We start from the raw sequence: 60,948 nt of genomic DNA on the forward strand, positions 1-60,948 counted from the left end.
TTGGTTTCAAAGGAGCATTAAGTGCATTCGGGTTATTTAAAAAAAAAATACATATAAACACTTTTTGCAAAGTCTAGTCCTCCCCTGGTTAGACCCTCTACCCTTGGGAAATTTAATATTTGAGTAGAGGCCTTTTTAATCCACATGACTGCATTTAGTTTTTTTTTTTTAAACATGCACACTTGTATGTAATACACTTTATGAAACGTCGTCATTTTTTTTATCAGTACCCCCCCCCCCCGACTTAGGGGACAACGTCCTGAAATTCACAACTTATGCCCCCTCGTTTCAAAGATGGTTCATACCAAATGTAAAATAATGTAAATGGAAAAATAGTTATAAAGAAGTTGAAAATGTTCAGTTGTTAACACAGGACGAACAACGTACAACGATGGGCATAGACTGATAGGAATATATGTGTGACTCGGGTGATCAACATGCAATGATAAACTTAAATGTAATTATCATGACTTCAAAATCTACCACTGTCTTGATTATGTATTTTACACACTATATAAATATGATTATCCATATCCATAAAAGATATTCGTGTCCTCATAATGAAGAATGAAGATAATCAGTTGGTCAGTTTGAAGAGTAAAATCTACCAAATCATCCATGGGGCATTGCTTTTCCTACTTTTGAAAAGATATGGCAAACTTCTACTGTTTGACTACGTGGAAATTGAGGAAAAGATAGATGTAATTATGTGTCTTCGATGTGAGTTGTAAATGACTATACATTTGTGATTTGATTTGGGAAATAATTCATACATACCGATTGTTGGGCTATTTTTGGCACTCTAATTTTGACAGTACTATACGAATGTCTCCGTTTACCTGATCAAGATATAGGGTTCATGGCAGGTGTGACCAGTCGACAGGGGGTGCTTACTCCTCCTAGGCTCTTGAACCCATCCCTGGTACGTCCAGGGGTCCGTAATTGCCTAACTTTCTATTTTGTGTTGCTTATAGGAGTTATGAGATTGTTCACTGTTCGTTATCTTCACCTTTCATACTATATTCCAATAACGTTTCTCATATATGAAAAATGAGGGCGGCCTAGACAATGAAATACAACACCAGAATTGACATCATGTCCACGTTTCTTTGACGGCTCTCTCCTTATAATCATTATGCACTTAAATTTGTGTGGGGGGGTCGGAAAGAAGTGAATAATTTTTACTGTATCAAAATATTAGTAAAATAATGATTAGCATATGTACTATGGTATTTATATGAATGTGACTTTACATTTCCAATGATAAAGTTGTGCAATACTAATATGTTTGTGAGCAGTTACAAATGCGAAACATATCGAAATGGCTGCTAAATCAAAACTAGGCGAAAATAGAGTTTTTCTTTCAATTTACTCTCTGTAATAGTGGGTCTGGTCGGTTCTGCAAACACTGGTATGCATATCTACCAGAGAAATGATCAATGGAAATGGCAGCAATACTGAATTCAACCTTAAACCCCTTAAGACATTAGGATAGATTCGTTCCCTATATGCTATTTTCAAAGTCAGCTCATAGGTGGTGGTTATCTGGAAGCACGAAAACGAATTTGAAATTCAACTTGTGACAAACAAATAGTTCCACTTATATTTAGAACTTTAATAAACCATAGAGTCCTTCCTTGATATCCCTGATTCAGGTCTAAATGTTTGCAGTTTTGGAAGAAGCATCTCTCCTCATATTTGAACGCAGCTATATTGTTCCATGTCCAGGAGTCAAGATTATTTTTAAGCATGTATCTTTACTATATAAGCCATTAAGTAAAGAGCTATCGATCCTTTGACCCAAGGTAGATTGTAAAAGCCCCTCTCTCTCTACGTAATTGTTATATGCTCTGTTATGGCCAATTTAACATTGTACCAAATATTTTTCCGTATTTTTCAGTTCCATATATTTTCGGATTTGTTTGAATGTTTCAATATCCGGTTTAGCTTGGATTTTACATTTTTCGTGGGTGCACGAGCTTCAGTACAATTTACCAGCCATTTAGATTACTAGTCACCTGTGCTGAAAGCCCTACATTTTTCTATGAGAGAAACTTCTAAGATAGTAAGTTAAATCTGACATTTTATATGCAAATTATTCTACAAGAGAATTTATGTACATATTGTTGTTAACTGAATGTTTACAGGGTGTTTACTTGCGAAAATGCATTTTTGGTAACATGTTCAGAGTGCACGTTTGTTATAAAATTCATAGCTTTATCGTAACGTTTTCAAAGTCTATGATGATATGGTTCATATTAACTTTCACAGTATTGAAGGACATAGAATTATGCTGTGAAACGTTTGGTGTGAATTTTTTGTGCAGTCTGCAATTTCCATGTATTGATAGGAACGTTTTCCTCTAGCTATTTATGTGTAATATTTTGTAGTTTCTAGGAACATAAATTTTTCACTTTCTAGTATGACGAAATTGTTTTTCGTACATTATGTACTGGTTTTCTAGAGTAAAAGTGTATAGTATTTACTGTAAACAGTGTTACTTACTGAGGTTGACAGAGTATTTGTTTACTAGGATAACATTTATCAAATGTTAGGTAATTTGTCTTTGCTATGAAATACTTTATTTATTTTTGTTTTTGTATATTTGCAGTAAATCACACCACCACCACACGCAAACATACACATGTATGCTGTATGTGTGGATCATGCTTGCTAGATTTAAATAAAGTGTGTGTATTTACAATGGAGTTGACTTTGAACTGGGGGTATCAGTATATGCTCCGTTAGATGTTCAATAGTAGAAAGTAGCAAAAGTTATAGGAAATAATGCATTTCCAGTCTTGGGTACCAAGAACTAAGAAATGATGGTTTTTTTAAAATTTCAGTAGAAATATTCTTGCTCGTAATGACTATGAAAGTAGTTTGCCAATTGCATACCCCGGACTTATATTGACCCAGTGGTAATTGAAAGGTTGAGAATGCTATTGTTAACATGAAATAGACGAAGAAAGACAGAAACATATTACAGTAGAGTAATACATGGATATGCTTCCTATTTCACTTGCAAGAAACAGAAGATACATAATGCCTGATGGAAATGGATTTTGACGTAATGTAACTCGTATTTTTTGTAGTCTTACGAGATTAAATACGGAAAATGTATACAATTAATGTACGTCCATGAATCATAGGTTAAACATTGACAGAATGTACGTTTAAAACAGTAAAAAGCAAAACCAAGCATTTCACAACGTTGCAAATGAGTTTACATTTTCATATTTATATTCACCTTTCTCTCTGTACAGTTGACTCTGAAAACATAAAAGAGAATCACTTATGTTTGTTTGCTCGCTTCTTTATAGTTTCAATCCCAATTTTTGTTTATAAATACTTTGCCCCGTTCTTGGTCTAGTTATTGTGTACGTGCTAAAATGAAAATGCCATCAACTTTCCTCATCATATAAACCATCTTCACAAGTCAAGGGTTATTGATTCGTTACCTTGCACTAACCCTTGACTTCAGTCACCAATCAAAACATGGGTTTGCGACAGAGGATGACGTAATACGCGAAAAGAAAATCATCCAATGAGATTCCTTGTTTAAGATGCAAGTTTCGTAAGAGAAAAAACAGAAAGTAAACAATGGTCTTCGTCAGGTACTTTTCTTAACATTTGATTATGGCATGTTGACTTTATATGTAGCGTAATTAATAATTCACATTTTCGTCCCCTAAATGTTGTAGCTATTTATTAATATATTTCGATTTTACATAACTTGTTCAATTTGTTGGGAAAAAAATCGACAAACGTACTTGGGCAATCCATTGCTTTCATGCGGATCGTATTCGAAACTCCGTCGAATTGTTTCGTTAAAAAGATGAATTTGTGAAAATCGATCGACGATCCCAAATTCTACACTGGCACCATGTTGCGGATGCCGCGCCATACGTGTTTGGTTTCGTTTCGACCGATTATAAAATCTGTTGTCTGAATGGTTCCACGCTACATACTACAAACCAATCATATGCTCCGTCTCGAGCCTATGTTTTGAATGGTGACTGATGTCAAGGTTTAGTGCGAGGTAACGAATAAATAATCCTTAACTTGTGAAGATGCATATACATGTATAAATATCTTATCTGCAAATCCATCGTTATGAATTATAATCAAATCAGGTTATTGAGTTCCAATATTGTATGAATAGTGAAGTTTACACAAATCAAAATGGAAAGAGGATATTATTGTCCCCTAACACGAAGATTGGCAAACCAGTAACCAAAAACAAACACAAGTATGTCCAGTGAAACCACCCTGTCAATTAAAACTAAAGTCGTGATTGATATGATGTTACGTTTGATTCACTTTTGCCTCACCTCAACAGACAATTGGGTCCACATCATATTCGTACAAAACTTTACTCTATTCCATTGAGGGTTTTACATATGTTATTTGAAGAAGCTATGGCTAGTCTATACTTGGATTTTTCAACACCTGAATATAGACTGAACTCTATGATTATTGATGTTGCCTACCACAGGCTCTATAAACCAGCACGGACCATGGATGATATTCCTTCCAAATCATGCCACCAGTTCCTTAAGCTCAAATTTACAAACAAAGGAATATATGCCGTCAACATAAGCAACATTCTTCGTCATAAAAGGGTTCAGTCGTGTATTCCAACTTATTTCAAGTTCAAGTCTACACCCTGTATTTCCTACAGTTATACTTCTACTATTGCATCCAAACTTTTTAATTATAAACAAACTTTGCAGTGCATAGATATAGACCATCTTATATGTAATTCACCAGCATGTTCTTGTTCTTCATCTTCTTTCAACTACAGTCCAGCTGGACATGTCATTACTGGTGATGTTGATATAGTTGAAAATGAGGACCTCAAATCACTTATTCTTAAAGGTCCTAAATACAAAGAACCTCGGTCTTTTAATTGGCGACAGAACTTCATCTCTATTATGAGTTCTGTCGAAGATTATGCCAGATGATGGACTAAATATGAAAAAGAAGAACTTGATACATTGTCAGAATGGGTTAAAAGCATAAGAGGGATATTAAAATCCCGCATTAGACACATGAAAACAAAAGTACGTACCATCTATCCTTCTGTGTTTAGTAAACCAAAAGTGATAAAAGAATTAGATAGGTTACATGAGGAATATGTTTTGGTTCCAGCTGACAAAGCTAGTAACAACATTGTCTTTGTAAGGCTCATTATTACAACTGTATTTTAAACGAACTTGGCATTAATTCCACTTTTGGTAATCATACTTATACTCCAACTGCCCTTTCAAAAGATGAAATTCTTCAAAACCATGCTTCAGTTTTAGACACATTTAATATTCCAGTCAATGGGTCGAATGAATATGAGTTACCGTACCTATACTGGACTCCTAAACTACATAAAAACCCTTACAAACAAAGATACATTGCTGGATCCAGTAAGTGCTCTACCAAGCCCCTATCTTTGCTCCTCACGAAAATGTTAACAGCTGTGAAGGAGAAATTTCAAACTTACTGTGCGACTACATATGCCAGAAGTGGTGTTAATCAAATGTGGATTCTAAAAAAATCTAAAGAACTTTTAGTAAACTTGAATTCACAGAATTTTTCCCAAATCCATAGCTTTAAACCCTATGACTTTTCAACACTATACACGACCATTCCTCACGATAAATTAAAGACTAGACTTTTTGACATCATAGACAGTTGCTTCTTCAATAAAAACGGAAAACGGAAATATTCATATCTAGTGATCAGTCATTCAAAAACCTACTTTGTTAAACACCACTTTGATTCCACGCACAAGTACTCTGAAGTTGAAATAAAAAATATGCTAGAGTTCCTCATTGACAATATCTTCGTGGTCTTTGGTGATCAGGTCTTCCAACAGTCTGTTGGAATTCCCATGGGCACGAATTGTGCTCCTTTGTTAACTGACCTGTTTTTATATTCATATGAAGCAGAATTTATTCAAAAACTTCTACGTGAGAAGAAAAAATATCTCGATGTGACCTTCAATTCGACTTTTAGTTATATCGATGACGTTTTTTCTATTAACAATGATACCTTTCATTCATATGTCGATTTGATATAGCCTTGTGAGCTCGAAATAAAGGACACCACAGAGTCGTCCACTTCTGCTTCATACTTAGATATTTTATTGAAAGTAGACATTAACGGCAAACTGACAACTCAACTGTATGACAAACGGGATGATTTCAGCTTCTCCATCGTCAACTTCCCACATTTATGTAGCAATATTCCATTATTACCTGCATATGGTGTTTATATATCTCAACTGATTCGATATGCAAGAGTTGATAGTAGGGTGTTTTCAACAGTCTCGATTGAAGTCAGCATTTCGCAAATTCTATGGTCGTTATAACGATCTAGTTCGTCAATACAACCTCGCATTGGGTCAAATGCTGTCTGACGTGTTTCATACCGATTGTTAAGCCGTTCTTGGCACACTGATTTGACTGCAGATAACTCCGTTTACCTGATCTGGATATGGGGCCCACGGCGGGTGTGACCGGTCAACAGGGGATGCTTGCTCCTCCTAGGCACCTGATCCCACCTCTCGTGTGTCCAGGGGTCCGTGTTTGCCCAACTATTTATTTTGTATTGCTTGTAGGAGTTATGAGATTGATCACGGTTCGTTATCTTCACCTTGCATATGCAACTTGTCACATTCTCAATCGGAAAGTAGTTCAATTGTTCTGTAATGTCATCAATTTCTTTCAACTGCAAAGTACTTCCGTCAATTAATTTCAATTACAATTACACGTACAATGTTTTCAGCAAATATAACTGGTTTATTTCAAGTTCGTTCAGGAAAATAATGAAACACTTTCAATCCTATAAACCTAGAGTTCATATTGAAATAAAGCATACCTAAAAGACGCAGATAATGAACACTGATCCATAATCATGTAAAAAGAACAAAATTGAGAATGGGGCAAACACGGACACATATAAACATAAGAGGTGGAATCAGAATTCGTAGGTGTAAGCACCCCTTGTTGCCCGATCACTAACTGTCATGAACCATATATCTTGATGAACAGAACGCAATCCGCAGTTACAGTACACGACACGAGTTTTATACACCCCACCGTGGAAAGACCACGGTGGAAAATCCACGGAGATACACCGTGTCCTCCGTGTTCCACGGTGTGTATTATTTGCGAATACACACAGCTGCTAAAAGCTTTGTTCTAGCCACGGGCTTTGCGGGAGATGTGAAAATGTGCCGCAGGCCAAATAATCAAGATAAGGGTGGAATTTTAAGAAAAGAAAAAAAAAGTCATTATTTTCCCTCCTGATACTTATATTGTTTTTCAGCATTTTGAGCCAATTCTAACGATACCAAACACTATATATTATGTTTTTAAGAAAACCTGGTTTTGAATTTTTTTCTTTAATAGTTTTCTTTCTTCATTAAAATATTCTTAAATTCTATGTTTAAATAATGCGTACTTGCAGGCAATTCCTGTTTTGAATGCGAATTAGTATATTCAATAAATGAAAAAGATACATGTACAACATGTGATAGGGATATTTAATAATTACCGATGTACTCTCTCTCTCTCTCGATCTCTCTCTCTCTCCCTCTGACAAATGCGCTGTTTAACATAATTACTTCCATCATATTGTGTTAATATGCATCTTGACAAATATAACTTGATCCAATATAGAAATTAGAGCATTGTCGATGATTAACAAATTGGAATTAATTTATTACGTAATTAATAGAAGCAAAAATACAAAACATCGAATGAATTTTTTTTAAAATCCTGAGTTAATTACATTTGACCGAGACTTATGTTCGATGTACTTTGATAAGAGGTTTTCATTAAAAAAAATGTTCATCGGGAGTGTCTGGATAATTCAATGATTTTTGTATAATAAGTATATACCATGCAAATTCCTAGGGTCTTTGTCACAGCATGAAAAATGTGAAATATATTGGGTCGGCGCGATATCAGATCTAGTCTAAGATCACGGGTATCTTGCGCCGACCCAATATATTTCACACTTTCCGCAAGCACTGCTGTTGATTTCAAATACACGGATTAGCTGACCCCCATTGTTCTACTGAGGCGAAAACTCGTTCGAATTTGCATGGAATGTACAAGTTATACACAGGTCATTGTTATAGTCATCCATCATAGTACCGCAAACTCGACAAACATTTTTTTTAATATTTTGAATAAGTTATTGAATGACGAAGTATGACCAAACTGCAGATTAAACTTTATAGTGCCCCGTGTTAACATTACTTATATTTTTCAATGTATCAGTAGGGGTATGTTGCCGGTTAAGTTGTGTAAATTTCTTGACAAGCAATAAGATAACAACAAAAATGATGCTTAAATTGTCCGATTACGAAAACCTTAAATTGGGAGCGTGTGTGTGTGTGGGGGGGGGGGGGGGGGTAGTCTGAAACTGTCTCAATTCCCCCTTCCGACTTCAATTTCTTAAATCGTGCAGTGGGTAGGTCGCTACAAGCTACAAGGCTAAATCCTTAACTTTCAAGTTTTCAAATTACACCCTCTCCGATTCTACGTGCTTGTAATCAATATATCAATATTTAAGGATGTAAATCTGTAACTACATGTAGTTCATGAAAAAGACTAATAGCAATATAAACAGAAATGACTTAACGATTATTTGCTTTTATTCATATACGCTATCGATTATTAAAATCTTTAATTTAATCTGTAGATGTATTAGATAATGAAAGCAACAGAGAGAGAGAGAGAGAGAGAGAGAGAGAGAGAGAGAGCGGGCATTGGCAATCATTGATTATAATATTTATGATTGTATGCAGATACGGGAAGTTTAATACGTTAAATATAAATCTTGAAAGTACAATTTCTTTCTGATTAATTATCCATCCCCTTTCATTCTGATATTGTTTTTTATTTCCCATTTTGTTTTCTTTACATGTTAAATTTTTCGGCTGGTCCGGGTTAGGACTAATGAATGAGTACCCCCCCCCCCCCCTTCCAAAACGATGTTACGTGCTTAGCTGTCTATTTCCCTCTCAGTCAAAAATAAAATAAATACATGCTATATATACTGCAACATCATTGGATTTACTGGATAATTCTTCGATTTCACCTTCATAATACATGTTAATGCAAGCGGACTATCTAGGCTCCCCCCCCCCCATCTTCGCTAGTCGAGATTATTCGTCCATGAAGGCACAGTTGACTCAAAACCCATTGCTAGCGGAGATTAGATGAATTTTACCCCCGTATTATGTTATAACTGACCAAAACCTAGTACGTTTGTTTTACAACTTTCATTCAGAAGACGCGCAAGTTATTGAGTTACTCAATAAACGAGAAAAGGTCTGCATTTTTATTTTAGTGGCTGTCAACTCTATACTTTGTGATATTTCAAGACTTCATGGATTGTACTCAACTCAATGTGTTGGATCTCATCACCATTATGCAATGGTATACAGAAATATAAAGACAAAAAGCTGTTATATATACATTTAGTAAATAATACATGCGTGTAATAAAGTATTTTTCAAGTTAGAAAAAAAACCTTAAAAAACCGTGTTATTATTAATGTGAAGTATGGGCATTCTAGGTAGGGGAGCACATCTTATTTTATTATTTTCTTAATGAAAGTACGGAGTTTTCTAAAAGTTTGTTTAAAAGTAAAGATATTCTTAATTTTTATTTGTTTAGGTGATAAAAATTTGATTCTTTGCTCACATTGCTTCACAGTTGAGTACATAATGAAATTCATCTCCAATGTAAACATGTACATGTATATAGCTGACCTTAATCACATATTCCTAATTACAATGAAAACTTTACGTAAAAATAAACCATTGCTTATGGTTCACATTTCTTTGAACTGCTATTTATCAAATTGAAATTACTGGCATGTGATTGTCGTTGTTCACTACTCTTCTTTTATTTGGTGAAATTGTGCTGCACGTGCCGTGAAACAATGTACCGACGAGTGGTAGGAAAAACACAGGTGTTTATATACAGGATGTCGAGAATTTGGTCGTTTCATAAAAAGGTGTGAACGTCTGCAGGGAAGTCTACAATCGGATATGTACCGAAAACACCAACGTATCATTAAACAACAATTACAAGAATTGAATAATTGATAGCTAATTTCTAAATAAGTAATGGGGTGGGGGCTTGCATGCTGGCTAAGCGAAAAGGTTTTTGGGGTGAATCATTTCGGAAATTATTTCTTTGTTTTATCACACGGAGGTACACGGTGGCATCGACGGAGGTACAGGTGACATCCACGGAAATGCGCGGTGGCATCCACGGAGATCCTCCTTGGACTTCAATGTCGGAAAAATAGAACTTCAAAGGTGCCGACATTTTTAAAGGTCCACCGCGTTTGGGGCAAATTTGTTCCACCGCGTTGCGTGGAACACGCATAAAACTCGTGTCATGTACTGTAGAATCAACGATGTAAGTTTTTGATTTTCTGTTAATACAACATATGAGAGGTGAAGATAACGAACAGTTCCATTACTCCTATAAGGAATACAAAAATAAAGAGCTGGAAAAACAAGAACCCCTGGACTTGCCATATATGGAATCAAGTGCTTAAAAGGAGTAAATATTCCCTGTCGACCGGTCACGCCTGCCTTGAGCCCTATATCTCGATCAGGTCAACGGAGTAATGCACAGTCAAAATCAGTGTACAAAGAACGACCTGACATTGGTAGAAAACAGGCAAGATAGCACTTGACCCAATGACAGATTGAATTGGCAAACTAGATCGACCGTAAAATTTGCGAAATGCTGACAAAGTGTTGAAAATGTGTTTGTCAGGAGCCTGTTTTGATTTGAAACCTGTTTATTCGCACAACAAGCTATTACGTATCGGATCAGTTCAGAGATATAATAAACACCATATCCAGGTGATAATGGAATATTGCTGCATAAATATGGGACGTTGACGATGGAGAAGCTGAAATCATCCCGTTTGAGAAGGTGAAGTTATCCAGTTTTATTTGATTTTTTGGTGATATTTCCTTTTGCATTATCATCTCAATATATGACAATTCACACAACTGATGTTGTTTGTGGTATTTTTATGGAAGGGGCACACGAATTCCAGTTAATAGAAAGTCAACTTATATTACAAAACATTAATCATTTATATTCTCAAAATATGCTGTGAACGGCATTAACTCCTTTTCCCCTCCACTAATCACAATATATGAATATTTCCGAGTTTCATTTTTATTAATTAATGATGACAAAAAGTCAAGTCTTTAATTGATCGTTTCGTAAAATATTGAAAAGTTTTACGTTTTTGGAAAGGTTCTGTGATCTAAAATTTGCTAAAAGTTATTTTATTGATAATCAGTTCTGTTGAGACAAATGACGTTTAAACCCCCTCTTTCCCACCAGTTATTTTCATGAGGATTAAGGATGAGAACATTTACTGGATCCTGCAATGCATTTTCCTTTTGAAGCAATATGTCATTTTGGTGTTGGATTGTTTTTGTCAAATTGCGATTTACTATTTTTATGACAGAAAACATTAAGGTTCATAAACTTATGTAAGTAATGTATGCGTTGAAAAACCTATTCACAGGCTTTGGAAGAAGCAAAATTACATAATTATCTTCCCGAATACCAATTGATTTCTTATAATGCTATATATTCATTCAAACCAAAATCGTTATTCTAATAAAATTCTAAACTTGATTTTAATTTTATTATTGATGACGGTAATTTTTTTTTATATAAAACTATCATGATAGCGCTGTTTATGACATAAATTAGATGCAATATTGATTTTAGGGTATAAGTGTGATAATTCAAATTTATTCATCACATCGATTTGGTATCAAACATTGTTTTAAACTGGAAATGTGATTTTAAAGAACTGTGTATTTGGAATATCAAACATTGTTTTAAACTGGAAATGTGATTTTAAAGAACTGTGTATTTGGAAAAGGAACAAGTTTGAGTATTACGTTGAAGATAAGAAAGGGAGGCGCATCTCATCAATCCCATAAAGAAAGAAAATTAAACAAAGAACATGACCCACGAACCATGAAAAATGGCCTAGCCTGGGATATTGATAATTTCCGTATATAATAATCTTCTGGATATAGGCTTTCTAGAAATATTTTTCTTTTTTTCATATATTCTATACTTTTTTGTTAATATGACGTTGAATATTGTGGTATTTAATGTTAAAAAATTAACATTTCGGGATACACGTCACAACAATAAACCTGCAATGATCATGTACAATGTACATGAACCTATAAATCTCTGAATATATCAAGTTATATGCACTCATATAGCTAGAATGGCTAATTCAATGATCATAATAAGCATTTTTGACCAAATATGGGAAATAGAAATAAGAAATATTTTGGAAATGATGTTCAAAGCCGTGATTGTTCAACTTTACTTTTAAATTATTTTTACTTGAATTTTGAAATACTGAAATAAGAAGAATAAATATAGTATGTAGTCTATTTACATGGTGAAAGAAGTGAATCATTGGAACAATTCTGTTTCATATCATATTCCATGGTTTTTGGATTTTGTTTTGTTTTTTGGTTGTTTTTTTTTTTTTTTTGTATTAAAACGACCGAGTATCGATATCAATGGTAACGAAATAAGTTGACACCGCGTCTCGTCAAAACATGTTCAATTCGAATTTACTCGGAATTACACGGTCAACGAGCATTTGCTGTGAAACCTGATTAAAGGAAAATTACTGTAGACACCTAATAGTAAGTATCAAATGATCTTTTTTGTTACATGTACATGTAGATTTCATAGTGTGAATAATAACAACACAACACCGATATAGGGGATCAGAGTCAGTATATTATTGACTCTGAAAATACGATTTGAGAAATGATACTGTATACATTTTACTGTATTTATCTTGATCAATAATTGCATATTCCTATACGTATTAATCATGTAAAAATACTGAGGTCTTTTAACCAACAATTTTAAATGCTTGTGCCAGGGCCGTAAATTACATGGAGGCGGAGGAGGCAGCTGCCTCCTCCAACTTTTGAGCCAAAAAAAAATAAAATTTAAAGTTCATATAGAATTTATGTTGTTTCCAATAACTAAGAACATGATAACTCCCTTAAAAAGCATTATAGATCTTTCTTTTAGAATGAGTTAGTCAAGTAACATCTTAGAAGGCCCTAGAATCAAGGATTTTGCACAAAACGTGTTCAGTGTGCACAAAATGTGCTCAGCGTCTGGGGGCCTGGGGCCCCAGACCCCCGCCTAATTTCCTGCCTCCTCCAAATTGAAGGTTAATTTACGGCCCTGCAGTGTGCAATACATTATTGACTGACAGAACGTAATTCATGAGCTGTGATCTAAAAATCTTCCAGACATTAATATAGATTTGAATAGAATTACATCTAGATACATATTTGAAATGGAATATATCCTAAGGCACTGTAGTTTTAAATTGTTTGGATTATATTGCATTTACATGTAATGTATACATGCTTGTAAATGACACAGAATGAGAAATAATCTAAATTGGCCTATTTGCATAATGTTCCCAAAATAGAAGTATCATGTAGATCTATACAGGAAATAACATTTACAAATCATGTTTGTTGTTTGTTATTTGCCAGTTAAGTATCATAATGATAATACTAGTAGTTCATAATAAGTAATTATTATGCTAAAATCAAATACCCTTTTTATTGTCAACAAATACATCACTGGTAGAAAGGTTATAAAGCTTTTATCTAGCACAAGTTTCCATATTCTACAGGTTTACATATGTCAGCAAGTCCTCAAAAGCAGCTTTAGGGGTTCCCAGGAGATTCTGATGCTCACTGTTAGACTTTCACTGTTGTCAAAATCCAACCTTATTTTCTCTTTTCTCAAAATTTCAGCTCTCAAAAACTTGTTTGATTAATTATGTCACTCCTGTTTTGTTGAACATGGTGTTGTCAGCAATAGGTTCAAGTTCTTCTATGTCTTGTTGTAGGTGATTTGTACAGAAGCGAATGATGGCCTCTTTTGAAATTAAGATTTCATGCCTTACTCCTACTGGGACTACAACTAACTTTGGACCTGGTCACTCGCAGATACAGCATGAAGTGTGCCCTCTTGATGTACATGGGGATGGGAGTGATACAGAAGGGGGACTAATTGGAAGAACTGCTACTGCTGGTGGTGGTGCTGGACTGTCTTGAATCTGTTGCCTAACCGACTTGATATTCTTCTGTTTAATATGGGAGCAACACACACACTCTGGCATATATTGCACAGAAAATCATGATCAGATGGTGCCCTCCCTATCAGAGTGGTGATCACTGTCCTATATTTCTTTGAAATCCTGGATCTGTGTTTTGGTTTTACTCTCCATGGACAGTTGAAACAGAGAAAGAATTAGGGACCACTCCTTGGCATATCTGAAATATTTATGTCATATATATGTAATTAAAATATACAATTTGGGTTGGATGAAAATCTTATCTTCATGTTAAAACCCATTAGCCTAGGTTATTTTTCCTAAAATCTAATTATAAATCAATTAACTTGTTAATTAATGCTTGGTGAATCAATTAATAAATTGTATTCAAAAACTTGAAATTATTTTTTTTCCACTAATAAACTGAAAATGTGTATCTTCAAATGTTTTGTTGATTAATGTCAGTGTGAAATATAGAGGGGGTATGGGGTTTACAACAATGTATATTACATGGTTAATTTATTTCTATTATGTAGTCCATGTAAATTTCTGTGGAAACGAGGAAGTTATTTATATTCGGTCTTTCCTATCCCGGGGTAGGAAAGACCGAATATAAATAACACCCTCGTTTCCACGGAAATTAAGTCCATGAGAGCCTGAAATCTCCCAACCTGGGTCTGTTTAATGGACCCTTCCAAAGTCCTTTTTTAAGGAAAAAGTAAACCATTTTCCTAATCCAAAAAGAAAACTGGTGCAAAAACCATGCACATCTCCATACATGAAATAATATAAATAATAGAAAAATTATCAGTAGTATTGTAATACATTTTTGGGGGGTGGGGGTTTGCCGTTTCACCTTTATAGATTGGGTTTTTTTCCTAACATTTAAAACATATCTTTTCAATATCAATTTTGTCTTTAGCACAAAATAAAAATTCTAAAATCAATGAAAGCGTTTGATTTTCGTGTGTATATATAAAACAAAACGAAAGAAAAAAAAACTAGGATCCTCCACTAGTAAACTATGTTTTCCATTTAGAGTTATTGCCCTTCAATTGAAAAAAAGTAAATATAATTAAATGAATACTTTACATTTCAACACAAGTTATGTCAAATATTATTTAACAAGATATATTTTGATATGTATTTAAATTGACCTACTTCATTAAAAACAAACTTTCTTTGTATTTTTGTAGGTTTCTTTCCACGTATATACAAGGGACTTATGAATTGACGAACTTAAATAGTTGAAGTTGAAAACAAAACAATAATTGTGTCCTCTCCGTTCGATGAATGAATATTGTACGTTCAAATTCTCAAGTACAAATGTAAAATAGATAGAGCTCACAGCCGTGTTTGAAATTGCCGTAATATTCGGACATTGTTAATGTAACACGTTGCTACAAACAGCTAAACTCTGTAATAATTCAGACAATATACATATGGGTTGAGCAGGAAGTGGGGGTGATAGTTTATAGCCTTGCCTGGTGGTTTGGTGGAAATTCAGTCCCCATTCCGAATATATATTCCTAAGCTTTGATATGAAAGGAAATGCTAGTAAAACTCACCTGCCAAAGCATTTGTTGGTTTTATATCTTTATATCTGCAAGAGGAAAAACAATTCCAGCAAGTATGAAACATTGAAGGTCGACAATGAATATGATTGATACACAGTACAGAGATCAGACGTACACTTGTAATTTGTGCAATATTAAAGATTCTGTCATCTTGAAACGATGTTGACGATGAAACATTAATTTCAACACTGAAGATACATCATGTTTTATACGTTGAACTCACGACTGATATAAATTTGACCACGCTCAAACAACATGGAGTATCAAAATCCTTTCAACTTTGATATTATGCTGAAAAATTAATATATATTAACGTTAAAATGTCTAGAAATTTTAAAGCTCAAAGATATATTTTGACAATTTTCTTTACATCTATTGTTTTCGGTAAGATAACTATATGATTTGGTTATGCTACAAAACTTAAAAAAAGATAACAATATCGATTGATTTCGTGGGTATTATAAACAGGTTAAAATAACAAACATTAAATCAATTTTAGAACTTCTACAAGAATTACAAAGTTAAAAGTTGGGCAAATAGGAACCCCTCGACGTACACTAGGTGGGTTTAGGTGCCTAAGAGGAGTGAATATCCCCTTTCGTTCTGTCACATCGGGTGTGAGCCATACATCCCGACCAGGTAAACGGAGTAATCCGTATTCAAATTCAGTGTGTAAAGAACGGTCTAACAATTGGTAGGAAACATCCCAAAGAAAATGTTACTCAGTGACAGGTTATATTGGTAAACTATGCCGTTTTCACAACCATAGAATTTTCAAAATGCTGAGATAAAATGAAAATCTTTTAATCACTTTAACATCAACTTGTCTCTCAATAGCCTACATGTACCTTAATTTAAAAAAAAAATGATTATGCACAGAACATGCCTGGCATATCGAATCAGTTGAGAGACATAAACACTTTTTGCGGGTACTAATAGAATATTGCTACATGGATATGGGAAAGTTGATGGTAGAGAAGCCGAGGCCATCGTGTTTGTCACACATTTGAGTTGTTAGTTTGCTATTAACACCAAGGTTCAATAAAATATCAAAATGTGTAGGAAATATTGAAGACTTAGTTCGAGTTCACTGGAATATATGGAATAGACATATAAATGGAAATGATTATAGTAATAAATGAAACGTCCACTATATATCTAAATGTCGAGTTGACATCAGCAGCAAGATATTTTTTCTTCTCATAAACGCTTTTGAATTAATTCGGACTCGTAGAGTTAAAAAAAACAGGTCACCTAATCAGGTAGGAAATTCCAAGAGTTTGTGGGAATCCATGATTACCAAACACTATGAAGCTATTGTCATTGAGGTTTTCCAGCATTTTTATACCCCCTTCAAAGAATAGGGCTAAATGGCTTTGCGCCTGTCGGTCAGTCGGTCAGTATGTCGGTCGGTTGGCCACATGTTGTCCGCTCCATATCGTAAGAACCATTCACTTGATAGTAATAAGATTTCATATGTGGTTTTTCAGGTTAAAAGGTTTAAGGTCAAGGATAAATCTACTCTGGACATAAAAATATTATGTCCGCTCAATATCTTAAGAAACCTTTCCTTGACAGACATTAAACTTAGTACAGTTATATATTGTGGGGGATAGAGGACACCTATCGATTTTGATGTCATATGGTCAAATATTAAAGGTCAAAGTGGACATAGGCATATACTTTCCGCTCAATACTTAGAGAACCCTTTGTTTGACAGACATCAAATTTGGTACACTGGTACAATTCAAAAGATGACACCTATTGATTCTGAGGTAACGTGGTCAAAAGTCAAGAGTCAAACTGGATATAGGAATATACTACCCGCTCAATGTCTTGAGAACCCTTTGGTTGACAGGCATTAAACTCGGTACACTTGTACATCTTCCGGAGATGACCCCTACTGATTTTGTGTTCACATGGTCAAAGTCCAGTGTGAAACTGGACATAGGAAGATAATATTCGCTCAATATTTTGAGAACCCTCTGCTTGACAGATATCAAACTTGGTACACTGGTACATCTTGAGGAGTAGATGACCCCTATTGATTTTCAGGTCATATGGCCAATGGTCAAGGTTTAAAGTGGGCATTGTAATATATTTCTAAGGAGTAGATGACCCCTATCAATGCTAGGTCAATCCAGTCTGGACATAGGAAGATATTGTCTGCTCGATATTTTGAATTGGTTTGGCACTACTATAAATTAAATGATGCATGTGTATAACCCTTTTCAATTTTGCACCATGGGTGTATATATGTTTTACAGGCATTTCTTGTTTTATTATTTAATTCAGAGTACGATTCTGTAGAATAAGAGATGTTTAACAAAATATCTTTGAATGACTGACTACTATATATGAATAGTCCTGGGTTTTTTTCATCTTGTTGACGAAATAATTGTCTATGATTTTAAAAATATAGTATCTAATTTATTGTAAAGAATGATCGTAACACAGTATGTTTGGATTTTCTCCTTTACAACAGTTAATGGTTTCGTGAGGAGCAAATATAGGGGGTTGGTAGAACATCTACTGGATGAAACGATAAGTCTGTATTTCTAAGTGTTATATATTTCCATTTATTTATTAAAAAAAATGTCATTAAGATAAACGTTGATGCAAAATCAGGGGTTGGACGTTACAAATATTTCATATACACTAAAGTGAACAAAATTCACCACTACATGTTACCTAGAATGGTCTACTCCCTAAATTTTTGGCTTAGATTCCTTCAAAATCCTTCGTCAATGGTACAATTTTTATCGACCCCTCTAAAGCAATACCGAACAATCTACAACACGTGCAATCGGTTAAAGTTTTACTTGATACTCGGTTTAATCCCTTTTAGCACCGAATTACTGACAGAAGTTGATTCTGATGAAGACAGGCGAAGATAACGAGAAGTCATCAACGAAAGGTGAAGATAACTAACAGTGATCAATCACATAACTCCTATAAGCAATACACATTAGATAGCTTGGCAAACACGGACCCCTGGATATACCAGAGGTCGGATCAAATGCCTAGGAAAAGTAAGCATCCTCTGTCGACCGGTTACACCCGCCGTGAGAATCTCAAGTCATGTAAAGAAGACCCAAAAGATACACCAGAGATGGGAACATGTGTTAAGGAGGAGTAACGTTCCCTTTTGGCCGGTTACTAGTCATCGTAAATCACTACCCTGATCAGGTAAATAGAGTACCCCCCATTTAAAATCAGTATGTAATGACTATTTCAGCAATGGATATTAAACACGTTATAGAGCATTCGACCAAAACAGGTTATCTTTGCAAAAAATAAAAGACAATCATAACTGCCAGATATTTTGCGAAACGCTGATATCATATGATGACATTCAAAACCATGAAGCATCAATTTATTTTTCAGCATCCAACAAAGGTTCAAAGATTTATCATATGCAGAACATCCTCTCACGTATCGAATCTGTTGAAAAACAGAAACAACTTAAGAAATGAATATGATAAGAAATGTAAATATCAAAATAGTGAGTCAGAACGCACCAATGGTAAACACGTGTTTGATAACATGTATATTACACAAGATTGTTCCAACTCTATACTTTCAAACACCTGTTATATCATTGATACCGTAGACGTTTCCTTGATTGAGTAATATGGAACCTGTTATGTCAACCAATAACCCTCCTAAATGTTAACTTGTATAATCGTAACGTCTGTATCTGTTTCGAAACAAAAAGCAGTTGACTGTGTTTCAAACGAAAACTTAATGGAAAAGATCAATTGATAATGAAAAAAGTAGGTTAGTCAAGGAGAAAGTTGGAAATCGACATGTAGTAGTTTAGCATGTTAATATTTAGTGCAGGAACGTGTAAGTATAAGTGGAGTTTTCTTATCGTAAAGCTTTTGTACACGGCATAACGTCACGTTTGATGTCTTGAAAGCTAAACAACGATGAAAACATTTGTAGTTGGTGCAAATTCTTCCATCGAAAGCGCAATTGAAATTATTACAGATTAGATAGTGGATGTTAATATATGCATTATATTTTTAACAGTGATGTACTGTTAATGAAAGTCAAAATTGAAACCAAATATCTGTTGATACAGTTTTCCCTTATCATATTCCAGATTATTTGACCTTTTTCCCAAAAGCGGATCCCATGGTCTATTGGAAAATATTCGTGAAACAAACAATAATTGCACTTTTTGTTTCCTTTGTATGTTGTTTTGCGTCCTTTTCGAAAATGTCCCCTACTGCAAGTAAGCCGTCATCTGTAAGTGAAATACCAGAACGTTTCACATAAACAGTAGGGATCATTATTGTACCAACTCCTACCGTTACACGGAACCTCTACTTTAAGATTACATGTTCAGTCTTGATATTTGCCCTCAAAATCATTATTATCATCTTGATCCCAAGACTAGTCTCTGTGTAAAAGGGCACTGGTTACATTTGCTGTTTTGTTCCCAAAATAGATAGGTAGCATAAAACAAGATAACAAACTGTGACTGATCTCAAACTCTATAACGATGCGAAATTAAAAGCAAGGCTAACACAGATACATTGGCACACCAAAGGGGAAATCAGGTGCCTCACCTGAGCAGCTGTTCCATCCACCATGAGCCCTACATCATAATCGCATGACAAATTAGTGTGTGAAATAATTTGACACCTGTTAATATCTGTTTTGAGAATGGAGTCCTTTTGACCTAGGACTTTCTAATTCTCAAATCAATAGGTTAATTGTACCGATATATGTTCAGACAGACAACCTGATTCTACTATACCCTAATTACTTCGTCGCATGGTTTCATAAATGCTTATAATTATTTTGTTTTAAAGTATGCAAATATAAAGCGTTGTAGGTACATACATGTATATTTATATATGAAGATGATTTTATTTCGACATTTTCGTTATTAGAGATTTAAGTGGTATAGACACTTACATGTAGATTAAAGAACAACGATCTATGATTTCGACGGATCCAATTCTTATTCTTTACAGTAGTGATATATGCATGAACAAAACTTGTAGTACTATTTTCTTTGTTTGCAAGGCTTAATATTACAATGGTATTTTAAACAAACTTGGCATTATTTCCATTTTTGGTAATCATACTTATACTACAACTGCCCTTTCAAAAGATGAAATTCTTCATAACCATGCTTCACTTTTAGACACATTTAATATTCCAGGCAATTGGTCTGATGGATAGGAGTAACCGTACCTATATTGGATTCTTAAATTTCATAAAAAACCCTTACAGAAATACACGGCTGGATCCAGTAAGTGCTGTACTAAGCCCCTATCTTTGCTCCTCACGAAAATAGCTGTGACGGAGAAACTTCAAACTTACTGTGCGACTGCATATGCCCGAAGTAGTGTAAATCAAAACATACTAAAGAACTTTTAGTGAATAACAAAACATGTTGATTTTTCTCAAATCAAAAGCATGAAAACGTATGACTTTTCAAGATTTTACACAACTATTCCTCACGATGCATTAAAGATTATACTTTTGACATCATATACAATTGTTTCCAGAATAGAAATGGAACACGGAAGCATTCATATTAAGTGATCAGTCATCAAAAAATTACTTTGTCAAACAAAACACTGATTCCATGCACAGGTACTGTACTCTAAAATTGAAATTAAAATATGCTAGAGTTCCTTATTGACGATATTTTCGTGGTCTTTGTTGCTCCCGTTTTCCAAAAGTCCGTTGGAATTCCCATGGGCACAAGTTGTGCTCCTTTGTTAGTGCCTTTGCTAGTTGACCTGTTTGATAATCTCTTGCCGTGGCCTTCAATTCGACATTTAAATATAACGACGACGTTTCATCTATTAGAAAATATATTTATTTCATATTTTCGTGAACTTGAAATAAAAGACACCACATAGTCGCTCACTTCTGCTTCATACTTAGATATTTTATCGAAAATAGATATTAACGACAATCTAACAACTCACCTATATGACAAACTTGTTGCCCTCAGCTTCTTCATCCTCAGCTCCCCATATTTATGCAACAACATTCCATTATCATCTGCATATGGTGTGTATATCTCTCAATTGATTCGATACGCAAGAGCTTGGAATGCTTATAATCAGTTTTTAGATTGAGGCAGGCTACTGCGAAACATGTTGATGGTGCTGGGTTTTTAACACACTCTGGTTTACAGCCAGTATTTCGCAAATTATATGGTTGCTATAACGATTTAGTTTGTCAGTACAACCTATCATTGGTCAAATGCTATCTGACATCTTTCATACCGAAAGTTAGGCCGTTCTTGGCACACTGATTTTAACTACGGATAACCTCGTTTGCCTGATCAAGATATGTGACCGATGGATACGGGTTGCTTACTCCTAGAGTGTTTGCCCAACTCTATTTTACATCGCTTATAGGAGTTATGAGATTGATCACTATTTGTTATTTTCATCTTTCATACATAACATTGATCACTGTAACAAACTGTTGTAGGTATGGAGAACATTAGGAGACATTCCTGCCCTGTACATAGTTTCGACATTTCGTGCTTTGTGAGATTGTCTTGATGGTATGACCTTCATTTTATTTTAAATCTTCAAATTACTGATATTTTTTTCCAGTGATCAATTTATATGAATTGACTGAAAATTGAACTTAAACCGAATTTAAGGCGTGTAGCGGCGTAGTAGTATGCTTCCATCAAAATTTTCATTTCATATTTCAATCACAAAGTAGCATTATTATTTTAAAGAGATATTTTGTCATTAATATCCTGTTAAGTAGCAGTCCACGTAAGAATCATGCAGAATGAAAAATAAGTGGCACAGCTATAAATTTAAAATCTCTTGAAAAAATGGCTAACTTTGAAGAAAATCATGTTTTGTACTTGATCCAACAAAAAGTTTTACCTTGGATACTTCTTAAGATTTTTAGTCGGCAGAAATGATATTCGGTTTCAAAAATATTTTCCTGTTGTATTCTTTATAAAGAGCACTAATGAAAATGATCATGAAAATTAATTATCGGGTACTCTGCCATTAAAGATTAATAGATACATAAAGTCAATTGTATAGACAGTGAACGAAATAACAAACATCATTTGGAAACATGTTTACAAATTAGTTACAGATTTTTAAAATGTAAGTACGATCTAGCAGATTGACAATTTTATTATCTCCCTTTGCTGACTCTTTCGCGTTGAAGATACGATTGTTTTGGAAAACATGACAACATGTCATACGAGTTGGCGGTTTGAAGACAGACGATGCCGTTTTGTAGCTTTTCTTTATAGACAAATACTCCATGTGAAGAGGTTTCAAATTCGGTTTATGTGATTGACTGTAATAAATCAGTAGTTAGACATTTGTGCTCCTTAAACAAATCATATTGCGGGAAATTCAAGACGGGAGGCCTGTTTCTACTTTCAAATCACACGTTGGAATTTTTCGGTTGCTTCATATTATCGGAGTTCTTTGGAGTGGACGAGGAATACTACACGTATTTTCCCCAGATCACTCGGTCAGTTGTACTGGATGTAAGAACCGGATATGGGCACATATCATTAACATTCGGGATTAGCGACATGTTTGTGGAGAAATGCGTAACTGGCTATAGTCAATATGGGTGGCGGTGCAGGTAAGTTTATATAAATAAATCATAAATATATTAATTACTTAAGCTAATTTATTAAAGACTTAAGCTAATTTCATACATTATTTTAGTTATTATTTTGCTTTGGACCATGAATAATCTATCGACTAATGAATAATTTTTATCACATCAAATATGAAAGACCTCAAGTATCTGTTTCAGTTAATTTTGTGTAAGATGAACAACTTCAAACATAATTTGTAATCAATTAAATATTTCCTATCAGCAAAAATGTATCGGATGTAAGGTAAAGATAACGAACAGTGATGTAATGATTTAACCAAAAATCTGTATAGCTTACATGATCACAATTTTTCCGTAATCATAATGTCTGTTATACTTATTGTCTACATATTTTGGTAACTTGTAAACTTGATAGTAAGTCAGTTGAATTATTGACACCTCTACAGGTATCAAGATCATTGCCATCTCCACAAGTTGATAGTTGGCAGTTCAGCTACATTAAATGAAATATATTTACTTAAATTCCAGCTATACAAGGAATCTATTCACTGAAACTCCAAGAAGATTCCATGACTTGCTTGGCATACAACAAACAACAGATTATGGACATGATTCCTGGAATTAGAACGTGAATGGGTCAGACTTGAGTACATGAAAAGTCATGTGGCAATTTTAAAGGTATACATCATGATATATGTTTTGTATGTATAAAAATGGTTGTCATTGTAAATATACACATGCATATATTTACATGTAATATATGTATTGTTCAGGTTGTTATGTTGTCCTGTATATGTGAGTTCGAATATTGGTTAAGTTTGCACCTGTCAGCCACATCCCTTGCTTGTTTGACAACAAACTTGGTATACTGATAAACTACAGAGCAAATTATCCTTTTTACCTCACCTGACGTGAGCATTTAATTTATCTTTTGTCTGTCTGTCCGTCTGTTGGTCTGCTTGTAGACTTTTCAAAATTTCATCTTTTCTAGAACCACTGAGCCAATTCAGGGGATTCAAGCGTGTTCAAATCAAATGAAGGGTCATGCTCTTTTCAAGGGGGAGATAATCAAGAAATATGGAATCATTCAAATTCACTGGGATCAATTTGTGGATTATCCAGATTCTACAGTTCCACTGAGATCTAATATCGTGAATACGGTTTCTGTAGTGAACTTATTCGGAATTATAAAATCCGCCCTTTCTCTATGCGAAGAACTTATCCGGAATTATAAGATCTGTCCTTTCTGATGGTGTATTATTGCGGGGAACTTGCTTCCGGTACCAGAAAATCGTGCATCATATTGTTGTGAGACATTTAGAACTGTGAGTGAATGGACTGCTATGAATGGACTCCTATTAGACCCGTCAATGTGTAAGTTTGTGTCCAGTAGTAGTGTATTATTATTATATCATTAATTACATTTGTGTAGAACCTTGTGTATTTATTTAAAAGGTTGAAATCAATAAATGATTATGATTACTACTTGACGGTGTTCTGACTGCAACAGTTTCTGTAGATTGAAACATTTCATAAATTGTGTATTTCATTGTGATTTGAAAGATGAGGGATAAACGTAGCCCACAATTTATGTAAACTGAATCCCCATTAAAGCTAATGTCCACAGTAATAAAAAAACAAAGATAGGGGAGGTTCTTTTTTTAAATCTTCTCAAAAACACAGGGCCAGAAAAGTTAAAATTGACATGAAAGATTAATTAATATAGTGTACATTTGATCACCATAGGGGATCAAGGTATGCTTGAAATTTTTAATACATCTTTTTAAAAACAGGGCTACTACTGGTAGTAGGGTTAAACTCTTAGATATTGCACATTTAAGGTTGTTCAAATTGTGGCTCTGGAAAGTAGGGTATGACACAATAATTGATTGAAGTTGTATTTGGGTATATGTATGGAGCATCTTTAAAACTATTCATCTCAATAACAGATGGCCATGATTAGGCTAGCCCTATCAATATGCATACATGGACAGGTTTTCATTAGACTATTCAGAAAACTGATTGAAAAAAATGTTTAAGACAGTGTAAGTGTCACAGAGCCACACTAAATCATATCAGAATGCAAACATTCCCAAGTTCTATTGAAGTTTTTTTCCCTCCAAATAATGAACCCTTTGTTTATGGTTACTTAGTGAATCAAACTTTACATTTATAGGACATGTATGCTTGAAAAAAGATCTTTAAAAACAATATTTTCTCAATAACAGCAAGGTCATGTTAGTCAAATCGGTATTGAGGGCATCCCCATGTTGTGTGAATTAAAGTAGGTTATATCGCGACATTTTGGGCTAGGTTTGGGCCGCAAAATAGGGTTAAAAATTTTCATGGGAATAAAGATTGGAAACAAATCTTTTGAAAATCACTACAGCAGGTCCAAGATGACTCAAGTGAGCAATGCGACCCATGAGCCTCTTGTTGGTATTTGATGCCAAAGATCAAAGACAAAGGTAGAAACATTGCTCAATGTCTTTAGACCCCTTTGTTTGACATCAAATGATGAGTTGTAATTAATTTTGAAATATGTTCTATATTTTCTTCTTCTTCAAAATAGATGTTGTACTTCAGGAATAGGAGAGGCGTATTTGTTGGAAGATGGATAAAAAAAATTGGAGCATGCACTAGACTTCCTTAAATCCTACTTTTTTTTATCAGGTACACAATCATTATCAACCATGTCAAATTATGTATTCATCAAATGGATATGATTAACATTCATTGAAATGACTCAGTGACACAATGCACGCTGAAAAATACATCCCATGATTACCCAATGTAAAATAAATTTTTGATAGCAACTGACATACATTTATGGAAAATATCTGTTTGAATGAATAGGCATGATTGACATTGTGCAAAAAAAAATTAAAAGCAATGTCTCTTATCCATCATCCAGAAATTTGATCACATGGTATACTAAAGTAAATGACGAAACTATTTTCAGGTAGCATCACTGAGTACAAAAGAAATGCGTCTTCACAAGTAATCGATACTGCCTGTCATTCAACCATCGTATCAGATAATAACAAGATTTCCCAGTTCGAGGACTAGTAAAAGGAAAATTTACTTGTAGCAAAATTGTACCTAAAGACAGACTAATGCATTAATGTAGAATAATTTCAAAGATGTAGAATACACACACTCACACAGAGAGAGAGAGAGAGAGAGAGAGAGAGAGAGATAGAGAGAGAGTATCATGGTGATATATTCAAACTCAATGTCTTCAATGAGTCCGGCATGTCAGTAGGGAATCATGATTCATATGGTGATATATTTCAATTATCCTCTCATTGCAGTGCAATTACATTGTACAAATAATAATTTTAAGTGTTGCTAGGGAAAGTGGTCGCTATGGTGATATGTGTAAACATATTGCCGTCCATGGGTCCAAGATGTCAGTAAAGAAATACATGTTGATATATTTGTATTACATTCTCATTTGAAGGCAACTGGATTGACACTTTGAAATTTTATGCTTGTTGCTAGGGAAAATTCATTGCTATGATGATATAGTTAAACCTGATAACTTCATTGGATTCAACATATCAGTAGAAAATCATATATTGGTATATTTGCATTAGGTTCTCATTCCAGTGCAATCCAATCATACAACTTGAAATTTTTTGTGCGTTGCTAAGGATAATCAGTTGCTATGGTGATATGGTTTAAGTCAGATGTCTCCAATAGGTATGAAATGTCAGTAAACTAAAGTGAACCCTGATGATTTGTATTTATTTTTAGTTAATAGAATCATTTTAATGCATATATTGCACATATGCTTGTTTTATGGTGTTGGAAATTGGTCTGAAAGAGTTGCCTAGCAACCGTTACTATGTGCTTATCCGACTCTTTTGATTTTTATTTTGAATACACTTAGTATTGATTGTTTAGAAAATATGTATCAAAATTTGGCACTTTTCGGATAATTAAATTAATATGTATTTAAAATACCTTAAAATTGTCGAATTTACAGAAAATTAATAAATATTAAAACAATACCTATTCCAAAGTCCTCTACAGATACCATATAACGGTATTTAATTTTATTGTACATTTTTATATTGAGGTAACCTTTACCTCCCCCAAATAAATTATCATTATGTTTGAAAAATTGTTTTTTTCATTTTTATACTAATTTTAAGAAGTGTCTTTCTGCACTTTACAAAACCCTATACACTGGTTGCTATGGATACACAAATGTTTCATTTTCCATAGCAACCATTGATGCACAATGTATTTACTCTGCATGTCTTCATATATCATTATTATGAAGAGTTATGGAAAGTTACATGAAAATCCAAGATTATCAGTGTGCCACCTTCTGCATGAGTTACATGGACTGCTACTTAATTGGTTTTCATAACATTATAGAAAATTATTTAATATCATAATGTATTTTTGTTTTTAGTGTGGTTTAACATTTGTTTTTCAACCAATCAGAATCGATATTCCATTATCAATGTAATAAATATTAATCAATGCAGGTATGCTGAAGTTTGAAACAATAACGTAGACACGATATCTAATAGCTCTCTGTAATGTTGACATTAATGAAATAAATCTTATTCACATTCCCCACTTCCATAGCTCCTAGGCTGAGATATGTTAAATTTTCACTTCTTTTTAATTCAATGGGAGCATATCTTCAATTTGGACAAGATATGACAATCGCACTTAAACTTAAAATACCCTAAGATGCATGTATAGTATAATACTTACATGTTATTTTTCTCTAATTCTACAAAAACAAAAGTTCACAGTAATCAAATATCGACATTTTAGATCTATGATGTAAATTTAGATTTTTATCTCATCAAGTTATAGATATATAATATCGATAAAATGTAAAGTTAACCTGATTCGATGTTGGGATAAAAGTATTTAACGTTACTCTATGCATAGGTAACGCAAAATCATAATATACATTACTTATTATGATGCAGGTATAACGCTTCCTAAGATAGATGACAAGTACAAGGATAACGATGAGAAGAGCAGCACATCCAATAACAGCCCCGATAACACTTCCGACATCTACCTCTGTTTGATGACTGTCTGTTCCTGGCAAACCTAGAAAATTAGAATATGACATTCTAAAATAGTATCAACTGTGATATTATACTTTCAGTATTATAAATGTGACCTGTTATGTATGTAATTAAAAGATGAATTTCATTTTTGAAAACACGAGGGTATGAACTGCGACGCTTTACGCCAGTATACTCTTTGAAGTTCGGTGGCACTTCATGACAAGTATACTGTCGTAATAAGTTGCAATCCATAGTCTCGTGTATATCAGAAATGAAGGCTTTTTATATATTTATATTCTGTTTTCTGTCGGAATTCATAGACGTTAAATTAGACGTATTTTGTTTATCTTTATATCATACACGCATTGTTTACAAATATAACATATTCATGAGGAAATTGTCATAATTACAATTTATAAAGATATCAAAGGCAAAAACATTGGGATTGTAAATATACCGAAATATGCCTGTGATCACAGATTTGCATAAGCGGAAACCAACGACAAAGGACTAGAGCCAGAAAGTACTAAAATTGGCCCTTTCACCAAAATAAATGAGACTTTCACAGTTGATTCTCTAGGATTTATAGGTTATAGAACAATTTATTTTATAACTATATCTTTTCTAGTTTTCGTTTTACAGTCGTTTAAACTTTGTGTTGTTTTTCAACAGAAAAGCTATATAACGTCATGATGTTGACGTTATGAGAATCACAGTGCAATACACAAAAAATGGACACATAGGTTAATATATATTTTTTGGGCTTATTCTGATTGTAAATCACAACTGTTAAAATACTAGGAACTTGTATATTTTCTATCACGATGTTTAAATTTGTGATATATTGCCCCCCCCCCCCCCTTCCCACTACATAACACTACAATTTTTCCCCCGCTGTATTGGACATAATTGAAAAATCGTGATCAAAAATTAAAATTCCTTGCAGTGAAAGGACCACAGCAAATAGTATTGTTTCACCGTCTATCTCAAAGACGAGTTTATATTTTCAAGTTGCATATATCTATTTGTATCAACTTCCATTAAAATTGATATAATTGAGGATAAAAAAAGAGAGACAACTGTATAATTTTGGTTAAACTTGAGTAATTATAGTAACTAATTACAAAAATGGATTTTTAAAATTATTTAAAAAAAATAATAAAACACAGTGAACCTTTAAAATTGTCGGCACCTCTGAAGTCTTAATTTTCTGAGCGAGGTAGACATTTAAGTCCACGGAGATCTGACATCTGTGTCTCCTTTGTGCCACCGTGCACCTTCGTGTGATAAAAAAAAATACTAAGCGAAATATTAGTGGGTGAAAATTAAAACGTATAAAACGGCGACTTGTATATATTCATATCATTTAATGATATATATTATTGTAAATTTAAAATAGTAATTTAATTTTTAAAAATGTACCTTCACTGTCTATCTTTAAAGAATTGTCATACTGATTTGATAACTTACTTAAAGACCCCCAAAAAACACCGTACGGTTGCTCCACGGATCACTGAATGTGGGCGGAGCTTATCCATGGTCAATGTTATTTACCTGGAGTTTACCTGGCCAAGAGATCGGTTGTTGTGTATATTTTTATGATATACACAGGAAATTTCTCAGGTTATTACTATTATCAAAAAAAATAAAATTAAAATTTCTACCTACATGCATACCGCATTTCTATTTCCCGTAAACCTTCAAACTTGGTCATATTTATGTATTGCAAATGACAGGTTTAGCCCATTTCTAAACCTTTGCTTTTTAAAACTTCTAATTAAATTGTTATATATCGTATATAAATAATTTTCGAAATATAATATTTCCCGGCGTTTCCGGGCACTTTCTGGTGTCCTGGGAGTTCGCGGTGTCGTGGGTGTAGTAGGTAAAAATAATTATGTTTCGAGAGAATGAATCAATCCAAGTAGATCTGTGTACATAAACAACCAAATGAAGAATGATCAAGATACCCCTCAATATGGGCTGTCTGTAGGGTTTCTGTAGCTGTAGTGTTTGCGTAATGGTGGTATCCCAAACAGAAGCTGACACGAAGCCCCCCCCCCCCTCTCTCTCTCTCTTTAGGGTTTCTGTGGATGTAGTGTTTGTGTAACGATGACATCCCAAACAGAAGCTGACACGAAGTCTACACCCCTCCTCTCTCTCTCTCTCTCTCTCTCTCTCTCTCTCTCTCTCTCTAGGGTTTCTGTGGACGTAGTGTTTGTGTAACGATGGTATCCCAAACAGAAGCTGACACATAGCTAGTCTACCCCCCCCCTTTCTCTCTCTCCCTTACTCTCAATCATTGACTAAATGAGTAATTATTGTCATATGTATGCAACACTATTGCCATGCCATATTATTTCATCTATATTACTGCTACAGTTTTACACATTTCTCTCTCTCTCTCTCTCTTTATAAATATAAAACCGTGATAAATTATAAATATAGCTCAATAACTTTCTCTCTCTCTCTCTCTCTCTCTCTCTCTCTCTCTCTCTCTCGTGATAAATTATAAATAGAAATATCTCTATAACTTATTTATGCTTTTTTACTATTGTTTGATTTCTGATTGTGTAATTTATAATCCATGTGATATCTCAAACAGAAGCATTTTTTTACATGTTGGAGTTTGCTATTCGAAACAATTCATCTTAATTACCCTTAACTTATGACGTCCGTTCTGTATTAACTTTCCATGTTTATATGTTTGAAGCAGATATAGAGTGGACAGTGTCGCTAAATGGATTTTAATTATCTCTAAGTAGAAACCTCAACATGTTTGTAAATCGGGATTATTTCTTGTATATAGATATATCAAGATATTGATATATATCTGTATGCAGACTTTCCCGCAGACGTTCACACCTTTATGAAACACCTGTACGTGTTAGTCGGTACATTGTTTCACGGCACGAGCAGCACGAGTTCACCAAATAAGAAACTTTCAGGATCATTTGACTTTGAAAATGAACAAACGAATATCACATGGTATAAATTAGCATTGATTTCAATTTGTTAAATAGCATGAATTATAGCAGCTCAAAAAAATGTGGACCATAAAATGACAAGTAAAAGCATTGTTTTATTTGTGCGATTATTTCAAAAGATTGACATTTATATTAATGCACCACATGTCTTTTAATGTATAATTTTTATTGTAATTAAGAATATTAGATGATTTAGATCCGCTGTCTACATGTTTACAGGTAGTGTAGAAATATCAAAAAGTATACAGTTGACAACGCGATTGAAATAAGACTGCGGACGATTTTTTGTTTATTCAGTGACTCACGAACTTACCCGTCTTCTGAATGAAAGTTATAAAACATACTTTTTTTTTGTCAGTTATAACACCCGAAAACGGGGGTAAAAATCATCTTCGGTTGCCATGGGTTTTGGGTCCATTCTGCTCTTCGTGGACTGAATACATTTTGCTATCGAAGATGGAATTTTTTTTTTAAAATACCTAGATTGTCAGCTTGCATAAACATGTATTACGGTGGTAAAAAAAAGTCTAGTAAATCCAATGAAGTTGTAGTAATATAGATTATATATTTATTTCATTTTTGACTGAGAGGGCGTTAGATAGCTAGGCACGTAACATCGGTTTAAAAAAGGGAGGGGGGGCAATCCTAACTCGCGCCAGCTGAATAATTTAACATGTAAAAAAGGGAAATGAAATATATCAGAATGAAGTGGAATGGTTAATTAATAAGAATAATATTATACATTTAAGATTTGATTAAACTTAAACCGTACCTGTATACAATTACTGGTGCTCTCTCTCTCTCTCTCTCTCTCTCTCTCTCTCTCTCTCTCTCTCTCTCTCTTATAGATTCAGTAATATTGTATAGCGTGTATGAATAGAAGCAACTAAAATGCAAATCGTCAAATAATGTTGTCTATATATTTTTGTGTGTGAACTAATTGCATTTGAAACCGATATTTTAAAACATCCTTACAGTGGACTTGGATGGGTCCATGTGGCGATCTATCCACTGCACACTTAAAGAAATTGAATTTGGGAGGGGGATTGGGACAGTTTGAGTGGATGAAGACCACCACCCACCACCGCCACCACACACATGTACACAATTTAAGGTTTTGAAGATTGGGCAATTTAAGCACAATTTCCTGTTGCTATTGTAGGCTGGATTATTAAATTGAGATATATTTATTGGCACAACACATGTCCAGTTTATTAATTGGCAAAACATATATAATATAGCATTCAGTCCGTCTGTCATAATTTAATTTTATTTTATTTTACTTGTATCACGCAATTTGATTTGTTGAGCACGCTGAAAAAAATATTTGTTTATATTGTATAAATGTAACTTGGCATGGGGACACACTCCTCCTTGACAACCAAGACGACACTACTTTTCCTTTTCTAATTTTACATTGGACAATGGAACACTGATACGTTGATAGGCCCTCGAACTAGGCCATGAAATTGAAAATCAACGGAATTAAACATGCACAATAAATACTGTACTGTCTTACCCCCCCCCCCCCCAAAAAAAAAAAACGCAGTCTTTGTTTACAAGTAAAGTTACATAAAAATAGAAAATAAAAAACTCTTGACATGTACAACGATATCATATGTGAAAAAAAACCCGCTATATCGAGTATTTTCATATGGGGGTTACTTGATCCGCCTATCGAAGCATAAAATGCGTCATGAATGTCTTACAACAGATGACGTCATGTCTCATCGATAACATGTGGATCGCTATCTATGAATTGCTTACATAATTTAGTGTTTCGGATTTAACTGGCGGCAATGCTGCATGCTATGATAAGTCATATTGTTGTTTAAATCTGTTATTTTGAATTCCTTTTTGCCTGACCAGGCCATGCATGCTAATATTCAGCCCGAAACTTGGATGTACTGTAAATCAAAGAAGGACTTGCCCCCAATGTACATAAAGTTAGGTTAAATAAAACAGTTATTTCGAATGTTGACAGTCTAAAGCTGCGTAGTAACAATTTTGTAAAATAAATAAAGCAAAAATTATTCGATATGATATCAGTACCATACAAGAATACTTGCGTGAAGCCTGAATATTTTCCGATACTCCAAAGTAAAAGAAGACGCCGCGCCATGTTCATTTCAGTCACTAGGCCTAACAGTTTCAATAACTGTCGTTTCATTAAATGATAACGTTTATGATAATAATGTAAAACTACCAAAATTGTACACAGATTTTCAGCAACGATGCAATGAAGATGTATTGTGAACGACCTTAAAAGATGAAAACAACTAGGTATTGAAAATGAACATCTATAGTAAAAGGGCAAAACAAGCTGCAACCGAAAACTATTATTAGGTGATGGAATACCCCTTGCTTTAAAAATAAACACCGAACTAAAATGACCTATGTACATATACATGACACGAAATAAAAAAAACGTAGTTTCCTTCTCCATAAGATACTTAAACCAGCCATATTTTCTGTAAAATTCAAGTTTACCACCACCAGCGCATTATAACCGTAATATTTTTCAGCAATCCGGAATATCATTTTTTGAAAAATAAAAATAGTGCTCCTAGCTCGCCCTAAAATATTTTTGCATTTATGGTCAATTGAAAAGGTGTATATTATAAAAATACTTTAAATATTTTGGGCGAGATGAAACCAGTATGGCAAAACCTTTACAAAGTAACCAGGTTTTGGTGAAAAATGACAAAAATACGGTACCATATCCGGTTCTAGCATGTATACAGCTTTAGTTGTGCTCCTATTTTTAAAATCTAACATGTTTTTTTTTAAACTCCGGATTCTGATACATATTTATAACACCAATACTCGCATTCAACATTTACTTTCATTTTTATATATTTTAAGGGCCATATTTTGGGGTTTGTGAATCAGGTTCTTTAGCTATGATTAAGTACATACTAAAAATAGCATGGTTGCTAAACTCAGGAAGCAAACCCCTGCTTGCAAATTTTACATCCTAAAAATATTTTATAAGTAATTTAGTTATTATTGATCTCTGTGTGACAAAGTATATGATGTATCATATGGGTTTCCTTTTTCTTACCAGGCTATTTTTCCTGGTGATTTTTATCTGTACAGTTATATGTTAGTATTTTATAGCAACAGGTAATTTTTCTTTGCATCAATTATTCATATTGGGCTATACTAGTAAGCTATTATACAGCAACCATTACATGTTGTTCTCCAATTATTAGTTTTGCACTGTTCTTTGATTTGCTCTGTAACCAATCAGTTGTGCTTATTCAGGTCATGTGGCTATTATCGATTTGTTGACACGAAAGAAAAACCATGCGTGATCTGCTGTCTGCATTGTATTGAGTTCTTTTTAATTTTCTGGATTTGCATGCAAACTGAACTGCTACTGCTGTGATCTACAAGTATCTAGCAGACGAATTCTAGTTTTCGTGATTGTGGTTTTCGGAATGCCGCAGTGCATTATTCTCCTTTGTGTCAGTGTCGGCCAGTGGAATTGATGTCCACCTGTGTGCAATCCTCCTATAGCGAGATTGGAGACTAGTTCCTACACCGAAGCCTTGAATTTCCTACATGTTGCACGGAAAGGACATCCTTTTTTTTTTTTACATGATTCCAATGCTTTTACACTTCAGTTAGTAAACAACATTGCATTTCCTGTTAGGATACAGCATAGCATCACAGAGGTTTCTGGAGCAACCTAGCTTTTCCGAGAGCTGAAGGTGTTCGTTTATGGAGGGTTGACCTAGTCCTGTTGGAAAATCCAGACTTAGTCCAGATGCTATTGTTTCTTCATATCCCAAACATGTGCGAATTTTGGCGGAGCATCAGATCAGCCATGCAGACATCAGTGTCATAGTGCATGTCTCAGGCCAGTATAACTTTATGTTATTGCTTTAATAGTCTTTGGTTTTGCAGTCTGTGCTGTAGGTCAGGGCAGGGTGCATTAATTATTTTATTTGAGTCGTATGATCATATGATCATACCTAGACATAAAACCTGCACAGAAAATTCTGGGTTTTTGTATAACGTCCATGCCTTGGATTGTTTTGATATTCAAGCGCTATGGGGCCACACACAATTTCTATATTTAATTTTCATGCAGAGTCCTCCTGATATACTCATGTCTTTTGCATGATTATGTTTGCTCAAGGCAATTTGATTTTAGTCCATTCACATTTAACAGTTGTACATATTTTAGGGGTTTTTAATGCTCAATATATCTGGATTGCTGTTCTTCTTGCTTTCATGTGTGTGGGATACATTTCACATCAAGTTGTGGGACCAAGAATACTTGATTTCCATATGATCCAAACCCATGACCTGTTGATTATTGCTTATTGCAGGACGATGGGCAGATATGAATCATAAACATTTTCATGCATACCGTCACTGCGTACAAACACATGTTTTGTTTCATTAATTTGATATGTCTATTCCCAAATAAAACACCACATATATTATTGATGTTGGTCTCAACATATATTTTGTTGATATAGTGTATCATGGTTTTTGCTATAGGCTCATTTTCATGTGATTGTAATTTCTTATCTCTTCATTGGAATCGTTAACAAATACGTATGCATTACTACAATTCTATGTATAGATTATGTTTCCTGGTTATTACCAATCATGTCACCCATAAGAATATGTGTTACCACAATGCTGTCCATATAAGGGTTTCAGCTGTGAAGAAGAAACTTCAAACGTACTGTGCGACTACAAAGTGGTGTAAATCAAATGTGGATTCTAATAATTTCTAAAGACCACGTTGTTTTGATGTCAATGATACTAATTATTACACATGTTTCGAGGCATGTGCAGCTAATGTCATGTCCGAAAGCCAAATGAATTTTATCTCCAATGCCAGGCGCTTTTTGAAACAAGTCACTAGTGTATTAATCAGCAAGTCACAACCTACATGTATATTAAGTATCTTAAGAATTACGCCGATCAAGAATCGAAACCGGGACGGTCTGTTTGCAAAGCTGGCACCTAACCACCAAGCTATCGCAACTGGTTTACAGATAGCCATACTGCAGCGTTAACGTCAATGTTGGGAGCCTGTAGATACATTTATAAAGTAATAGATATGTAGTTATCAAATTTAATAATATGTTACAATATGTGTTGTTGAAATGAAATGTTTTAATGATCTAATGGTGGTAAAGCTTTCATACTTTCGTTTAATGCTTGGAGATTGTTTGGCTCCCATAGCGGATTCCTTTTGGTGAAGGAAAGACAAGTATGAAGAACTAAGATAACGAAGAGTGATCAATCTACAAAATCCTCAGAAGGAATACAAATTAAGGACTTGGTGAACACCAGCACGTGAATATATCAGAGGTATGATCAGTTGCCTAGAAGTAGTAACTACCCATTCTCGACAGGTCACACCCACTGTGAACCCTATGTCTATGAAAGGTGAAGATAACGAAAAGTGATCAAATAAGCAATAGAAAATAGAGAGTTGGGCAAACAGGGACCCCTGGACACATCATAGATAGGATCAGGTGTTTAGGAGGAGTAAGCATCCCATGTCGACTGGTCACACGCGCCGTGGGCCCTATATTTTGGTCAGGTAAACGGAGTCGTCAAAATCACTTTGCCAAGAACGGTCAAACAATCGATATGAAACACGTCAGACATCATTATATCATTTCATTGTTTCGAGTAATACGAGAATGTTTGTTTCTACCAGTATCAACCAATATTTACTATCTCCAATTGGTCTTAAGGGTATAAATCTGCAATGTACAATGGGAAACTGGACACAAGTTCTTACAAAAGGCCCATAGGCCAAATCGTTCTTTCAGTTATCTTGCCATTGCTGTTGTAATATTGAAACGCTTTTATTCCCTTCAAATCTTTGATTTCATACGGGAACCCATTAGCCACGACATAACCATGATACAAGGTTGCAAAGTAAAAAAGACATGGTCTGAATGACAGGGCCTTTGCATCAGGAATATATATACAAAATATGAAAAGGTTAGGATTAGGTTTAGGGTTAGTTGTCTTTTCTGTTGTCGTTTCTCTAACCCTAACCATAACGCTTGAACAGTTTTAGAGTTTGGCTCTTTTTTTTCTTAAAAGGAGATCAAGATCTAGGTCAAGGATACAGATCAAAAACTTTGGTACCAACAAAAAGTTCTTGTCAGAAGGTATATAGGCATCAAATATGAAAAATCTCGGCATTTTAAAAGTTATAAGCAGGGTTAAAAATTGAATTAAAGGGATTACAGAAGCTGAGCTGCCATGTTCAGTGTGAATGCTTGTTCATTAGCATTTCCTGTGCATCTCGTGCTTCATGGCCAAAGTGTTATTTATCAATAATTAATAATTATAGCATGATTGTAAACACTCCAGAAGGGGTATGTATTACCAACACGTTTATTAGATTATTGGCCAGATAATAACTTTTCAAACTTTGCAAAATGTTCTATTGTATATAGTGTAGAAGAAAATACTTCCGAGGCAATCCTATTGATTTGGAGGTCAGAAAGTATCTTTCCTCAATTACACTGGAATGAAAAAGCAATATTATCGTTGATTTTGAAGGAAAGGGGAAAGGGTAAAGTATTTCTGAATTTTTCATGGAAAATTGTGTTATTCATGGAAATGATTAATTTGCTCGAAAAGAAGTTTGGATTCAACTGATGAAGTATAATAATATCTTAGCTCTATTTGTAGGAAAAAAAATAGTGTAGATATGAGTGGCAAATTTGAACACTGATAACCATCAACATATCAACATGTTGCATTAACATGTTTAATTTTATGGTTGTTTTAGCACTCTATCTTCCCAATACAACAATACAATATCATTAGGTAAAACGCTTTCTGACGTGTTCTGAACCAATTTGTAGGCCGTCGTTATACACTTTTTTGACTACGAATTACTCCGTTTGTCTGGCCAAGACATTGGGCTCACAGCGGTGATCCCTGTTCGTTATATTCACCTTTTCGTATGATTTGTAGTTATGATGATATAACTAAAGGGTAATGCCCTGTCGTTCGTAATTTGCTGCTGATACATTAACATAATATCAAGTATCTCTTGTTAGGTTTAAATACGTTTGGTTAAAGTTATCTGTGATTTTTATCATTGGTTTCAGGTTAAGGGATTTATTATTATATGTGCGGATCAGTACAACAACAAAAACTACTTTCTATGCACGTATATACATGTAATACTGATAATTACCTTGTGTTATGCGCATTTCGACATATAATGTCTCCTCAGTGATGCTCAACCAAAATGTTTGAAATCCGAAATAACCATAAACCTGCTAGAGCTATTTTAGGGATAACAGAGTGCCAAAAAGTGGAGCCAAATTCGTCTAAGGATAAGAGCTATTCATGCTATATATGTTATATGCACGTGTGTATACCGGTAGTAGCTTTTATAATAAGTACCTTGTGTTATGCACTCTTCCTCTTCTTCAGAATATGTTTCTCCGTTGTCATTAAATGCAATGATTTGAAAGGAATATTGCATTCCACCTTGTAAACCTTCAATTGTTCCATTTGGATTTGAAAAGACTGATGAATTAATTTGATGACCTCGAGCAGATTCATAGGACACAATGAATTGTTGTGGTGCCCCACCATTAAAACTTGGTGACCATCTTACCACTGCAGTTCCTGGAGCAAGCTTACAATTCACTGATATACTATGTGGAGGATCTGGCTTTCCTGCAATGGTAAACATTCAAGAATTTTCAGTTCTTTTCTGCACTTCAATCCGTTTTCGCAGCAGAGAAAGGGGTCGAGCGTAAATAAAAGTTCTAACTTTAAATGCTGCTTCACAAATTTCAACTCCATCTTCAAGAATTTCATGACTGTCATTAGTCACATGGTTTTCTTATGTACTAACTTTAATCATAGTGACAACAATACTGTTCACGTCTCATAATATATTGCATATTCTTAATTGGATTTCATGAAACCCAAAATAGTATAAACAGAAAAGCCGAAGAAGAGATCTATGGGTCTTAACGGGCACTTGAGTATCATGCATAAAACCGATATATTCAGTTATTGATCACTGCACATCATCTAGTCATAAGTAAATGTAGTGCAAAATATGAGTTCTAAAGACACAAGAGGCCCACAGGCCTTATCGGTCACCCGAAAACTAGTGGGAAAAATATCACTACTCCCACGGGCTATGGAATCTAGAGAATATTTCCTGGTCTGAATATCTATGCTAAATTCAAATGTTCAGCAACAGTATAAAACAAGATGTGTTTTTAAAACTTCACGGCACTCAAAAGTGCATACACTGATGAAAGGCTTTCAATAATAACATTAAACATCAAAAGATATGACTAATTTGGATCCATCCTAATGTCATAGCCCTGGGTCGTGGAATTCACCATTTTTGTACATCATTTTCTGCTATTCCTAAGTATGCATTTAGATTTTATACAGTATCAGTAAACTTACACATAAATAATATATACTAAGTTTGCCCTACTCTGGTGATCATCAAATTTACAATTTTGGTAAAAGACTACCTGCTCTATCCATTTAGTTTCAATTTAGTATCAATAGCACTAAAGAACACTACATACCAAGTTTGGTCCCGCCCTGGGGTCAGAACCCCCACTCTGGGGATCAAGATATTTACAATCTTGGTAGAAGCCTTCCTGTTTTACATCGCTATACATTTAGGTTTTCCTACACGTGTGTGGTTCTTGAGAAGAAGATGGTCAATTTTGAGCAGTTTTTGCTCCGTCCTTAGCCCCAGGGGTCCTGGTGTCCTGACATTTACAATTCTTGCCTCCCTTGTCCTAATGATGCTTCATACCAAATTTGAAAATAATTGGAATGGTACTTATTAAGAAGTTAAAAATGTTCAATGTAAACACACGACGAACGACGCATGCCGGACGATGACGGCGGATGACAACCAATTGGAATAGGTCAACTGCGTTTGACTTAAAATGTGAAGGTGGCGAACCAATCTCATAATTCCCAATCCAATGAATTACGAAATCAGGAGGAAGATGAATACATATATTACTCAAAATTTGATAAGGATCACTAGGTTATATGTGTTATTTACCACTAACATAACAAAAGACATAAATTTGACTCAGAAACGTGTTTACTCAGGTTATGAATGAAAATTCATGAACGGTATGCACTTTTATCAATACGGAATGCTTGAAATCTGATAACAACACCAAAAGGCATTTCATTACAAAAAGTTAACAGCAAACCAGAGAAAGAATTACACAGTTTTTAGGGATAGTCCATCATTACACTTAGTCGATGAAGTGTCAATACCGGGTATGGCCTCCCCTTGCATCAATGACGGCTTGACAACGTCGAGCCATGCTGTCAATAAGCACCCGGATGTTTCCAATGGGAAGGTTGTTCCACTCTTCCATGAGGGCGTTTCCGAGCTCTGCCAAAGTCGTGGGTTGTGCTCTACGGCGTGAAAGGGCAACCTGCAGCATGTTCCATGCATGCTCAATCGGGTTCAAGTCCGGCGAGCGCGCTGGCCAGTCCATACAGACAATTGTCTCCTGCTGAAGGTACTACTCCACCACCCTGGCGCGATGAGGACGAGCGTTATCATCCATCAGGATGAACTCAGGGCCAACAGCACCAGCGTAGGGTCTGACGTAAACATCGAGGATGTCATCCCGGTACCGCACCCCCGTCATTGTTCCTCCCTCCAGGACATGAATATCTGTTTTTCCATTCCTGCTGATTCCACCCCAGACCATGATGGAACCACCACCATAACGGTCATGTTCACTGATGTTGGCATCATGGAAACGTTCACGTTGTCGTCGCCACACTCGGTGCCTCCTGTCTCTAAAGTCCAAACAATACCTGGACTCATCGGTGAACAGAATTTGAACCCAATCGTTCTGTGTCCAAGTGACATGATCTTCAGCCCAGTCCAATCGTTTCCGCCGGTGTCGAACAGTCAGAGGGACTCGAACACATGCCCTTCTCGAGTTGAGACCTGCATTGTGAAGCCGATTCCGTGTCGTCTGAGTGAACACATTCACCACCGAGGCGTTCAGGAGGTCGTTACGTAGGTGGTTGCTGTCCAGAAGGGATGGCGTCGTGCCTGAAGAGCCACAAAATGGTCTTGGCGTTGGGTTGTCGACCTCTGACGACCCCCACCCCCCATGTCGGTGTGCTGCTGTACCAAAAGTTTGCTGTCGATTTCAGGCCCTGTTTACAACGCTCTGGCTGACTTTTAGTGCATTTGCAATGTCACGTTGTAAATAGCCAGCGTCAAGCATTCCAATACATCTGCCCAGTTGTTCTGTCGTCAGGCGACGCCTGACACGTTGAGGGGGCATTGTGTTGATAAACGTAGTGTAAACACTCAAGTGAGTTTGAAATTTTAGAAAGAATCAGACACCGATGCCTGAGTGAAAATCGTGCAATGGTAGCAAAAGCATAAACTGTAATGAGAAACGCATTTCCCATAGCATGAAATGCACGTGCAATTTTGTTGAAGACGTTTTTGATTTCACTTGGACACAATATTGCCAGGTATGCAGTTATCAATTTTTTAAACATAAAAATATCTATGATCCTTATCAAATTTTGAGTAGTATATATAGAACCCTCGACACACCAAAGATGGGGTCAGATGCCTAGGAGGAGCAAACATCCCATATTGACCACACAAGCCGTAAACCCCTTATCTTCATCAAGAAAATAAGATTATTATAACCACAAATGCTGACGTTAAACAAAGCTGTTGAAACCAATCTAATATTAATTTTATTTAAAAGTAGCCTACCTCGGTTTACAATTTCGTCATACGCAGAACACATTCGAAAGTATCGAATCAGTTGAAACTAACATTCCAAGGACCTTGCAGTGACTTTTAAATCGTATTTTCCTCCAAATGAACATCATCAAGATATACGAGTTTGCAACTCTTTAAACTATTATCCCTTATAAAAAAGACACTACACAAATGATGCAGTAGCGGATCTAGATGAGAATACTTTTACATATTTTTTCTGCGATTTTCTTGTTATCCCCACATCCTCACTATTTGTATTATTGTTATCTTAGCTTGATATGTACGCACATCTGTAATTAACCATGTGACTTACTTACCACGACAGAGAAACTGTGTTTATAATTATGAAAAGTAATTGTAAACTTTATTATCATGATCATTTTAAGCGTTGAAAGTAGCTGCGCTTTATTGTCACCAGTTGGATTTTGCTTTCGTCATCGCATTTCCGGTTCATCGCCACCTATAGGCAAATTCATGCATCGATGTAGTAAGCAAATCATATTTACGTTAATCATGATTTTGCAACCGATCTAGTATAGGGTTTACATTCATATCCATAGGGGCAATTTTGAGCAGTTGTTTGAAAATATACATGTAGTTCAATAGACAGTGGATGGAGTACGCATTAGAATGTGACATTTTTGCAAATTATAGCGAGCGAAGCTCGCGTCGGTAAGCGACACGACGAGCTCGCTTTAATGATTACGCAATTGAGTCACGTGATTTGCTCTTCATCAGCTGAAAAATTATGGGGCTACCCATAATGCTTCCGGAAAAATGTCGCTGTCACTGCGGAATGCTTCATCTACAACCCCTTAGATAAAACAAATAAATTGTTTAGAAAGTACCGCAAATGTTTTAAATTCTAGACAAGGTTTCTCCTACCTTGGTACATTTTGTTACTGCTTGGTTTGAAAGGAAGTAAAACAACATCGCAGCTGATATAACATTACAATGCACTGTTTACATTGACTGTGTGAATTTTCCGGCGTTAAATGAATAGGTGGATTTTAAAATGTCTAAAGTCATGTTGCAAAACGTTAAGGGTCTTCGCTCGTCTCAACGGTTAACCCGTAAAATATATTATAAGTATATTCAGTTACTAGTTTCTGATAGGAGAAATTAAAGGAGTTGAACATTTTGTAATATATACACACATCATTCACAACCATGAGGAATGACTATTATTTCAATAGCTTAACATACCGAAGGTAAGAGACTAGAAATGTAATTTGTATTGTATGATAAAGTATTTACCAATGTCTTTTAAGCATTAAGCGCAAACGTCAGCGATAATTGCCACACGCGACTGAAACCGGAAACATTTTTTACCGCTATCTGGTGTCAGACATATCATTAGTCAATGAAATTGAAATTCTGGGAAAAAGTGGGACACAAGAAGCATATCATTTGCAAACTTTTAAAAATCAATAAGAATCCTGTTTATAACAACGTTTTGGGCTAGGGTGTCTATGCACTGCAACCTTCGCATAGCGGTCAGAGGACAGGAAAATCAGTACTTTTGCATGGTCCAATCTATAATTAGAAACCACGTCAATAAGATGTACACTAGAGTCATCAGATTTTTTCATCTGTGCTTTGACTGTCCGGTTCCATCACAGCAACAATTTCGCCCGACACAGCAAACCTATGTGCGACACAGATAAGAAATTTAACTACACAGTAAGATCCGCGTTGATCGTGAACGAGAAAGAAATTGTGTACGATTTATTATCTGTTGACAGCGAGGGACAGGGATCTGTGTCTGAGAGGGGTAATATTACGTAACTGATTACACAACGATACTATACACGATAAGTAGGTGTGAATGGAACAGTACTAGTCACTCAATTTTAAATTGTTGAAATAGATAGTCGATATTCACTGAAGAATATAGAGTATGCAAAGGTGTTAGGATTATCTTATCATTTCTAAACGGCCAGGACATTTTTCAAAACAATCGTCAACATCATGAAACGTAATTGCGTTATTTTTAGTTTCAAAGATGAGAATCAAATGATCTTAGGTGAAGCAAAATACAAAAGGTAAAGAACTATATATCTGCTTTTATAAAAGAAATTGCCTCGGTTTCAAGTCTTCCCAACACCGCCTAAGAGCTGTTTACTGAAATATATATGATTTCCTCATGGAGGATGTGACCGGTCGACAGAGGATGCTTACTCCTCCTAGGCACCTGATCCCACCCCTGGTGTGTCCAGGGGACCGTGTTTGCCCAAACTCTCTATTTTTTATTGCTTATAGGAGTTATGAGATTGATCACTATTCGTTATCTTCGCCTTTCATAAAGGTTACCAATGTCTCAAGCATAAATGTAAATTGGTCTGCGATCCACAGTATGCAACACATAGTGGAAAGTAATCGTATTTTCAATTTGTTTTTATTTCAAACATAAACAATTGACAATGACAGATATATGCTATTTCCGAACATACGAAGGGTTAAAGAGTAGGGGGCATGTTTTTCCTGTCTGTGTTCTTCGTCCCCACATTTTTTTTCTGTGAATGAGCTTTTAACATAAAAAGTATATATTTTTACGGCGAGATGCCTCTTCATTATTTCTTACAGGAGCAATATTAGTATTGAATTTTTTAAAACGTTCATTGATACCGATACCCTCTCCCCGTTTGGAATATGATGATACAAACTAAAATAATAGTCCGCATACTAGTGTACCACATTTCTTATGTAGGTGATTTGATTATGGAAATTCCACTGGCTGATTCCCTCAACTTTCTTCTAAAGCTAAACTTGTCAATATTAGACTGGTTCTTTCTATTCCGTAAGGAAAAAAATCAAACTTAGTTGCGTATAACAGAACGACTTTGAACATTACCGTTTGTAATTTACTTTTGTAACATCAAGTGCCTAGCTTAGGATCCTCATTGAGCTTATACGTTTACATGTTGTAAATACGTTATCCTTATTGCGATTCACTTCTTTTACGTTTTTGTTTTTCATATTAGAACTCCTAAACATCCCATGAATCTTATGCTTTTTTGCTAAGGTTATTTGCAGTTTCATATAAAGAACCCTTCTTTATAAAATTCAATGCATGTTGTGTCTCACTCAGACCCAAGACCAACAAGTGAGTTTACTTTCCAATATGAATACGGACTTTTACACAAGGAGAGTAACACACACATGTTGATGAGTGCAGTGTATAATGTACTTGTGTAAAAATTCTTGGGTGTTTTGTTTGGGGTTTTTTTCGTGGAGATCCGGGTTATGATAGGACCTCATTGTATCTAGGTTGTCGTAAATAGGGCGCTCCTTCGGATGAAACCGGAGAAGCTGAGAACTCTTGTCACAGCAGGTGTGACACGATAAAGATTCATTCCTGCTCTAAGGCCGTAAGCACCGAGACTAGGCCTAAAGTTTACAGCCCTTCACCGACAATGGTGACGTATCCATATGAGTGAAAAAATTTCGAGAGAGACGTTAAACAATATTTAATCAATTCAATGTTTGGCTTTTTTTTAGATTTACGTTTAAACAAACAATCACTTCAATACCTAAATGTAAATATATGGACATATCATGTTAGTCTAATCTATTATATTAAATTTGGAATACCCCCTTGCACAATCTGATTAAAACCAGATCCTGAGATCCACTCACTTAGATCGCTACACTAGGATCTGACGTAACCCCATATAGGGTCACGTCCGCATGACCTTTCGTTAAGCCAATCAAATTGACCCTGTCGATTTATACCAACGATAATTTTTCTCCCATGAACCTTTGCGTCATTATTTACGTTAGAGATGCAATAAAAATGGCTGCGCGTTTGACAGACGACTGCACACCTGTCAAAACATGCGATTTAAACAACGTCTGTTATTCTCTGCAGGTTTTCTTTCATTCAAACGCTAAAAAATCCCGATGGAGTTCACAATTCAAGGAAAATGGCTGCGATTGTTTGGTTTGAAAGAAAACATATCGCAGCTAGATGCGACGTCACAATGCACCTTTTACGTCGACTGGCGTTATATTCCTTGCGTTATTTAAGTAGACCATCTTCAAAACTATTCAAATCGTACCCATCCCTATTTATACATAAATCAAAATTCACAATTAATTTAATTTGGGTATATTTCATATCGTACGTTTTGTTGTTTGTATGAAGGGAATAGATTAGGCATTATTGCGAAAGCTTAAAATTCGTTATGCGAGAATATACAATTTTACAGTGTGGAATAAACTTCGTGGGAGAGAGATTATAGCAATTTGTTTACGAATTGCCAGGAACCGCCTAAATAGCCATCATTGTATGTATGGCGCAATCTGACTGGCTGATAGTTCTTATGAATATTCCAAGCAAAAGGTCATGCGGACGTGACCCTATATCATAGCTATCGTGACGGATCGTGGGAAATCAGAACAAAGCGTGGTTTTACCTGCAAAAGATTGACTGGTATCAACACAATTTGAGAGCACGATTACATGTAGATGCGATATGTTGCGCTTTGTCACCATGAAATACGATCTGATGCGATTATAACTACGGAAAATTAATCGTTTTGATCGTATCAAATATTTGACAGTCAAAACATTTTCTACGATCGACACGATTGTCACGACTGACCTCAAGAGCTGATAACATTTGATTGGTTACCACGTGAAGTTCAAGATGAAGACCACAATTTACATCGTGGTAAGAATTGTGACAATATGAACATAGCATAATGTTAATGAGCAGGAACAACAGGACAAGTTAATAGTTTGATACATACATGTATGTCAGGGTTAGGGTTAGGGTTTGTTCCTTTCTTTCTTGTCTGACATACATGTATGTATCAAACTATTAACTTGTTTGATTTTAGTTGTATTCTAAAATGTTTTGATACACTATTAAACTAGAACACATTAGAAAGTTGTTTATTAGATACTATCCGTTGTGAATGATGATAGACTTGACAGTTTCCATTCATTTTTATTGAATTTGATCAGCGTCCGTTGTGTGATAACAATTGCACACTTTCAATCGAAAGCTACCTGTACAATTGCTTTTAAATTTTCAAGTACTACCAAAACGTGATCAATTTCTTCTCTACAACATCGCTCATGCAAGAACAAATCATTACAGTCATGTAGAGCACGGAGTCCTTTACCAAAATCGTTAATTTCATGATCTTTGGAGATAGAGGTTCTAACTCCAGGGTGAGACCAAACTTTGTTTATAGTGTTTATGTGTGAAATATCTCAAAACCATTGTCTTTAATACTATTGATACAAAATTCTGATCAAATGGATATTTAAAAGGTGCAGCTGACCTTTACCAAAATTGTAAATTTCATGATCCAAGAACAGAGTTTTGGTTCCGAGTGGGACTAAACTTATCATAGTGACCATTGTGTTTAACAAATAAAATGACTTTATATTTAAACATGGTGAAAGGTTTCAGGATATTCTTTCTCGTCCATATTTGTTATTTCCTTACATAAAATATCTTATTTAGCTGACAGAAAGCTTCCGTGTAAATGTAAAATAAAGAACAATGCGAGAATTTCTTCTCCTGTTGTTCCTGCTCATTAACATTATGCTATGTTCATATTATCACAATTCTTGCCACGATGTAAATTGTGGTCTTCATCTTAAACTTCACGTGGTGACCAATCAAATGTTATCAGCTCTTGAGGTCAGTCGTGACAATCGTGTCGATCGTAGAAAATGTTTTGACTGTCAAATATTTGATACGATCAAAACGATTAATTTTCCGTAGTTATAATCGCATCAGATCGTATTTCATGGTAACAAAGCGCAACATATCGCATCTACATGTAATCGTGCTCTCAAATTGTGTTGATACCAGTCAATCTTTTGCAGGTAAAACCACGCTTTGTTCTGATTTCCCACGATCCGTCACGATAGTTATAATATAAACATACAGTAATGCTTCAAATGTCATGTTGTCATCAACCTCAACTTTGACCATTTTTAGTAGTTGTTGGTTGTGTTGTTCATTTCATAGATGTTTAAAACAATGAAGTAAATGGTCACTCAGGCTGTATATATACCCATCGGGGTCCAATCAGTAATCATCTTTGATCCAGGGGCGTCCGTGGCCGAATGGGTAGAGCATCACGTTCAAAATCACACGGCCTCTCACCTCTGTCGGCATGGGTTCGAGTCCCACTCGCACCGGTAAGTGAGAAAGTTTCCCAGTTTACTTTCGGAAGGTCGGTGGTCTCTTCCCAAGGTACATTGTATCTGGGTTTTCTCTTCCTACAATAAAAACTGGGCACCACCAGACAACTATAAAATTGTTGAGTGTGGCGTAAAACATCAATCAATCAATCGACCCTGGTCGTGACAAAACATTCCAATCACAATGGCACCCTATCGCAACATAACACATCGGTTTCTGATTAACGTATCTGCACGTATATGAACGTATCGGCACGTATATGATTGTCCCAAATCGGGAACCCGGATCGTGATGATGGAATAAGATTAAGGTCCAACTGTGAAGTTGATTGGGACAATCTTATCATAACGTATGTGATTGTATCTGAACGGGTATTCAGATCGTGACACATCGTGGCAACATGAGTATATCTATCGTAACCTAGCGGGATCAAAGTGCAACAAATCGTATAAGAACGGATCAACTGCATCATATCGTATCAAAACCAAACATTCCAGAAAATTCCCGCGATCAGCTACGAATCATCAATCGGGGCGTTCTTAACGGATCGCACGACAGCGTGAACCAGACAAACAGCGAAAATTCAAAGTCAGTTTAGTGCTTATCAGTACTTTTAGTACTTTGATTAAAACTAATGATATTTTGTCACATTTCTAGATACTATAAAAGGTGAGATAACGAACAGTTGTGCGTAAATATAGAGGGGCAGTTCGAGGGTCTGACCCCATCCCCGAGTTTGGTAAAAATTAAATACATGGAGATGAAAGGTGAAAACAACGAACAATGATCAGTCTCACAACTCCTATAAGCAATCAAAAATAGAGTTGCTCATACACGGACCCCTGGATTAGTCCAGTCAAAATAAATATAACCGGGACAAAGTTGCAACAGAATTTATTTCTATCACAAATCAATATACATGATGATATATACAACATATCAAACATCTAAAGAAATCTACAGCTGGGAAAGCAGAAAATATCGTGTTTTAATTTATCGCATGCCAAACAAATTCACCGTTACTATTTCAGGCTTCCATAGACAACGTTATCTTGGCTACAACGCCAACATTTCACAACAAACCGCAATTTTTGCATGCTCCACCCACTTTCCATGGTATGTGGCGGGGGTATATTAGTTCACATCACAATATCAACTTATTAGGTTTGTTGAAGAATCCTTAAGTACATGTACATAAAAATAAACGTGTTGCGTATGACCCACTTCTCGTCTGCTAGGCCCATTTCAGATTTCGATTCCTTCACAAATCAAAACAATTTCGCATTACATTGTAATACGAGCAGACATAAAACATTATAAGATATGAACTGACAGAATGACCGGACAGATTGATTTTAAAATTACTTTCGATTTAAGACTGACCTTAAAATCCCGACACATGACTTTCATTTCTAATGCCAAGCGTGTGACAAAGAGAAAGTCACTACTTACATTAACCCCGTGGAGATTCTGGTTAGAATAGGTCCTCAGTGTCCCTTACTTGTCGTAAGAAGCGACTAATGGAGCAAGTATTTTCGGATGAGACCCCGTGCCACAGCACAATAAAGATCCCTCCCTGCTCAAAGGCACCGAGCATAGGCGTAAATTTTGCAGCTTTTCACTAGCAATGATCACGTCTCCATATATGACTGAGAAATTCTCAAGCTGGACGTTAACAATAACAACTAATACTTACACTAAATGTCTTGAGCCAGGATTGAGATATTTACAAAATAAAATTCTTTTAATTTTAAAAATACATAAGGACATCTTTACGCCAGGCGGCATACTTAGGTTATGTATTAAAAGTATGTTGGAACAAAGCGTTGCAATTCACGACTTCATATATTTTTAAAAAAAAAATGATATTTATTTCTTATATGTACATTTTACTTCATATCTGTAGAAATTTCCAGGTGTTAAAATAGACATCCTGTATTTATCAAGATCCATATACACACATCGGTCACAACTACATCGTATTTATGAGGAAATGGCTATATCATTACAATGTGTAGGGATATCAGAGGCAAAAACACTAAAAATGTAAATATACATACATTTTTTAGATCAGTACGTTACTCTAGCTATTTGAGGAATACAACACACACAAACACACACACGCACGCACGCACGCACGCACGCACGCACGCACGCACACACACACACACACACACACACACACACACACACACACACACACACACACACACACACACACACACAGACATATATATATATATATATATATATATATAATTGTTTTATCATTCTACTGAATAATTTCCCAAACATCGAAACTGGCTAAATAGATTCCTATGATCGTTACTCCGGTTCGTCATAGAGGTAGTTAGTCAAGTCACCATTTCCGTACAATTATTGCAAGATAGTCGGAGTAGAAAGTTTGCATTAAGTTACCAAAAAGAAAATTAATCATAATAATTTTGAAATTCTCTGATCATTTTTGGCCCGAGAGATCAAAATCACCGGAGAAATCCATTTCACCTCGAATGCACGTAACGTTTTAACTTTCCTCAATTGTTCGATTTTGGCCAATTGGAAAGCATGGAATTGTATAATCATTTAAGATAATGGAAAAAAATAAAGAAAAAGAAATCCAAAAGTTGAAATTGGTTCTCTATTTTTCAGAGATCCTCTTAGGAAAATGCACAATGTGCATTAAATGATTACGCTTGAATATACTTGCATAAATGTTACAGCTTAAGAAGAACTCTTTACTGAGTGCTGACCACGTGACTGTTTTATTAGCAATACCACGGGTGTGGTATTTTCTCACCAACTCATGATTGGTTGGTTGTTTTATGTCTCATCGAGAATTTTCACACACGTCACGACACCAGCTGTAGGTGAAGTATCACAAAGTTAGACCTTATGGTTAGCACACAGGGCCATGGCAGTGAGAGTTCTTTAATGTTCCATCATGCAGCAACACGGGATCTCCGTTTTTAATGTCATATTCGAAAGACCAGCCGTGCTTCTCACCTTTAGATACCGAGCGTTTGGCAAACGAGCAATCAGTTACCCATGTTTATGTCTTAGGGCTGATATGGCCATGGCTCGAATGGGGCCCAAACTCACAACCTCCCGGTTATGAATCGAACGCTATACCACTGAGCTACCACAACCGGTCCAACCCTTGGATCTGTGCAAATTCAACTTCATTTTACCATTGTTTTCTTTTTGACCGCATGTAAAGAAGGTGCGCGAAATGCATACATTACACAAAGATTCAGAAAGTTAAATAAGTCAAAAATGAAGAATCATTTCTTTCACCTGGGATAAAATCAAATAGTTTACATTCCATACATTATGATATAACGTGATTATGAATGCATTAATTAAGCATATTAGTTCGAAAACCAAAAACCAAAACCAAAAAAAAAACTTTAAGAAAAGTTTCAGTTTTTGAAAGTTTATGAGATGCATGACTGTACATTTATACCTCGAGACTCTTCACAGCGCGTTTAGTGTTAAGAGGCTCGGGGTATCTGCATCTAATATACTTTCAAAAAACTGAAATATATTTCTTATCTTCTAAAGCCTCGTGTTCCAGAAAGAATGTTAAAGGAAAAATGGAGTGAATCTAATATTTATACCTATAACAAGAAGGCATTCAAGATCGTACGCTTAGTGCTATCCCTACTTTGAGTTAGCCTAGACGTATGTTCAATTTAGTAGCACATGTATCTAGCATTACGTATTTGCTAGTATCTTGAACGTAGCCTAGGCTACATGTATTGTTCAGTTATGGGTTTTTTTCTTCTGCAGAAGGTTAACTTGTTCCCTCGTTAAAACCATTGAAGATGTATACTGCAAGTTTCTGGAATATTCTGCAAAGTATCATCAGTTAGGTAATATCATTGGTTTGAACATATTTTTATTGTAATATAATTATAAACGGATCGGGAAATATCCTTGCAACTTTTTACTTCTGTTAACCTTGGCCCTGTGTTTCACACAGGATTTCAGATGCATTTTCATACTTAGACGCTGTGGATAATATTTTGCTTCTCAACATGCGAGTTTGACCTTGCTTGTGAATTATGACCTCGAACACTCTAAGGTGTTATTACTTTTCACAACAGTGTTCATTCATTAAGATTTGACGTAATAGAAAACATCAAAGTTGATGCAATTTTAAAAAGTGGATTTTAAAGATTTTAAAAATATTTTCATTTTGCAGAGGAAATTCAGATTACTGTTTCTAAATGTTCTTGCAATTGCTATTTATTTGATATTATAATAAAATATATTTGAAGAAAATATGTGTGTTTCGAACAAGATATTGGGTGAATTTCATTTGTTTAACTATTCAGCAGAGAATTTTGTCCGTTATTGTATATTGACAGAGAAAATTCGGATTAATCAAGAAATTCATGAAAGTTTATTTGATTCATAGTTAACAACGAAATATTCTAACAGTATATCAAAGACAAAACATGTATTTAATTTGTATGTTATAATGAATGATGAAATATGTACCATAACCTAATTAATCCAAATTAAAATGGTTTCAACGATTTTTCCTTTGAAATACGAAAACTTTGTATGATTATTTATAATATTTCCTCAGGTCAGAAATCATTAGATTTTTTATATATGTTACTTCGATGCATGTAGATTTGATTTATAACAAAAATTATGTTGCAATTTTGTCACGGTTCGGCATTTGTTGGGCTATTTTGATTGGACTAATATATACCAGAGGTGGTCACTGGTCACATCAGTCATGAGCCCTATATCTTGATCAGCTAAACGGACTTATCCGTTGTCAAATTCATAAGAACAGCCTAACAATCAGTATAAAACACTCAGACAGCAATCTGACTTTGGTTAGGGCTAAGTATAAAGTTGTTGATATACCTACAATTAGTGTGCGGTCTAATCGAGGTTTAGATCTCTATCGCATGCACTTATAACTTCGACACTTACGTGTGTTCATACGTACTATTTTATTACACCTTCTTTTGCAGTTCAATGATTAATTATAGAATGACGTTTGTATTTTGCTTAATTGTCAATATTTGTCCAAATATAACATGAAAAATAACGTGCTTACTTTCTGGCATCACATCAAAAATAAATTCATTGGATCCTGCACTGTTGTGTCTTGTAACTATATAATTTCCAAACTCCTCTTCTGTCAAAGCACTTTTGACATACGCTGTACGAACAGTTGATACATTTAGTTGTAAAACTGTTATATTTGCATTAGGGATAAGAATTCCATTGTTAGTTGAATTTCTTTTAAATGTCCATGATACTTTGGGTAGAGGGTATCCAATGAAATCTGTTGATACATTCAATCCTTCATTTGTTTTTATTCCAATATTCATTCTTGCTTTGCCATCTGAAGTCCGTGGCTTACCTAAAATTACATATTGCATATTTTTTATTCTCTACGCTTTCTGACCTTTGATAATTACCCAGTTATAGAACATCCATCAACAGGTTTGTTTTTCTCCGATTTTTTGGTATTTAAGATTCCACGAAAACAGTCCCATGGGGAATTAGGGGTAGGTTGATTGATTAATTTGGATATTGTTAACGTTTATGAGAATTTTCCACTCATATGGAGATGTCCTGGATTAGAATAGGTCCTGAGTACCCCTTGCTTGGAAGAGATTAATGAACGGTGCGGTCCATCTGATGAAACGGCAAACACCGAGGCCCCATGTGACACGAGAAAGACCCCTTCCTGCTCAAAGGCTGTAAGCGCAGAGCATAGGCCTAAGGGGTGCAGCCCTTCACCGCAACGGTGACGTCTCCATATGAGTAGATATTCTCGAAAGGGACGTTAAATAATATACAACCAAGAAAGCAAATAAAGAATATTCAGACATAAATCAATGGAAAGTGTGTGACATAGCACTTATCTTCAATTTTATCAGTATCTATAAAATGAACTCATTAAAGATACATGTGAAATTCAGTTATTAAATACTCTGAATAATGTGTATACAGCTGAATTTGATTTCGTTTACCGAACTATGGTCCATTTTACATGTACCCAATGAAACTTGTTGGTATGGCTACCTTTTAACATATGTCCCTTCATCGGATTGCTTATTCATGTAGCGATGTTGCTCAACTTCATAATCCTAATTATGGTTCAACAATAAATCCATACTTGTCATTCAAAAGTTACATACACTATACATGTCTTAGAATGCTATCATCATTATAATTTGTAATGATTTAAATGCCAGACTATTTGCAATATTCTAAAATGATTCCTACTGAGATATCTGTATCTCTACCGTCGATCCATTCTGATCCATGAAGCATCATCATACACATTTAATTACATGGCTGAAAACATGAGTATTTCAATAGCATTTCGCTATATTTGATATCCGTTATGTTTATTTGCTTTTAAAAAAATTAATGAATAAGATAATTGCACCCTTATTGTGATGGAGACTACTCCTCTGAACGTTTTCAGTTTTTAAATATTTGAAAAAACACTTACAAGTAATGGAAATCCTTTGCTTTGGAGATAATATCGCAGTAAAATAATTCTTGGCAATACACGTGTAGTTTGCAGTTTGGTAACACTCTGCAGATGTCTCTGAGAAAACCAATGAATCCTGTCCACTGCTGGTTGCTATTACCTCCCCTGTCTCTACATTCTGAATCTTTATGGCGGACAAGAAATAACTGTCTACATTACATATTAGTGAAAAGGGCAAGTATTCTGAGTTTTGACCACTGGCCTGGAATAACTCAATGCTTGGTGGATCTACAATCAAAGGTGAATATAACGATCAGTGATCAATGAAAGGCAAAAGAAAACGAACACTGATCAATCTCACAACTCCTATAAGCAATATGAAAGAGAGAATTGGGGGAACACGGACCACTGGATTTACCAGAGATGCAATCAGGTACCTAGGAGGAGTAAACACGCCCTGTCTACCGACCATATTCGCCGATAGCTCTATATCTTGACCAAGCAAACAAAGTTTTTCCCACAGTCAAAATCAGTGTGCCAAGAAAAGCCTTAAAAAAATGGTGTGAAACACGCCAGGCAACGTTGGACCCAATGATAGTTTTTTTGGCAAACCATATCGTTATAACGATCATAGAATTTGCGAAAAGCTTACTTTAAACGAGACTGTTGAAACTCTTGCACCATCACCTTGTTTGTCAGTAGCCTACCTCGATGTGAATATAAGATATTGTTTACAGTGTATAACCATGTAAAACTTATACGGTACCAATTTTGATGCACCAGATGCGCATTTCGACAAATAATGTCTCTTCAGTGATGCTCAACCGAAATGTTTGAAATCCGAAATAAGAAGTTTTAGAGCTATTATAGCCAAAAACAGCGTGCCAAAAAAAGTGGGGTCAAATTCGTCTAAGAATAAGAGCTATGCATGAGGGAGATAATATAAATGCACTTGAACATGTACCAACATATGTATGTACTTACAGTTAACAATAACATTGAGGTTTCTTGAGGTTGATTTGATTGAGTTTCTAGCAGTACATGAGTAGGTCCCTCTCTCATCACGTTTCAGCATTCCCGAATCTAGTCTTCCTGAATTAATTGTACTCACACCTGTCCACTTGTATGTACACGCAGGATTACAGACTGCGGAACAATCAACAGGATTGGCTGTTTGATTTTCTGTTTTATTCATAGTTGTTATGTCTGGGGTAAATCTGACATCATCAGGACCATCTAAAATAAGTGTAAAAATAAGTGGCGGATTATACAGTTTATAATTCATATAAACAATGCAGAATATTTGTATTCACCTGAGTGGATATTAAAATCCAGAAAGCGCTAATGATTTAAATATATTTTGGATTGCTTTTTATTGAATTATAATATATATATATATATATATATATATATATATATATATATATAAGCACTAAATAATCACAACTAGGTACTGAAAATTTTCACCCCGGCCGGGGGTCGAACCAGCGACCTACGGCACCCACTGCCTAGCAAGACTGTCAAACCAGTGCGTACGTCCACTCGGCCACAACGACTTCCCCAATAAAGGAAGTTTTGTTATGCTCCTAAAGCGTTACTTATACACACTGATGCAATCTCACACAGTCGCTGTGTCATTAAGTGTTTAAGATATTTTATAAGGAGAGTGGATCTCTCGATGCAATTGTATAGAATATTTAATATAAAGCACAAACAAACAATTATAACACCCAACCTTACGTTTACCCCTAGGATCTAAACGATACATGTGATAATCAATTAATTAATATATAAAGCACTAAATAATCACAACTAAGTACTGAAAATGTTCACCCCCGCCCGGGGTCGAACCAGTGACCTACGGCACCCGCCGTCTAGCAAGACTGTCAAACCAGTGCGTAAGTCCACTCGGCCACAACGACTTCCCCAATAAAGGAAGTTTTGTTATGCTCCTAAAGCGCTACTTATACACACTGATGCAATCTCACACAGTCGCTGTGTCATTCAGTGTTTAAGATATTTTATAAGGAGAGTGGATCTCTCGATGCAATTGTATAGAATATTTAATATAAAGCACAAACAAACTTTTTACGTAAGGTTGGGTGTTATAATTGTTTGTTTGTGCTTTATATATATATATATATATATATATATATATATATATATATATATATATACAAAGCACTAAAATGACCAACGACACGAACAACCACATTGTCAAATTTTCGGGACGATCCGTTCCTTCTTCAGGACAAACGAAAAGAATTACATAATGTGGCCAATATCAATAGGATATAGGGCTCACACCGGATGTGATCTGTAGATAGGTGACGCTTACTCCTCTTAGGCACTTGATCCACCTCTGGTGTGTCCAGAGGTCCATTTTCGCCCAACTATCAATTTTGTATTGCTTATAGGAGTTCTGATATTGATCACTGTTCGTTATCTTCACCTTTCATATTTATGGTATCACAGAGTTCGGGCCCAAAACGGGCTTAGCGCTTTACTTTGTTGCGCAATTGAAAACAATCATGTAAAAATTTACATAACCTGCTAGCATGAACTGCATTGACAGGGTTGCATAGTGCATTTCAATGGTTTTCCTTTGATATATTATTCTTTGAATGGAATTGTAAGCGTTTAAAGGGTAATATTTCTTTCTTATATCCTTCTACATGAAGCAGTCTTATAAAAACTGTAATTCATCTTGAACAGTAGGTATACACAAGTGGCAAAACGACATTCTTGTAAAATACATGGATTAGAATATCTTCCAGTTTCAATTTCTAGAGGATGGACATAGTGTTAGCTTGGTTAATCTAAAGTGTGATACTTTCACATTTTTATATTTTTTATTTACTTTTCTTTTTGAAATTTCGAATAGTCTTGTAATTCCTAGTTCTTTCTAATTCTTCTATAAAATAATAATTTTCCACGATTAGAAAATTCAGTGAGTTTCTTGTTTTAGTTGCATGTTAACATTACCAATATAGTAATTCTTCAAGTAGTTGTAAAATGTGCTTTCATTAATGTTAGAATTATAAATGTTGACAGTTTTAACGACCGTCTCGGAGTGGATGGATGGGATAACAACAATAGGCTACATACGGAATAGGCCTATACCCGAACTTTCTTTGCTTTAATATCCATGCTATGAAGATCTCCACACCAATTTACAGTCAAATTGTAAATTTTAAATCGTAATTATCGGTCAATCATGTCAAATGTTGGTGAATCAATACCTTTCTAGACCGGCTACTGGACCCATATGGCCATTAACATCCTTGTGGTATTTCGGAGGGGGGGAGGTAAGTAACAAATTTTCTCAGAAAGAATAGCTTATAATAAATCAAAAACTGCATTCAATGTGCAAACGATGGCTTATTATCCAGGTACGTCGTTGCATCTTCAGTTAAAAAACGGAGTGGGGGTGGGGTGGAGTGAAGAAGTTGACTGCAAAATGCAATGTTTACAAGGGACTATCGCTGCACGTGCATGACATTGACCAGCCATTATTATTGATGACCTCTGACATTTACCTGAACAAATTGATCACAAACAATGATCATGTCGAGTGAATCAAACCCCAATCTCAAACATTTTCTCACTATACGTAGATGAGGCCTCGACGGGGAGTTTGACCCCAATCTTCTCTTGTTATATGTACAGACACTACGTTATTTGTCGGTTACGGAAATGGCCGAGTTGTTACGATTGCACAATTTGCGTCATGTCTGGATATTTATTGTAAACAACTGACACATCGCCGATCAATTCCGAATATTTTAAAATAGCACAGGTAACGTAACAGAGGTAGGACTTTTATCAGACGTAGAGGTAGGCCTATATAGATGTAGTAAATTATTTCAGGCTGATGATTGAGATAGTTTTAGAGGGCGAGTGACTGTTCATAATCGGTCTAGACATTCTAGAAAGGGATGGTAGCTATCGGACATCTTTCAACATATAGTTCACAAGCTATAGATGAAACATCATCTGCGACACTGAAAATCAACTTCAATACGTGTAATTTTTACGACTAATATAATTTGACATTTTGACTAAGCATGCCGTGTGCAAAACATATACGAAAGGCAAAATGACCAGGGATAAAATGCTGGATAATTCATAGAGAAGATCTGTCGTCTTCGAGGTTTGTAGACAAGAATTGCTGTGGTGGCGAAAATCCGTTCGAACGGCACCTTAAGTACAAGATATTACTATGCGTGAAACGTGGTTGGGAGGTCACTCAGAAATATGATTTAGTCTGACTTCCATGATATTTAGGTGTACACCCCCCCCCCGTTCTTATTTTCACCTAACTTTGTATAACATTTATCTCTGACCAGAAATGTAAATTTATGTTACTTGTCCTCATTTATCATGCATCATAATTTGACGAATCATTGAACTGATCATAAGATTCATGTGGAAATTATGCTGGCAGTGTGGAATTGTTATCAACAATATTATCAGTGTAATATTAGTAGTGATTAGTAGTTCTTTATTTTACGCAGGCATTATAGAGCCTGACTGGGAACTTTCAAAAAGGTTTTACCTACAAAATGGAATATAATTATTGGTATTGCATGGAATTTTACTTTGAAGATTTTCAAATCGAATCAGTCATTAAAAAAGTTAATATTTAAACATCACCTAGACATTTTTAAATATTTCAATGCCCAGGCATGGCAGTATTTCTTTACTACAAATAACCCGGCTAATCGGTTATAAATTATATTCAACTGCTTAGCGTTTTTTTCAACCGAGTAATCGGTTAGTTAACCGGCTAATTGTTGCCATACATAGTATTCCTACCTGTATAGACCAACCAAACTGTGGATAGATACATTGTACATTCCCGCACGAACGATAACTCGTACAAGCAAGAATTACGAAAATCCGGAATAATGAGACAAATTAAGAAAATACATGTCATCTCTACTTTACTTTGTCCTTTTCATTCATAAACTTACCACTAATTCCCATATAAATGTAGGGGTGGAGCTGAAGCAGGTAGTTGTAGTTCCTAAAATCCGACTATCATTATATGGTACTACTGTGTTCCCTGTTCCCAAATTAAAAGTTGGTGTTCCTAACGGATTATAACGAAGAAATATACATGTACATTCATTTGTATCAAATAACCACGACTTGATTGTGTGTGATATATTGTTTGCCATTATTTATTTTGTTAGATATTCCTTGGTTAGAATATAGATGCATGAATTGGTTCAGGTCTACCAATCACAGCGATTACTTTGGTCTGCGAATTTTTTTTTTTATCTCTGTTTGCCCAACTATATATTTTGTATTGCTTATAGGAGTTATGAGATTGATCACTGTTCGTTATCTTCACGTTGGAACTGCCCCGCTCTTCATTTTAGTTTGTTCTGCATGTAATGTGATTTAGGGGAATTGTGTTAATTATGAAAGGTAAAGATAACGAACAGTGATCAATTTCATCAATCCTAAAAGCAATACAAAATTGTTGTTCAAACAAGGACCCCTGGATATACCAGAGGTGAGATCAGGTGCCTAGGAGGAGTAAGCATCCCATGTTGACCAGTTACACTCGCTGTGAGCCTTATATCTTGTAAATCTATGAATTATTTGTGATGAAATTCTGCATATACATCACAAGATAATGAATGTACATCACAAGATTTTGAACATATATCACAAGATATTGAATATACATCACAATATTTTGAACATATATCACAAGATATTGAATATATCACAAGATATTGAACATACATCACAAGTTATTGAATATACATAACAAGATATTGAATATACATCACAAGATTATCGAACATACATCACAAGATATTGAATATACACCACAAGATATTGAATATACATCACAAGATATTGAATATACATCACAAGATATAGAACATGCATCACAAGATATTGAATATACATCACAAGATTATCCAACATACATCACAAGATATAGAACATATATGAAATATACATCACAAGATACTGAATATACACCACAAGATATTGAATATACATCACAAGATTATCGAACATACAACACAATATATTGAACATACATCACAAGACATTGAATACACATCACAAGATTATCGAACATACATCACAAGATATTGA

General features: G+C 35.1%; 1 protein-coding gene and 1 long non-coding RNA gene across 2 annotated transcripts; one reads left to right on the plus strand and one right to left on the minus strand.

Annotated features, from left to right (window-relative positions):
- Nucleotides 1-12,044: 12,044 nt before the first annotated feature.
- LOC130052058 (uncharacterized) lies at nucleotides 12,045-15,366 on the plus strand. Its single transcript, XR_008800415.1, has 2 exons — nucleotides 12,045-12,739; nucleotides 13,981-15,366. It is a non-coding gene; the product is annotated as an uncharacterized LOC130052058 (long non-coding RNA).
- A 12,724-nt stretch (nucleotides 15,367-28,090) lies between these two features.
- Nucleotides 28,091-56,017, minus strand: LOC130051557 (nephrin-like). The gene is made up of 6 exons (XM_056153576.1): nucleotides 55,807-56,017; nucleotides 54,841-55,110; nucleotides 53,428-53,736; nucleotides 38,806-39,084; nucleotides 28,305-28,445; nucleotides 28,091-28,113 (listed from the first exon to the last, which is right to left on the minus strand). Exons 1-6 carry the CDS (start codon nucleotides 56,015-56,017, stop codon nucleotides 28,091-28,093), a joined length of 1,233 nt encoding a protein of 410 aa, XP_056009551.1.
- Nucleotides 56,018-60,948: the final 4,931 nt, after the last annotated feature.

The sequence above is a fragment of the Ostrea edulis genome, chromosome 2 (assembly GCF_947568905.1).
Source record: "Ostrea edulis chromosome 2, xbOstEdul1.1, whole genome shotgun sequence".
In the NCBI taxonomy this organism is placed as follows: domain Eukaryota; kingdom Metazoa; phylum Mollusca; class Bivalvia; order Ostreida; family Ostreidae; genus Ostrea; species Ostrea edulis.

What these genes read in the sequence shown, in the direction of transcription:
- LOC130051557 (XM_056153576.1), bottom strand. Translation starts at nt 56,017, where the DNA reads ATGAATAAAACAGAAAATCAAACAGCCAATCCTGTTGATTGTTCCGCA. An exon ending in TTTTGATGTGATGCCAGAAA is followed by an intron (nt 39,085 to 53,427) that starts GTAAGCACGTTA and finishes TTACCATTGCAG; the next exon opens with GAAAGCCAGATCCTCCACAT. An exon ending in TTATACCTGCATCATAATAA is followed by an intron (nt 28,114 to 28,304) that starts GTAATGTATATT and finishes TTGTTTTTGTAG; the next exon opens with AATTAGAGAAAAATAACATG.